Source organism: Ambystoma mexicanum, chromosome 13, assembly GCF_040938575.1.
Source record: "Ambystoma mexicanum isolate Mex_15411 chromosome 13, UKY_AmexF1_1, whole genome shotgun sequence".
Classification (NCBI taxonomy): domain Eukaryota; kingdom Metazoa; phylum Chordata; class Amphibia; order Caudata; family Ambystomatidae; genus Ambystoma; species Ambystoma mexicanum.
The window spans coordinates 508,683,736-508,755,824 of NC_090938.1; the positions used below are offsets into that span (position 1 = coordinate 508,683,736).

A 72,089-nucleotide genomic window follows, 5' to 3' on the forward strand; every position below is an offset into this window, starting at 1 on the left:
CGCTCTCCCTCTTCCTCTGTTACACGCTCTCCCTCTTCCTCTGTTAAATGCTCTTGCTCTCCCTCTTCCTCTGTTACACGCTCTCCCTCTTCGTCTGTTACCTCTCGCACTCCCTCTTCCTCTGTTACACGCTCTCGCTCTCCCTCTCCCTCTTCCTCTGTTACACACTCTTGCTCTCCCTCTTCCTCTGTTACACGCTCTCCCTCTTCGTCTGTTACCTCTCGCTCTCCCTCTTCCTCTGTTACACGCTCTCCCTCTCCCTCTTCCTCTGTTAAATGCTCTCGCTCTCCCTCTTCCTCTGTTACACGCTCTCGCTCTCCCTTTTCCTCTGTTACACGCTCTCCCTCTTCGTCTGTTACCTCTCGCTCTCCCTCTTCCTCTGTTACACGCTCTCCCTCGTCCTCTGTTACACGCTGTCGCTCTCCCTCTTGCTCTGTTAAACACTCTTGCTCTCCCTCTTCCTCTGTTACACGCTCTCCCTCTGCGTCTGTTACCTCTCGCTCTCCCTCTTCCTCTGTTACACACTATCCCTCTCCCTCTTCCTCTGTTACACGCTCTCCCTCTTCGCCTGTTACCTCTCGCGCTCCCTCTTCCTCTGTTACACGCTCTCGCTGTCCCTCTGTGTCTCTTTTTCTCTGTGGTCTCCAACTCTCTCTCTCATGTGGAAGAGTCGCGCTGTCAGTTGCGCTCAGTTCTCTCTCTCTTTGTCAGCAGTGCTGACTCAGCACTGTCTGGTACTTCTCACTGGAGTGGTCTGCTTCTCTGTGTCTGCATGAATGTGCTTTGGCGCACTCTCGCTCTCCCTCTTCCACTGTTACACGCTCTCGCTCTCCCTCTTCCTCTGTTACACGCTCTCGCTGTCCCTCTTCCTCTGTTACATGCTCTCACTCTCCCTCTTCCGCACGCTCTCGTGCTCCCTCTTCCTCTGTTACACGCTCTCGCTCTCCCTCTTCATCTGTTACACGCTCTCCCTCTCCCTCTGTTACACGCTCTCCCTCTATTACACGCTCTCGCTCTCCCTCTTCCTGTTACACGCTCTCGCGCTCCCTCTTCCTCTGTTACGCGCTCTCACGTTCCCTCTTCCTCTGATACGCTCTCAGCATCGCTTTGAATCTGACCACAGCCCGTTCTTGGAAGTGAAGACATTTTGACAGACAAATAGTGTGCGTTCTCAGCTAAAAGACGCTATTTAAAATTAAAATCGGACAATGTTCCCTTCTAATGATCAATTCCAGTATATATTGTAGTCCTGAAGAGAATGTTGCACCTGTCTACCCTAGCAAAGCACATAATCAGAATCTGGAATAACCATATACATTATTTCTGAGAAAAGGTGTAATTCGAAGATAGTGAATCTGCGACCCTCCCTTTGAGAAAGTGTGCAGTGGCAAACAGCATCAGTGAGAGTTCCTGGCTTCAAACATAAACTGAAAGAGCATTTTTAAGAATCAACAATATGTATAATTGACAAATGTGTCTGTGATCAGAGGCGTTGCTAGGGAGGGACTGAGGGGGCTATAGCCCCGGGTCTTTTGGTTGTAGCCGCGGATAGAAGCTCAGGGGTTAGAACCAGAAGGCTAGCTAGCCCCGAGTCCCGACCGTCCCGAAATTAGCATAGCCCCGGATCTTTACCAGACCTAGCAACACCCATGTCTGTGATACAAGGGTTGTATGTTTGAATCACTAAGTACTTAATGCACATGTAACCATTAAATTGTTGTAAACATGAACCGTGAATATGAATCATGTTTGTTGATTTGGATGTGAGGATATCTGACACATCTGTCGCTCTATTGTCACTCGGCTGAGGTCCAAAAGCGTGAGCCACGCCTAATGTCAGAAGAGGAGGGGGACACAGGTCTCAAGGTAACGATACCTGGGCACGTGCCCCGCACCCAATGCACAGGCAGCCTTGGGGAGTGATATAGAGAATGATTGCGGTCCACAATAAACTCACTGAATACCATTCTATGCCACACTAGCTATATCCAATCAGTGCTCATGAATGTATATTACATAAGGGGGAACACATGCTTTGGTGTGCATAACCTGCTGACTCCAGTTTTAAGCCCCTGTGCACCAGCGGAACACAGGGTAGGCAGGGGCTCAGAGGGGCGCCATGACCAAAAAAGCAACTGTGCCCTGTCACCCTTCTTCTGCATCCCTTGGGTATCTGCCCTCCACCCACCCACCTAAAAGGCCTTCCTCGCCTCCATCACGTGTCTTTCCCCCGCCCGCTCCATCCCCCCAAAGGCAAATCATACCTGACGTTCTGTCTGGCCCCGCCCCCGTGCCTCCATGCCCAATAGCGGGAATTCTGTCGGTGAGGTGGTGGGGGGTGGAATGCGGGGCTGGGGGAATCTACCAAAACGACCCTGTGGCCAAATGCACGGCTAGCGTGCAACCGAGGAAAGGGCCCGCGTTTAGAGCACGCTCATCCGTTCTTCTTGTTCGGTGGACGATTGAATACATGATGTCGGAAGATTGGCACATGCCAATGGATGTGTGCAGTCATGATCATTGCACAGAGGAAAGGGCAAGGGTCTCGGGGGGATGCTTGGGAATACACGAGTGGCAGTGGGGCGTCTTGCCACGATATCTGGGCCTCCTCAGCTGGCAGTGGCACCTCAAATACACCGGCAGCCTTTGACTCTATGACGCGAGTTTGAAAGGGGGCTTTTTCTGGCATTAAAAACTTTGAAAATGCCTGAGTAGAACACATGCTGAAGCTTGGAGCTAGCCAGAGGCGTTGCTAGGGGAGGGCTGGGGGGTCTATAGCCTGGGGTCTTTTGGTTGTAGCCGCGGATAGAAGCTCAGGGGTTAGAACCAAAAGGCCAGCTAGCCCTGAGTCCCAACAGTCCCGACATTAACGTAGCCCGGATCGTCTCCAGACCGAGCAACGCCCCTGGAGCTGGCTTCTGGTTGCCAAGCTAAGAAACCATAAGCCAGCGATTGCTGGACGCTCTGGAGACCTCAGCAGAGCTGAGATATGAACACTAATGATACGAGCCCATTAGAATGTGGGCATCAAACCCAGCAGAAACCAAGCCGCCAACTCCAAAGCACTGACTCGGTCATGGCTCATGGTTTGGAAATGATGATGAAGCGACCAGGGTCAAGAGGATTCAAGTCCTAATTAACAGCATATACTCTTCCCTTAAAGCATTTAATTTTCCTCGTTTATAGTAATTTTCGTAATGTTTGGATTTGGATCCAAGGCAGTCTCTAGGGATAGTGTTACGAATTTGAGGAAGTTTAGTTTGCACATTTGAGGCTAATCTCTCGCTCGCTCATTAAGGCGACTACCCCAAGTTCGGGGAGAAAATTGAAGTAAAAGGTTATTTGCGCCAAATTATTAAATGATAATCCCCAGTTCCGTAATATGCCCATAACACTTAAAGGATGGTATTTGTGTAGCAGTATTGACCCTGAATAGTGTTTTAGGAGAAGTCTTCTCTTCATTGCAAGCAGTGAGATGGCCACCGTACTCACCACTTGAAGACCAGGTTGAGCCAGTCTCCGATCACCGCCACCCAGATGAGCTTGATGCCCACCGCCTCGCACAGGTGGAACCAGATGGGGAAGAAGACGAAGAAGGTGTTGCGCAGGTCGGCGGCGAAGGAGACAAACATGAACCAGTCCTGGGAGCTCTTGTAGTGCACCTGGAGGTACTGCACCATCTGGGCCCCGGAGTCGTGGAGCGCGTCCATCGCGGTCTCCATGTCGGCGCTGTAACGTTGGCAGGTGGGCTGGTAGGAGCTTGCTCGTGGCCTCTTCCTCTGTCCCCGCTGGCACTGCTCTGCTCCTGCTCTGCCCGTTTCCGCACTTTATACGCTCCTGGCCTCTTGTTTGCCTTTGAATAATGTCCCAACCAATGATCTTTGGACCCAAAAACCACCTTCGACAGAATGATAAAAAAACAGCCAAACTCGGGAACATCGACGTAGGTGACGCACACGTTTGTGCTTACGTAAAAAAACAAGATGCCTTGCCACACACTGCCCCTGTAGGAGTCATTAACCCTTCAGTCACCCGGAGAGAGGTTTCTGATAAGCAGGCTCTAGTCTCCCAAAGCGTGTTATTGAGCCCAGAAATTGATTTTAAGAAAGTAATTGGGGTGATAGTTTTGCTGCACAAACCTGCACATATTGCATAACCGAACCAACCCGGGGAAAACTCCTGGTTCATTCTTTAGACAGAGGCCAGCGCAAAAACCTGTTTGGCTGGGGCAGAGTCACTGACTGATATGAATTGGGATAGGGTGGGGCAATGGTTGAGGGTCAGCAATGTCCTTTGCTATGATGCCGATCACACGTGTAAGGTATACTTTGAAGTCGAGAGGCTAATTGATCAGGCAACTCTTGCCGTAATGGGTTAGGTCTGATCTGCCAGATGGGTCCCTGCAGTGATGGCTTCGGAGATGATCTTCCCGCTTGTTGCTCGGCAACTGTTCCAGTGGAGTCTCTGGTCGAGCTGAGATGTGAGGGGTGAGGATTCTGGCATGCTCTTGCAATGTTTTTTGGTTGGGGTATTTGCTGGGATCATTGAGATGCGACGTGGCAGTGGACATAGAGGATCCAGAACATGTTTTCTCTCTGTTCTGAGCATGCAAACTCTTGGCCAGTGATAGTAGGGGACAGGTTTCAAACTCCTTATTAATCTCCCTCCCTTCCTCCTCACCTGGTTCTTCACTGAAGCTTGTGTCTTCTTCTGTATCCCTCTTCTTCCTTCTGGGCTTCCTTGATGTGATGTCTTTCTTCCTTTCTTTCTTTTGCAGCAAATAAGGTCTGTCTCCTCGGGATGCCACACTGTCGGTAGGGGAAACCCCCAACAGCGTGGCCTCCCCCGGAGCAGGCCCCGAATGCAGGGAAAAGCCTCCGGGCTGAAACCCTGCAATCCTCAGGTGATGTTGAATGGTGAGGATAGCTGGTTGAAAGCTTCTATCTTAATCAGAAGGTCGGATTCCATTAAGCATAGCCTCCGATGGATTTCCGATACGCGAGACAGAATGGCAGCTTGTCAGGAAGTAAGTAAACAACACCAAGATCCTGTTGAAAAGAGGCTGGTTTCGTAGCCGGGTGGAGACTGGGAGAAGCAACGGCAACTGATGGGAGGATGTCAGAAGAGCCCAGCGAGAGAGAGTCAAACAGGAGAGCGGCAGGAGAAAGTGCCGGAAAACACACAAGCGGAAAGGACAGGTAAGAAAAGAAAGAGGAGCGGGTGGACTGCGAAGTTAGAGAGAAAGTATACCACAGGATGAGCCAGAACCCAAGGATTCCAAAACAGAACGGAACCCGTAAGGCAAGCAACACAGGGCGAAAACAAGCACAGAGAGAGAGATACGAGAACAGCTAACTGTAGCAAACAGGAGGACTAGAGAGAGCGTAAAGCACGGAAGGATCCAAGGTGCAATGCACCGGCGAGCCGACTGCGTTGCAATATATGCCCGGTGGTGGCCATTTTGAAACGAACAACTAGGCCGTGCATGCAACAACGGTCTAGTGTGGTGGGACATCCTAATGGCGACTTCCACCGATTCCAAATCTTCCAGGAAGGCATGACAACGGGCCCTTGTATGATGTTTTAGAGACTTCAGCGGTCTCCGCTGGGAGAAGGAAGTTCCAAGTCTGCTAGAATCCCGATGCGAGCTTGGAACATAATCATGCCCTTGTCCATGAGGCTCGGTGGATAAATCCTTGAGTATGGATATCTCCTTGATGTATTTATCCTCATGCCATCATGATTTCTGTTCTCGCCTTTGCCTCCCTTAAGGGACTCAAAGGTCACCATCCAGGTGTGGTCATCTGTTGTGTTGTTGCTGGTTTGAGTTGTACCCATCCTAGTGCTGTACAAGGGGCCATTGATTAGTGTTTTTGTAGGGTCAACGACGGGGGTACTCTTGAGTCTCCTCTGGGTGCTACTTAACGTGTAAAGTGCAGATGATTTTGAAGCAATTGGAGCCTGAAGACCAGATGCTGATGGTTCTGCCTTCTGGGTGAATCTCAGGTGTCTATCAGCGGGGTGGGGGAGCTCGGAGAGAAAGGGGGAATCCCTGATCCATCTTTCTCTTAAGAATGAAACACTCTAGTCCCAGCTCCAACTGATTACTCAGGACTCTTATAGTACCCACAAAACAGATGTACTATTTAAATCCCCTAAAGATGAGGATATGACCTTTCATTTGGCAGATGAGGTCTCCAACTTGGAGTCCAGGTCTTCCCAAATCCCAGGCACTTGGGAGTGCTTGCAATACTTACCTCCTCTGACCCATTGAAAGTCATTATGTCCTTAAGCCTTCACCAGCCCTTAATGCAGTTATCACTTCCATACAGTTTTCTGCATCTCTGGGATAAACCCTCACGTGCACGAATACGGAGAACACGGCCCCAGCTGCAGGGCATTGAAATCCAGAACTCCTTCATGTGGGCACACAATGCTCTCACTCGATCATGCAGCGCCCGCCTCATATCACTACATTATGTCAAGTGGATCTTGCTTGGGATGTTCCCTCAGTTATATTATGTTATGTTTAAACAGCGCACTGCTACAATTTGTATGATCTCCAGAAGCTCCAGTAGACGAAAAGCAGGGTCGTTTGGGTTTGGTTAGTAGGGGGTATGGGGGACATGCAAGACAGCTTTGCTTCTGTGTTGATGAGTGCTGACCGGAAATCCCCTGAGCCGAGCATGCGCGTAAATTCTAGGAGTTGTTCTATCAAAAGTAGAGAGGCATTTGTGTCCAAATCGGAGACTTGCCTGCCCACAGTGTTAGAGTGCATTGGCCAGGGCGATGGCTGTTAAATGGTTGTAGGGGTGTAGAGTTCTGCTATTTGACATCTGTTGGGAGGGTGTTTAAATTCCGTTGGGCAGTGGCTTACTTGGTCTGCGTCCATGTGGCGGCACCTACCACAGGTCTTTTTGTTCACGTGGAGGGTGGGGGTACATTTGAAAAGCCTCTGCTAACTGCACCAGACACCACCATGACTCTGCAGACGTTAACCTCCTAGTGTGAGGGAGGCCTTCCATGTATAATGTGGAAGAGGGAGGAAGGGGCGTTAAGCAGATTAAGCAGGGTATGATCCCCTTCTCATGGGAGGAGACTCCATTGGATTCCTTTCTTTCTTAATACTTGTTGTTAGTCTGTGAGTACGAGCTTGCATCTCCAGTGTCCTCTCCACTTCAACTTCAGATTCTGAACACCCTTTCATGTGGGTTTCAACTTCACATCTCTGTAAGGTTCCATTATACTGAGTTCCTTTCCTATGAGTCTCTGCACTGACCTCAGCGACAGCTCCTCATATTATTTATCTTCACTGTCCACCTCTAAACATAGCATAAGGTCACTGCATTACACTCCTATCGGTGTAAGTGTCAACCTCAAATCAGAGTAGGAACTTATGATAGTCTGTTGCCATCAGGATGGGTACCCCAACATGTCAGATGGAGCCAGAAATGCAGAGTGTCGTTCCCCTTGGGATTTAACCTGGAAACCTCAGCCAGAATTCACGATCCCCCGATTCCTTCAATATGAGAATCTGTGATATTGAGCTCCATTCTCTGTTTATCTTAACCTCAAACATCACTAAGGGATGCCAACCTGAATTCCATAAGGGTGTTAAATTCAAGCTTTAATAAGAACACGTGATACTGGCCTTATGTTCCTTTGGATGTTCACCTCAAAAAGAACACATGATGTTGAGCTTTCTTCGATATCGGCCATAACGGCAAACTTCAGTAATAATCTGAGATACAGACCTTTCTTGACAATTTACTTCTGCCACAAACCTAAGTGGAGCCCATCAACCTGAATTCCATATTCTTCATTCCATATTCTTCCATTTACACCATAAAGCTTAGTAGCATCCTTGATCAACCACAACGTTGAGAAGAACGCTATAGTACTGTGTTTCCATGCCTATCTGCTTTGACCTCATACCCCAGTAAGAATCAATGATAGCAAACATCCCTGTCCACAGTTTAAACTCAGAGGGACCTCATAGCACTGAGCTTCCTTTCGAATTTGTTCTCTAGCCTCAGCAGTGATCCATGCTACTTCCCCTCACTACAGGTCTTGACCTCAAGAATCATTAGCAATGCGTCATACTAAGGTTTTACCCAAAACTCTCAGTGAGCGCTCATGATGCTGAGGTTCCATCCCGCTGGGTTTCCATCTCAAGCCTCTGTGAGAGCTCATAATACTTGACTCTCATCCCAATAGGTCTTACGTAGGGGTGGGCAAACCATTCGACACTTCATTCCACAGAGAAATTGGTGAATTCAGGGCAAACTCCACCCACTTCACCAATTTCACCTGAAGAGGGGAAGTGGCCTTTTCAGGTATTTTCCCAACTGAAATCTAGATTTCTGCCAGAAATTTCAGCCAAGAAGGGGACACGAGAATTTTCGGAACCCAACTCGCAGGAATGTTAGGCAAAAATCTGATATGTTGGGGAAAAAAATGAAATGTTTCAAAAACTCAAACATTGTGAGGAAAAATCTTCTCCGCAAGTGAAGCGACATGGATGGGGGATGACTTCGTCATGACTTTTTTTTTACCAGCAGTAATTTTGCTGACCCCTTAACCTCTGTGAATACTCATGACCTAGAGCTCCTGTTCCTCTGGGTTGTATCATCAGTGAATGCACAGGTTGCTGAGCTCCCATCTTGCGGCCTTTTACCCTCAAAGGACATGAAAATTATCTCCCATTCATCTGAGTTTTAACCTCAGAGAGCGGGCCTCAAACTGAGCTTTCGTATCTTCGGGAGTCTTAACATCCAACCTTGGAGACAGTCCCTGATACAGAGCTCCGTTTTCGACAGCTTCCACCTCAAAGGAGGTCTATAACTCTAAATTGCTTTCTCCACGGGGTCTCCCTCAATCTTCGGTGTGATTCTATAGCACCGAATGTTTCCCCTGAGCCTCCCCACTTTCAGCCTTATGAGGGAGGGCAGAGTGTGAACATGTTTCCTTCTCTACATGATGCCAACCATTCCACTTGAAGGATCTTGGCCTAAAGCATTCTTCATTGCGATTTCATCCAGAAACAAACCCTCTTCTATCCCCACCAATAGTAATACAAGTCATTGTTTAGATTGTAAAGGTGCAGTGCAGATCAGCAGATATGAAATGCTAAGGGCGTCTATCATCGGCCCGGATTCCCATAAGGTATCATTGTAGGCTCTGCCCACTTCTGCAGTTAAGGGTTGAAAAAACAGGAACACATATGTAGAGACTTAATCATCCTTGAACTAATGTGCAACCTACCAGCAGTATCGGAGGATACCATAGGGGCAACGCGCTGGTCTTGGAGGAAACAGAGGTTTGAATCCTGTATACCTGCTTAGAAACCAAACTCAGGTATAGTATTAGGCACATTACAATAAACAAATAAATAAATAAATAAATCTCAAGCTGGAACATGACTGTTCAGTCCGAGATCCACCCATGTCAATGAGAGACATTTCAGTACAACTCAAAACAATGAAACCCTGTTCCAATTCAAGGCCACCCCATGAACAATGCAAAAGTCAATAACATTAGAACAAAACATAGATCAAAGCAGCAATGCCTCTTAAAAGCAGCGATATGTCCATGAAATAATACCTTTGTTTCATGTTGTCAGTTATCAGTCTGATTTAGTCGTGACTTAAACTTGAAAAAAACACATTTGATTTGCAAATATGCATTGATAGCAACTCATACTCAATAATAAGTCTACTCTTTATGTACAAGTGAAGAGTAAGTAAGAGTTATAATGTGAAACTTTTTAAAAATTGTTTTGGGTCATTGATACTGAACATAAGGTCCTTAATCAGTAACACGTCATGCAAAGGATGGGATGCAGAGTAACTGTTACACCAAATAATCTGACAGACTCAGGAAGTTGGCAAAGTTCAATTTGACTGTTTTAATATCAATTGTCTGAAACAGGGAGTTGCAACGGACATCAACAGACGTTCACTCGAGCTCTCAATACATTTTACATAAAAACACAATTATATACAATTAATTTGTCATACGTGACATCATGCTATGTGGCAAATAAGAAAAACCTACGGGGGATTGTGGTTGGCTCAAGGTGGACATCTAAGTATACCTTCTATAAGGGGTTGGGTTGTGATAGGACATTTACTATCAGGTGGACAATTTAAGACTGCCTCTGGTGCAAGTGATCCTCAACACTTATTAGATACACGGTACACCATTAGCTCGTAAACTATAAGGCCCTTAGTTACATGGCCCTCTACAATTGGTTAGCATGCTCGTACCGTGTCTGGAACATTCGGCTCCTTAGCAGCACGTAAGCTTATACCCAGGAGCCAGGGGTGGACATGACTTTACTTTCCCACCCATTTAGCCCGACATCTCTCATCGTCCATGCCTTCTGTCATGAAGATTGCCTTTGAACTTGGCCTTGCAATGTATTCTTGTCTCTGGGAATATAAGGGAGTATGGGCACACTCTAATCACAGTTCTGGTCTGCATGCCCAACTCCTATTTTCATCCTTGGTCCAGGTGACAGGAGACTGTTCTTTAGCCCGATTTGCAGCATTTAATTGCCTTAAATGAATGAAACTTGTCACTCATGGTGTTCTTTCTTTGCACCTTAACAAGGAGCGATTCAGCTTCTCATGTCGGCTGCCTTTTAGAATAGATAACCGGCCTTGGCTTGCTTCAACTTTGATACCAGGCCAAACAGCTTCACCCTTCAAGTCCGCAATCTCCAACTAATTATTTACTGTAACAAGCACAGCTCTCGAGCCTTCTTTCTCCATGGGTTTGAACACCGATGTCCAGACACTATATAATGGCTGCTTCGCCTGCAGTCTTATTCACTACGTATAGCAAGCTTCTATGATCACTTAGTCTACTTGCGTTGCTTCATCTGTACAGTTATTGATCGGCTTGCATTTTCTACAGTGCGTCACACACACACATGCAATCTTCACCACGCATATGAAAGTTTGCTCGACTCCTTATTTCATCATCAGTTTCTATAGAATCCATACATCTTCTTCTTCTTCTTCTTCTTCTTCTTCTTCTTCTTCTTCTTCTTCTTCTTCTTCTTCTTCTTCTTCTTCTTCTTCTTCTTCTTCTTCTTCTTCTTCTTCTTCTTCTTTTTCTTCTTCTTCTTCTTCTTCTTCTTCTTCTTCTTCTTCTTCGTGTGTCACTCTTACTTCTTGTGGTGTCACCAGCTTCTCTTTCTCCCGTTTACATATGCCTTCAGGGACTTCTTCCACGATTTGATTTGATTTTGGATTTTTAAGGTGCCGAAGCCTGCAGGCATCAGGGGGCCAAGAACCCATAAGAGTGGGAAAAGCCAGCAGGGGGTGGGTATAAGCAACAACTCGGCCACTCAAAGAGAGTGGTCTTTAACACCTTCTTGAATCTCAAGAGGTCTGTCTCAGAGCATAGCTCCCTGGGCAACAGGTTCCACAGAGTGACGGCACGGACAATAAATGATCTGCCCATGCCCCTAGTTGTTCTACTTATAGGAACCAATTAGCGCACTGATTCAATTCCTCTGGTAGATCTAGAATGATGCTGAATGGCAACACAATGGGCCTCATTAAAAGTTTGGCGGTAGCCTTGCCGGTAAAACTGGTAGGCTGCCGCCAAACTTGCAATTTTTCCGGCCACCGGGAATGGGCAATTACTGGGTCATTACGGTCCAGCTGGACCCGGTATTTGCCCATTCATGGGTGCCGGAATTATTTCATCCCCATTCCCATTGAGCCCCATAGGGCTCAATGGGAATGGGGATGGGGATGACGTTAGCACTGGCACCATGCAGAATGGTGGAGGTGCTAACCTCAGTGTCTGTGGGCGGGTGCTGGTCCGCCCGCCCGGTCAGACCTGGTGGGCGGGAAGGCACCCGCCCACAGAACTCGAAGATTGCCGGTTCGGGAACTACTGTACCAGCAAGCTTACCGGTACTGTAGTTCCCGGACCGGCAAACTCGTAATGAGGCCCAATCTCTCAGATAGTCCGGAGCCTTACCATACAAGCATCAATGAACAATGGTCAATGCTTTAAAACGGACTTGTGCCTCCACTGGAAGCCAGTGTAGATTCTTCGTGTGTATAGTGATGGGGTGATGTCTAGGGATCCCCTTAACTATATGCACTGCGTCGTTTTGGAGAACTTGGTGGCGCCTCAAACAATATTTACTGTCTCCAACCAGCAAAATATGACAGTAATCGATCCTCGGCATGATTAGTGCGTGCACGAGGATCTCACAGTTAGCCTCTGTTACATATGGTTTCACTCGCCTGAGTAACCTAAGAAGATATTGAGCTTTATTACAGATCCTGATTGATATGCAGATTGGAATTCAGAGAAGAGTCAAAAACAACACCCAATGTTTTGACTCTATCTGTCGTTTTGATGATGTGATTATCAATGAAGAAGCTCTTGTACTGGTCATCCAATTTAAATCTGGCTTGGGGGGAACCGAAAGGCATGAGCTCCGTTTTAGTGGGGTTTAGGCACATCCCATTTTTCGCCATCCAATATTGGATTGTTGAGAAGATTTTTTTTATGTGTTCCACGTCCACGGTAAACGTGCCGCTCAACTCGAAGACAAGCTGGGTGTCGTCCGCATAGTTTGTAAAATGAACACCCAGCTTGTCTAAGCGTTCACAAAAAGAGCAGCAAAATATATTGAATAAGGAGGGGGAAAGGCACACACCTTGTGGAACCCCATATTCCAATAGTTCACACGGGGAGTGGGCCTTACCCCACACTATATGTGATTTATGGCCACTCAGGAAGGACTTTAACCAATTCATAGCCTAGGTGGAATATGAGTCCTCGAGGGCCAGAGCAGCCAACAGTTATAATCTGAAGCATGCCATTCTTCATATTCAGAAGTGCACTCTCGGTTCCATGGCCAGTTCTGACACCAGATTGATTTTGTTGCAATTTTCCAAACACTTCTAAATATTCTTGTAACTGGGAGGTAGCCACCTTATCCAATACCATTAGAAGGAATGGCGCATTCGAAATGGGACTGAAGGTGGACGGCACATTCTGATCAATGCCTGGCTTTTTTAGCAGTGGTGTCAAAGAAACCTTTTTTAATGTTTCGGGCACACAAGAATCCCTAAAGCTAGCATTAATCAGGCAAACTAGGAAGGGGAGAAAGAGCTGTTTATTATTTAGAATAATCTTAGAAGGGAGTAGTTCACCTTCACATGTAGTCGGTTTCATCTTTTCCATCACATGTACAAGCACTTCCTCTGATGTATCCTTAAAGGAAAAGATTGGACATGTGCTTTTCTCAGACTTTACACCAAGATCCTGATTATATATAGATGACATATTGTCTGAGTTGGTGGAAATTTGCGATAGTGCCGATGATATTTTTAAAGCAAAAGCTTTCTGAATGGCCGCACAATCTGAGACCGAGTGATCTTATTGAGGAGACGTAGCTTTAGGTTTCTCCAGCTCTCTCAGAGTCTGGAAAAATTTGCTCATATTGTTTTTATCTTGGATAATTTGATTGTTCAAGTACATGCCTTTGGCTAGGATAATGTCCTTCTTATATAATTTCTCCAAGGATTTCCATTTATCCCTATTCTCCTCTGAATGATCTTTCAACCAGACTATTTCTGCCCTTCTGTTTTCTCTTTTTTGATCCAACATTGCGGGAGTGTACCATTTCTGATTATTACACTTCTCCCTAAATTTTTTTAAAGTAACCGGTGCAACTCGGTCGAGGAGTGTAGTGAAATGATTATCGAATTCCGATACCAGGTGATCAGGGTATTCAGTATCCTGCGTACGGGCCATGAGGGTATCAAGACATATCTTTAGATCTGATTGTGAGATTTTCCCAACATTTCCGCAAGAGACCTGATGATAAGGGATTTTCCCTTTGCTTTTATGAAACGGTATGAGAAAGTCAAAAGAAACAAAGAAGTGGTCCGACCAGACACATGGCTTAGAGTCCACTAGACCTAAAGGGATGTTTTTACTGACCACCCAGTCCAGCACATTGCCTTGTCTTTATGTGGTGTTACTCCCATTACCCATAGTGAACTGGTTAAGAGTAAATAACTGTGCTAATCTTGAGGCTTCTAAATCGAGATGATTCCCCAACCATCTGTTGAAGTCCCCCAATACAATAGTAGAGGTATTAGGTTCATGGGTAGATGCCAGGATATCTGCTAGATCATCATAAAAAGTGTCCAGCTCTTGAGGTGGGCTATATAGCATCATTATATTTAGCGAGTTGTTGGGTGTAGGGGTGGTCTTAATAGATATAGGGGGTCATTATGAGTTGGGCGGTAAGGAATTACCGGCACCGGTACGGAGACCGGTGCCTGTAATGCCTTACCGCCCAGTTCCGAGGTCCCTTAGTGGGAACCGTAAAGACTGTGTGGTCTGACCACACGTCCCTTACGGATTCCGCTAAAGGACTAGGGCGCTAATAACGGTCTTGCTAGTCGCAAGCCCGTTATTAGCGCCCTCCCCATTCCCGTTGAGCACTATGGGGGCTCAAATGGGAATGGGAAATGGTTTGTTCAATGGGGACTTACCGGTCCCTCCAGGGTCGGAATGCACCGGTAAATCCCCATTGAACAAGACCGGTGCTGGACCAGGTATTGGAGGCAGCCATGGCGCAAATAGCGCCATGGCTACCACCAATCTTGGAATGAGGCCCATAATCTTGCAACCTCTACAAATCACAGGGGTCTGAAAGAACTGAAGATGAGTACGCACAATAATAGCTACTCCTCCCCCTTGACCCTCCTCTCTATTCTGAGAGAACAATGTATATCCAGGCAGGACAGCTAAATCAATGCTAGGGCCACTTGACTCTGACAACCAGGTCTCAGTAATGCCGATAACATCGATAGCTTGATCCACTATATAATCTCTTACATCCAAACAATGTTTAAATAGGGATCTGGTATTTAAGAGACATATTTTTAGTGTCTCAGAGTCCTAGCCACAGATGATGATATTACCAGGGCCATCCTTGTCCCCAATCATAGGCAGCTCTATATTGGTGAACCCCCTAGAAGCAAGATGGACCTAAAATATGGTCACCACACTACGTATGCAACACCTATGTTTCTGTCCCTGTATCTAATGGTGAGTGGACTGGTAGGATGACACCAACGCGCACGTGACAGCGGGAAATAGTGTGTCCACTCGTAGATGCAAGTAGCAATAGACCGCGATTCCACTGGAATTATGATTCACAGAACAGAACTCACTTAAACTCAATGAGACTCTAAAAGCAACAACCAGAATAAAGGAATATTGCCTTAGGTCAAGCAGATATAAAGTGCAAGTTCAATACATTGAGGGCAGCAATGTTACAAGACTAGGCAGCTTGCTACAGAGAAACCAAGTTGATAGGATGAGCACTCTAAAGCTGCATACTGCAAGGTTGTTCTAGATATACTGGAACTAAGAAGTATAGAAGCATGATGAGATTATAACATGACTAAAGGGATTTGGAAAGGGCGGTACGGCTCACCTCCAGCAGGAACTCGAAGTTAAGCTTCCGGCTTCCCTTCCACCTTCCTTACACCAACCGGCACTAATCGGCCTGTTAGCGCCAGGTGCGTTTGCACCAGCGTTGTAGATTTATGGGCCAGGAAGTCTGGGAAATGTAGTTTTACGAGAATACTAGCACGAGATTGTCATTTCTTTGAGCATACATCTGGTACAGAGTTCTTAATGGATACCTTTTCTCGAACACTTGACGTGGTATGGTCATAACTATTGGAGTCAAGCATGGTGCAGTTTCAGTCTTCCAACACACAGGAAGCAGGGGTGCAGGACTTCTTGTAGAGGCATTCGGCTACTCTGCTACTCTCCCCCCTCTGGTCGTGTCATCGACCACACCTTCATCGATCTCCACATCTTCATACATTCTCTTGAAGCAGTGCTTCTTCGGAGACCGGATTTTCACTACTCCCTTCAGAGATCCTGCTTATTTTACATGTTCATCAACAATCCAGGTCATGTAACTGCACTGTCCATTCGGAATGCAATAGACCCATCATCCTACATACTTCTTGTAGTTTTTTGGATGCAAGAACTTCATTCTCTCAGGTGCTACAATGCTGGCTTCTATACATTTTCTGATTTCTTCATCAGTCAATTCCTTGGGTCTTGACCCTGATTCGACATCGATCATGATCTTCATTCCTACTGCCTTTTTGCTGTCTTCTTACACTGTGTAATTATTATCCTGATCATAAAGAATCCAAACATTATCATCACCAACATTGCTCCAAGAAGCTTGAAGATGTTCGCCACCCATGAGAAGATAGATGCAAACCAACTATCGTCTGCCACATCCTCTGTCTCGCCTTCCATCATGTTATGCAGGTTCATCAGCAACATTATGGCCCCTGTCAGGGTCCTATTCTCATCATCGTGAGAAGGTATGAATGTGCAACACGATGGCCCAATTTTGGCACAAACTCCTCCTTCGATCACTGTGATCATATCAAGGACACATCTGTTCTGGAGGGTCATCAATTGTATTGGCTCTCCATTCTTCTCTGATAGCATTGAATCCCTTTATGGTAATGTTAATTGTCCGCAGGAGCTCCCAGCAAGTGATTTGCAACCACTTCACATTCACCATCATCTGGATTCCAGGCATAAAGATAGTCATGAAGATTGAAGCAGTTTTGCTGAGCAACCTGTGCTCATACGGGATAGTCTGATATGCGTCTATTGATTTTGCTGAGAGGTAGTTCTGCCTCTTGGTTCGATGGAGAAATTTGAGTGATCTTCTCCTTCTCAAATGGGCATCTGCCTTTGGAAATTGTCCAATGTTCAGGTCACTTTGAGGAAACAATGGAACATGAATGAGCACCAAGAAACACGTTCCTCCCCAATCTTTGGGTAGTTTCATGTAGGCCCTAGAGCCACAAGCCCAATATCGATCCATTAGGACTGCTGTTCCTGCTACCATTTTGTAGACATCAACTGTAGTTTTGCAACCTACATTATCTCCCACATGATTCTTTCCTTCTCTTCGAAAGCAGTGTCACATTTGTCAATGGGATAACGAACATTGGACCAGATTCATCTTTGACCCACAATAGTAGTTTGCCATGCTTGGCCCACGACTTGAAACATTCATCATTCACCATCTGTACTTCTGAAACATATTCTGGCTCCAATAGATGAGCTGCACAGGAAATCAACCCTTCTTCCGATCCCTTCTTGGATTTCGCTTGTCCATAGACTAGCAGCTGCGATTGTTCTCAGCATCCAGGCATCCAAGCTACTTCTGTTCTGTTCTATCAGGACAGTCCATTCTCTTCAGTTCTTCTATGACCACTTCATCCTCTCCGACCCTAGGATATGTGAACATCTTGCTATTCCATGCAGGCTCCTTTTCCATCTCTGTAGTCTTGATATAATCATCCTGGACTGGAAAGGACCATTTCGATCTCCACCGCACAGTGGCACAATTTCCTTGAAACTGTCCTTGAGTCATACATGCTGCAAGGTGAATAATACATCTGGCATCTGGAACTTCTCTCGAAATGAGAGTTCATGCAGCATTTATGGCATAGGGTGTGAGCGGGCAAAGGTAACAACTTCCTTTAGATGTTCTCTCTCCCATCTTTCCCATGTGTTGATACCACATGTTGTGACTCAAGTGTGCTGCACCATCCAAATATGTATTTACTCCCTCATTATCTTCTTCTATGCTTCTCCTATGCCTCCCTAACATAATGTTCGCTGCCCATGGAAATAACTCTAACGCAGCTCTACTGTGGGGAGATAACACAAAGGGTCTTGGCTCTTTGGTAATGGGCAAAGCAACAGTAATTCCAGGAGTGGGGAGGATCAAGGGGACATCTGCCTTGACCGGAGCATTAATATAATAAGGAATGCTGAGCAGAAGAAACAGAAAGACATAGAATATAGTTGCACACAACTATATCACAAACCAACATATTAACCCCCACCATTTATGGCATTCTAAAATTGGTTGGGCTTACTCATCTTTTAAAATCATACCAGGTTCGACATTCCTCATCTCTAGTGTAAAAATTTAAAGAAGAAAAAACACTTTTACTCCAGTAATTGCAATACTTCTTCTATTATTGCCAGAAGCTTCTATTTACAAGGCCATTCTTAGGATCCTGTAAAAAAGTGTGAATATCAACGTTTCTTCTCAAAAGAGCAAAATAAGCTTGAAGAATAAAAACAAAAACAGCAAGTATACGTCTGTGGACATCCCCGTCAGTTAAGACTATAGATTCAACTAAACAAGTATGCAGTGAGAAACAAGTCGGGGTATTGATCTTGCCTCCAATCTTCAAACTCAAAATCCAGATCAGACATGTTTGTGATACATTAATATTTTTCTAAAGTTCATTTCTCAAAAGATTCCTTTGACTCTCAGCAAAGATTTGCATGCCTGCTTTAATATCTATTTGGAGTGTCCAAGGTGAGTCACATTCCTAATGCAAATCTGCATTTATCAGCTAATTGATTTATCGTCCTTCTTCTTCATCATGAATCAAGTCTGCAAAAACTGAAATTCTTCTTTTTGTCTTGTTTCTGGATTGACAGCTGGGGGTGGTATGGTCTCGCCGGTCTATAACTTCACCTTGTTCAAATGAATCCAAGCTTGACTGCCTTGGACTTTTACTGCTGAGGGAATAACATTTTCACCAATGAATGGCCCATTGAAACGTGGCTCATGCCACTTGCGGGTAAAATCTTTAATTATGACACGATCTCCAGCAAATAATTTAGGTGTAGATAATAGTGCAGTAGATCCCGTTTCTGAATGTTTTTTATCTGTGTTCTGAGACCGACCCCCCTGGCGCTTGAGTTTATCTGAAATGAGAGAGATGCTACAAGCCATATATGTCAAATATTCCCATAACTCATTTCCTAACATTTTTGCTGTTCTCTGGGCCTCACTTCTACTCCTCAATGGAGGTGTAAGAGACGTTCTAACTCACCTCCCTGTTACTAGTTCATGAGGTGTGAGGTGGTGTCTGAACTAGGCTGATTCCGTAAGGCATATAAAGCTAAGGTCAGGCAACATAGCCATCCCTTTTTCAAAGTTAACTTGATTTTGGCTATCTTTTCCTTTAGGAGACCGTTGAGTCTCTCACATAGCCTGTTTGCTGGAGGGTGATAAGCAGAAGAAAACTTGTGCTTAAAGTTCAATAAAAGCCCTGTTCAATTACTTAATTAACAAATGTGGCCCATTATCGCATCTCAGCACTTCACACACACCCCATCTCAGGAAGACTTTGCGCACTAAAAACTTTGCTGTGCAAGTGCCATCAGTGTGTGTACACGGACCTGCCTCGATCTACCTGGAGATGGGACACACCACCACTATCAAATACCTGTATCCACCACCTGCAGCATGTCAACATAATCAATATGTATATGCTGAAAAGGAACATTGAGTCAAGGAATTACTCCTCTAATCGTTTGCAGTGTATGCCCAGCAGTAAACATTTGACATACGATGCGGTTTACTACATAAAATGCAACGTGCTCTAACAAATTTGGAATAAACCAGTCTTCCGCAATCGTTGCTCCAAGACTTTCCCTAGTTACACGCGCAGTGTAGTGCAGCTGTTCAAACGCTCCCTTTAACAATGCTACTGGCATCACCAGCTTTCCAGTGCTATCCTTTCACCATAATGCTTCCGTGGGGGATAAAGAACACCCCCTTCGCTTCCAAAATTACTGCTCTTCCTGCGGTGCACTTCCTTGAATTTCCATCAACTGGGTCATCAGTAATTTATTAAATCCTTCTTGCATCACCATAACTGGGACTACTTTTTCGTTGACATTTGGCGTATCAAAACTTGAGATATCTGCAGAATATGCAACCCTTTTGGCTTCTACATTTGCGGCTTCGTTCCCACAAGAAATAAAAATCTGTTTGCTTAGACTGAGCTGTGCATTTAATGACCGCTATGGCTACTGGGAGTTGTAGTGCTTTAATAAGCCTGTCCAACAAAGATGCGTGCTGACTGGAGTGCCGCCCGCATGGAGGTAGCCCCTCCTTTTCCAACGCGCTAGCCCTGCGTGTACGGTGGACGTCACATAGGTGGAGTAACTGTACAACTTCACTTCCTGCCCATCATGTTTCTCAAGCATGACAATAAGTGCTACCAATTCTGCTGCTTGCGCTGAAAAGTGAGATGGTAGTCTGGCACTTGCTACAATCTCAAACTCACCATTTGCTCTGTGCCTCACTACAGCTGCACCAGAATGCCTTTCTCCACTAATTTGATCAATTTTCAAAGAATCATCAATAAAGAGAATTTCCCCTCCTGGCAAGGCATTCTCTCTTACACACAGTATATCATCATAAAATTCCATGTAATTTGCACAATCATGCACATGGTTGCATTCTGTCACTGGCTCAGCTATAAATGTGGCAGGATTCACTATTTTACATCTGTCAATTTTGATAGTTGGGTTCGAAATCATTCCCTCATAGGGTGAAGCTCTCTGTGATGTCAACGTACCTTTAGGTTTCTCTAAAATGGCAAACAGAGCATGATCTTTGAAGAGGGTCATAGAGCAGCCCATCACAATGCTTGTAGACTTGTCAATTGCGAATGCGGCGGCTGCCAATAACTGTTTGCAAGGAAAATGCCCTTTCATAACTGGGTCTAGCATCCCACTGTAATATGCTAAAGGCTTTTACCCCAGTGTGGTCCTCTGTGCAAGCACTGAAATCATGACGGTTCCATTTGTGTGTGAAAACAAATAAAATTCCTCAGCAAAATTTGGAATTCCTAAAACGGGGGCCATACAAATTGCTTTCTCAACTCCTCAAATCCTTCCTCCATTTCCTGAGTCCATTCTATTGTAACTTTGCCCATTTGTGCCTTTCTTAAAGCCTGCAAAAGGGGTTTTGTATGTGAACTTTAATTAAACACCCAGGCTCTAACATAATTACATAATCCCCAAAACAGTTGCATCTGTTTTACCGTATGTGGTTTTGCAGTTTTCATAATCGCCTCAGCCCTTTCAGGTGTCACCTTTTTTCCCTCATGTGAAATCAACTGTCCTATATATAACACCTCTTCTTGGCAATATTGCAATTTATCCTTGTCTACCTTGTATCCCTTGCCTGCTAAAATAGTCATCATCTGAGTCGAGACCTGTCTGCACTTACCTTCTGTGGTGCTACAAATTAAAATGTCATCTACGTACTGTATCACTGCATTTTTCAAATCAACATTGCCTTGATCCATCTGTAGGACTCTGTTAAAGTTGATGGAGACTCACAGTACCCTTGGTGCATCCTAGTATGTTACAGACGAGCCTGGCAGAAGGTAAATGAAGTCAAGTGTTGTGAGTCCTTGTGCAACGGGATTAAGAAAAACACTTTTTTCAAATCAATCACCATGAAATATCGAGCTTCCATTGGGATACTACATAGTATCATTGCTGGTTTCGGAAGTAAAGTAAACTCTGCATCTACAATCTGGTTAATCAGTCTCATATCGTGTATGAAGCTCCACGACCCTCCCTTTGATTTTTTGATAGGATACAGTGCAATATTACACAATGATTCTGATGGCACCAGAATACCTTGTCCCATCATTGCTGAAATGGTCTTAAATATACCCTCATCAGCCTCTCGAGACATGGGGGTACTGTCTTGCTCAAGGTAAAATCACTCCTGGCTTCAGCTTTATTTTTACTTGCCCTATCCCTTTAAACAGACCTACATCCTAGGGACCTGTGGTCCATAGGACACTGGGGACTTTCTCCAAGTCCTTCTCAAAAAACGCTGGACAATGTTGCATTATTGCCATTCGTTATGGGACTTCCCTCTTCTCTATTCTAATCCAATATGTGATGCTCATGAAGAACACTACTTCATCTTCTGTTGGGTCATCTCTAAAAATGTCATTGTCAGTATGTCAGTCAGCCTGTACCCTTCTTCGAGAGCTATCACTGTCCTTCATGGTCTACCCTTGTCATCTACTCCTTCGAGCATTGCCATTTCCCTTCATCCTATGGCTGCTTCTAGTTCTATAGGTATAGTCTGTCCCCCCCATTCGTCTATAGGTATCTGTGGTCTAAACAAGAATTCATCAGGTATCCTCACAGCTTCCCCACTAAGCCAGGTAGCCATGTCAGTAGAATGCTCACCCCATTAAGAAAAACCTCTGGCTCTACTGAAACGTCTCGCAGAGCCACTTGCCCTATGAACGCCAGCACAAATTCGCCCACATTCATGTAGTGTATTCCAGGAGTGGAACACACTATCCCTTCATCAGTAAATGAAATCATCATATTCATTTCTGTCATCAAATCTCTTCCCAAAATGTTAACTGGTGTCTGTCATGAATACAACAATGGAACAGACATATCACACTCTGCTGTGGAGACTGGTAATTCATCAGTGAAAGGAATTCAACTTGTAGCTCCAGAGAACCCTTGAGCATTCATGGCAATTCCTGACATCGGATATTTTCCCTCTCGTATACATGAACAAATAGCTCCAGTGTCTACTAAAAAAGAAAAAGATGTGCCTCCTGTCGTCACATCGACCCTTGGTTCCTGTTGGGGTCTGGTGTCACAGATAGTACTGAACACATCAAGTCACCCTGTGAGCTGTCCTATTGTGGATACATGCATACCTCCTATTCTAGTGTCAATAGTTGTCCTGTGTTTGCATACTGCTGTGTCTGCATGGGGGCGTGTTGCGCCTTCCCCATGGTGGATTCATTTGCACTTTCTCTGGTTGCTGTGTCTCTTGCATTTGTGGCACTTGTATTTCAGACACTGTCTGATCTTGGGCATACCCTTCCCTGGCTTGAGTGCTATATGGTGGAGTATAAGCTGTTCTCCCTCCAGTGAATTGTCGATTCTGTACATTCCCTTGGCTCCCGCATAAGTTTGCAATGTGTCCTGTCATCCCACAAGTTCAACATATAAGAGGCTCTCGTCTAACAAGTCCTCCCTGGTTAAATCCTCCTTGCATATTCTGATTCTCATTTTGTGCTTTTTGAAATCCTCCTCGATAGCCCATACCTCTGCCTCGTGGCATGAACCCATAACAACCTTGGTCCATCGGGTGCTGATTATTCGCCTGCGATGTACCCACTTTCTGCTGTATCCCTAGTCCTTCTCTGCTTGTCAAAACCGCTCCTTCTATGGTGTATTTTGACAATTTCTTCTGAAGTAACTTGGCTTCCACAACTTTGCAGGCCTCATCCTTCTTCTTGTTTTTCTCCTGCAATAGCCGACAGTGATTCACTATTGTCAACTGTATCTCAGCCGATGGTTTGGCTTCCATTCCCACCAGTTTCTTCATCTGTCTCTGCACTGGCTCGGGCAACCCTTGACATAAAATATGGTAAAATAATGACAGTGTTTTTTTCCCACGGCTCCTTCATTTCAAGTTGCCAACGCGCTTGGATACTTTGAATGTAAGCAATAGGATCTTCAGCTTCCTTCATCTTATGTGTCATAATTGCACACGTAGATGATGTGTTAGGATACTGCATCCTGAGAGCCCTCCATATGTCTGCTCTGCAATTATTAAACAGCGCTCCATCATGAGCTGTGTTTTGTGCTGTCACACTCGAATACCCTGCTCGCCTCCATATGTCGTCAGCTCTTTCCCCAAGAATAGCTGCAAGAGACCCTTAATGTCCCCTATGGCCAATGTGTTTCCTCCTGTCATCTTTTCTAAATCATATATACATTTCCCAGCACCATATGTCAAACTCGGGGGCTTGCACCTTAAATTGTCCTTATCCATTTGTGGCCATGGAATATACTGTGGTCTAGTTTCCCCTTTTTCCAATAAGGGAAACTGCGTAAACCCTAACCCGCAGTCAGATCCCATTGTCTGTCTATCCATGGTGGGGACAATCATTCCTGAACATCTCCTTGCTGTTAACAATCTGAATCTGCTCACATAGGGCAGTAATTCTGCCTTCTCATTATACGATCATCCTCGGGGACATTCTGGATATGGTATGGGATGTGGCGTTCTGTCCTTAGGTTGATCCAGATCCGACCTTCTTACTTCCTTGTCTTTCTGCAGGATGCCTTCTGGGGTGCTTGTGCTACCTTCCTGACCTCCAAGGACAGATTCTCTTTCTTCGCCTGACATGTCCTGTCCCCAAGCGGTATGACTACCCTCTCCTTCAACCTGATCTAGGTCGAGTCTGCTTAAGGACAAGGCTCTATGCTCGAAACAAAATAGATTTTCTTCTTCACTTTGTGGTTTAAATGCTAAGGACACATCCCCTTTCCCTCAACTTTCATAGCTGCTACCTTCCTTCCATTCCTGATAAGCCTTATCAATTCTATCACCAAAACTTCCTATATCAAAATCTTCCTCTTCTAATGTTACTCTAGATGTCCCTGCTGTTGCTTCCTTTAACGGAAGAAACTCTTCTATTCTGTCACATCGTATTACTTGACTCGGTTCTACTGGCTCCTTTTGAATTAGGCTAACAGCCTCAAAATCCTGCTGTCTCCTCCTTCGTTCTAATTCTCCATCTCGTTCTCTTTGCTTTTTCACCGCTTTTCTAATTCTCTCTTCCTCTTGTGTTATCTCTTCTCTCTTCACTCCTGCTCTACTTTCTTCCTCTTCCCTTCATCTCTGTATTCTTTTGTCCCTTAATTTCTGCGCTTCCTCCGTTTCTCTCTTACTTTCTCTTCTATCCTCTTCTTCCATTGATCTCTGCCGATTGTCATGCTTTCTTTGCTCCTCTGCCCTTTCTTCTTTCTTTTGTTGCTCCTCCGGATACATCTGCTTTCGCCGCTGTCTGCTCTTTCTTTTGTATTCGTCTTCCTTCAATCTTTTCCAAGTTCCCTGTCATTCCTCTCCTGTTCATCTTTGTCTTCCTTTTGCCTAACTTCCTCAATGCTTTTCCCATCGAGCTTGATTAATATCTGTCCTCCCATCCATTCGTTCTGCACAAGTGTTATCACGTCAGCTTTATCCTTCTCTCCTTTCTATATCTTAATCTCTCGTTCTATTTCTGTCGAAACATTTGATCCCTCACTCTTTTCTTCCTTGTCTTTTATACTCTTAAAGACCTCCTCTTTTCTATTAATCTCCTCTGGGCTATCATCACTGCTATACATGGGTGGTTCGTATTTCGGATTACTATACCCCGTCGCTGCTTTCAGTTCCCTTAATGGATACAACCCTTCTTCTTCTATATCAATGCCTTTCACTTCAGGCGAGGTAAGGGGAGCTGAGGGCTCAACACCTTCCTCCTTACACTGGTTAAGCATCCACTCCTCGGGTGGCGGATCTTCCCTCTCTTCCTGGTACATCTTTCAAAGCTCTAAAATAGCTAATCCTTTCTCTAATTTCTTCCACGTGTATGCAGCGTGCAATTATGTGGTCATGTGTTGCAAATGCTTTTGAAAGTGATACTCTGTTAGGGAGAATTCTCAAAAATGTGCCAATTCCCTCTACCTAAGAGACCCCCATCAACTGTGCTGGATTTTGAGGACTTGATTTTTTTACCTGGAAAGAGTGTGAGCCTTTTTTCCCACTCTCTCATGTATGTTTGTGTGAATGTTACCTCTGTGTGTCTTTTTGGTTATGGAGTCTACCAAACTCCATAGGCATCATCTTTTACAATTGTGTCACAAAGCACCTTCAGTGCAGTGCCACAGGGAAGTCTTTCAGATTTCCCAAGGTTTAAATACCTTCTCTGAGATCAACTACTGTTTCCCAGAACAGTGGAGTGAAATTGACTTCACTTAGTCCTGTAAATTTCTAGACCCAGCACACCCTATCTTATAATAGAGTGCTGGAGGGGCTACTTAGTATCCCCTATGTCTAGCTACTCATGTAACAGTCAAATGTTACCCTTTCCTCTCAGAATGGCTGGAGGCAGTGGTTTTACAAGGAACTGGCATGATTTATCCCGACCGACCCATGTTTTTCAAGATGGCGCCTGAGCCTCTTTTGTTAAAACGGTCCCGGTCTTCTTTTTTCGCCATTTCTTTTTGGAAATGTCCTTCTCGAGTTTTTCTCTGCGCGCCAAACCAGGTTTGGTCTCTTTGTTCATTCGCCTTTGGCGGGCTTCAGGAGTGAAACCTGCCTCTGGCTCCAAAGAGTCTGGGGTATACAGGAAGTGAGGGAGGTGCCCGGAACTTCCTGTACTTAGTCTCCTAGGAGACCCAAATGCACTCTGTGCTGATTGGCTGGCTGATGGTCCGGCAAGGACAGCCACCCTGCTGGGTGAGTGGCAGCTAGGCTGGAATGAATGGGAGAGAACTGAATAGAAGGCGAGTCTCTGGGCTTGGAAGGCAGAGTCGACCACTGGACGAAGGAAGCAAAGAAGAGCTTGAAGAGGACAGCTGCTGCAACTTCTTGGACCGTTGGTTTGCCCGGTGAAGCCCTGCTGCATGTCCGAATTGCCAAGTTTGCATCGACAGAGAAGCCCTGCAAAGGACGACTTCTACCTTTGAGTTGGTAGGACCAATCAACTCCCAAGTAAGCCACCTGATCACCCATCTCTGAGCTGGTTGTATTTCCTCAGAGTTGCTGCAGGAAACTGTAGAGCCAGGGAGAGGGACACCAGATTGAGTGCGTTGTTTGTAAGCTGGCCTAAAGCTTTTGGAAGATCCTCTGGATTCCCATGAAGTAGGACTGACCAAGCCTGACCCCCCTCAGTCGAGTGCGGGACCTCAGATGTGAGCAAAGTCCACCTTGACAGCCAGGAACTACGCTTATTGCTATTTGCTGTACCGCAAGGAACTGAAATGCGAAACAGCCACTGAAAGTAAAGTTTGCCGGTTGCCAGCTTTGATGGTGGCAATACAGTGCAGGAGTCCCCTGATGTCCTCCCTCTTGTCCCCACGACTGAGGCCCAGGAACCGTGAGATCTGCAGAGCTGTACAGGGACAGAAGTCTTCAGCTGCATCTTTTTCTCACATACTAATGTACTGTAAAAACTAGCCTAAGAGAACTTACCTCTTAATGTGGAAGTGCTTATAACTTCTGCAACTCACAAGTCTAATCCGCTTGTGGCCCTACATTTGATTCTTCTTGTTCTCAAAGACTCCTAAGAACTTGTGCAAAGACCTTTCCATTTACGTACCTGAAGTGCTGCATCCTATACAAAGACTTTGGCCTATTGACTTTGGCTTATCCTATTGAATTGAATGACTCTTCTCAGAGCTATCTGAAATTATTTGCCCTGCTTATGACTATTTGTATTTCTTGTGTTTCCATAACTTTTGCCTTTTACTTACTTTTTAAAGAGTATTCTGTATGCCAACAGTAGGGTATTACTGTCCCCAACACCCTTGTTACTGAAGTCACCTGTGGATGTAGGTTGTGTCTGTTGACCATCCCAAAAGGGCCTTGTCTGATCCAGAAACTCAGAGTGTACAGTATTGAAGTATATTTGTGTGTTCCTATTCTATTGCTTCCTTCTGAAGAAGGCTTTATAATTCACTGATAAATAAATTGTTAATTTTTTTATGCAAGAAACCTTGAGTGTAAGAGTTTATTTGAATACCTGTAACTGTGAATCTTTGTGTAACTCCACTACAGCTCACATTTCCCCTCTTGAGATAAACCTGGCTACTCAACACGCTACCAAAACTGTGTAGTACAAGCTTATACCAAAGGTTGGGTTGCCTATACCTGTAGTCATAGTTGTTTGTAGTGTTGCCACTGAGGGTACTGCATACAAACTTTGCCTAACATCCTCCTTGTGGCCACGACATGAACATCTTATCTGCCGTGCATTTCACCCATTCTGCACTATACTGTTTGAGCTTGGGAATGTGTTTTGGCAATGTCTTACATAAATGCATCAAAGGAGTGATATCTCCCATTGTGACAAGTCTCAATTGACTGTTGATACTAACTAGATTTTATAAGACGGCTTTCACTGCTTTTCAATACTTTTAAAACAATAAATATGAGCACGCCCCAACAAATCGCTGCTCAAGCCTCTACCCTTTTTCAATTATCTCTGTCTCTGAATTAGTGCCAATTTCTCCACTAAGTTATCTACTTATAGCTTCTCAATTCTTCTATACAATAATTTCATTTTGCCTCCTCAATATTTCTACTTCAACAGGCAAACAAGACAAATTAGTCGACTTATGCATATACTTAAAAATCTTTTGTGATCACCTATCTTTTCTCTTTGACTCTGATCAATATCCTGTAACAGGATTTAAATTGTCTTCTTATATGTACCTGTTCATACGTAGCCTAGTGACTCCAACTGGAGTGTAATATAATTTCTTCTGAAAACTCCCTTGAGCCAGGACTCGTTCGGCACTATCTCCATTCCCTTCAATCTACTCACCATTCGATCGTTTGACTAAAGACTTTCTGGGCCTCATAACGACCCAGGCGCTAATGGGTTAACGGCGCCGTAAAAGGCTGCAGCACCGTTAACCTATTAGCGCCTAATTACAAGGTCTACTTTAACGGCTGGTTTTACCAGCCGTTAAAGTAGGGACCCGCAAAGGGACGTTGGTGCTAAGTACGGTGGGATGGGAATGGGGAAGGGCCATGGCGGCATGGGGAATTACCGCCCCGCCAACCTCGGAATGGGGTGGTAATTCCCCATTCCGCCATGGCGGAGTCAGTAAGTTACCGGCATGGACCATGGTGCTATTAGCACCATGGTCCAACGCCTGGGTCGTAATGAGGCCCTCTGTATCGTCTCCTCCTCCAACCGACCACTTTTGCCTTCCGTCCGCAAAGCGACTGTGGAACCAGGTAGGGATTTCGTCAAAGAGGGACCCTGCCCACTGTCTCGATATTCTTGCAAGATTTCTATTCGGCCGCTCTCCACAGGAAACCCTGCGATCTTCAGCAGGTGGGTGAGACTTCCTGTATAGGCATTTGGCTGTTCCTCTACACTATGGTGCTGTTTCTGTCATTGGAGGGCACGTCAGAATGAAACATGAGGGTAATTACAAGCAGGTGACTCCACACAGTAATAAAAAACGTATACCCTCAGAAAGAAAATAGATGTTTGACATTAGTTGGAACATTTTGCAGCTATAGACAACAAAAAAAGAATGCCATTGTTGCTCAAGTTAGAACATACATATGTTGGCTTTGCACCATCGTGCCAGCATTTTCCCCTATAAGAACACACCTGTGATGGCTTTGCCTAAAAATACCAGTATTTCGCCCTGTAGGAACACAGCAGTGATAGCTTAGTTTCACTATGCCAGTATTTGCCACTGGAACAGTAAAACTGTGATGGCTTTGCCCCTACAATGCAAGTTTTGGCTCCGGTAAGAACATAGCTGTGATGACTTTGCCCCAATAATGCCAGTATTTGTCCCTATAAGAACATACCTGTGATGGATTTTCCCAAGCATGCCAGAATTCTCACCTGTAAGTCAACACCTGTGATGGTTTTACCCCAACCTGGCAGTATTTTCCCTTTTAAAACCCGACCTGTGATGGCTTTCCCAGAACCGTGCCAGTATTTCCCCCTGTAAGAGCATGCCTGTGATGACTTTGCCCTAGAAGTGGCAGTATTTGCATCTGTGAGAACACAGTGGAGATGGCTTTGCCCAAAAATCCCAGAATATCCCCCTGTCAGATCACAGGTGCGATAGCTTTGATTCATTATGCCAACATTTGCCCCTTGAAGAGTAAAACTGTGATAGCTTTGCCCCTACAATGCCAGTATTGGCCCCAGCAAGAACACACCTGTGATGGCATTGCCCCACAAATACCAGCAATTGCTCTTGCAAGAATACAGCTGTGATGGCTTTACCCCAACCTGCCAGTTTTTTCCCTTGTAAGAACCAACCTGTGATGGCTTTGCCAGAACCGTGCCAGTATTTCCCCCATGTAAGAGCATGCCTGTGATGGCTTTGCCCTAGAAGTGGCAGTATTTGCATCTGTGAGAACACTATTACTAATACTACAAGCATTACGCTGTTTTTCACGGTAAGGCTGGCAGTGCACATGCTCAGTTCTCAACGTGCAGACATCCTAAGAGAAGTGTAGATGTAGGATTCATGTGCACTCCACCAACTACCACAGTGGTGGTTTCCTGCGCTCAGGCTGATCTAGAGTGGGGATTGTGCCCATGCTTCAGGTGATAAGACCTGGGGTTGAGGTGCTGAAAAAGAAAATGGAGATAGTGGAGGCAGGTGCAAATAGAGCTATGGGTGGGGGGGGGTATTTAGTTAGATCAGGAAGATGGGGTAATAGGCTTGTTGCTGCTTGGATGTGTGGGATCCCGAAGGTCGTGCCTTGACTGAAAGGTCTTGGTGAAGATGTATGGTGACTGTAGTGAGTCATTGGTTTGGCAACGTTTTTGGCAAGCATGCGTCATTAATTTTAAGTACATGTCAGATGTATGTGGGTGGGCAATGAACTTTAGATGTTTTCCAGTGATCCCTTAAAACATGGAAGCTATTAGGGGATTACACAGCATTTTCCCAACATAGTCCCCAAGCGATTGCCGCCTGTGCCTACCAAAGCTTATGCTGTCAATCACAGATGTGAGACTGTGCGTGAGTCGGTGAAGGTGTGGGGTGCAAAATGGATGAAACGTGTAGCTGCAGAAAAAAGGTCTGAAAATTGATGTGACAAACCTGTATGGCAGCGATCCAGTGGTGACCTGTAGGTTGACAGCCGATAGGTATTGGGTTCTGGCATTCAAACGCCTTGCCCCCATAGTCAAAGAAAGTAGCAACTCACACCAACACTCAAAGACAGAGTATCAAAACCTCAATACATGAGGTGCAGGTAGCCAGGGAAGAGTGTGTGCTAATTTATTTAGGCCTTTTGCATAGGGCAGTGTGTCTGGATGTTAATGTTAAAGGACATTTATACTGTGCACTATGACCACCGGAGTGGTCCCTTAGCGCTCTGGTGGATCTGAAAGGTAAGAGGGTAGGGCGGGTCAATAGGGTGTAGCGGGTTAAAGGTAGAGGACATTAGTGATGTCTGTTGGCAGCTTCAGTTCACTTAACACTGTTCGCTGAGCATGGGTGCAATTTACTGATTGGTAGACTCGCATGCGCTTTTGTGCGAGACTATGTGTGGTTAGTTCTGTTGTTGCAGTGTAGTGAAGTGCATGTGACTTGCTGTGCAAAAAACTGGTTGTGCTTGTTTAGGGTGTGAGAGGTGTAAGCAGAGAGTTGAGGCTACTAGTAGATGGGTTATTGGGGTTACCTTGTTGTTTCAGACATCTGTGTTAGGTGTCTCTGCCCTCGCTTTCTGCAGGAGCGTTCTCTTGGCGGTTCATTTGTCTGGTACTGCGTGAGGCGGTGGCATGTCTCTGTGAATGTCTAGTGATCTGTCTGTGGGAGGGAAGTTGTTGAGGGCCTCCCCCTCCCCAGGGTTGAGATAGCTACGGTTGTGGGTTGCTCTTTGGTTGTCAGTGGGGTCTGCCTGCCCTTGCCTCTGTGATCACCTGGGGTGCGGTCTCCTCCCTCCAAATCCTAAGTGCTCCCTGTCCTGTCCTTGTACCTCGCAGGGGCCAGGAACACTAGTGTTCCCCGTGCATCCCCATCACGTCAATGGCCACCATGGAAATGGAAAATTAACTACATGTAGTTCCCTTCTGCCCCAATCCATGGTGGCCATCTTGATTTGTAGTTTTTTCTCAAGTTGAGAAATGGCAAACGTGCTGTTTCTTAACTTGTTAAAAACTCGAGGTACTAATAGCAATATAACCTTCATGGGGGCATTAACAGCCAGGTAATGCCCATAGATTACGTTAAAGCACTCGCTTCTCTCTGGCTTTTTACTTATGCCCCGGGGCATTACTTGACCTGGTAATGCCCTCCTACTCGGGTTATATTGCTTAATTAGAACATTGGAATGATGGCAGTTCCATTGCCGACAATGCAGTGGCTGACGGCAATAATTGATGATGTAAGACCTCTGTACATTCCAATGATTCGCCTTGTCTGTCCTTGTTTTAAACAACACATTCTTTCCTCATTGGTTGTAATGGTCTAACAGTAATAATGCCCCGGTACTCAGGCCATTGCCAGGTGGCATTGTCACAAGGCCCTCGTTAAAACCCTGGCGAAGGAAAGGGCAGTTTCCACCTGGTAAGGCCTTCAGAATGCAGGGTTATTGCTTAATGAGCAAAGGCACATGAAGTTTGAAAGTGGGGCAGACCATTAGACTTCTCAGATTACAGTCCATAACTACTGGTACAGGCCTTTAGAATCTCTCTCAAAAAGCAGCTGGTTCAAACCCCTTTTTAATGGTTTTATGGTGTTCAACGGCTGAGTTTGCTGTGATTTGTTTCAATAGGTTCTACTTGTTTTATGTTTGTTTTACAACCGAAATGAACAAAAGTAAACTAAAATCACTGACAATGAGCAAAGGTGCGGCTGCAGACTAGTGGGAGAGAGGTTGGATGTGGCCCATAACCCTGGTGAGGCATGAAGACTAGCATTATTGACCTGCTCCGCAGACAATAATACTACATTATGCCAGGCAATGTAGGTCACATCCTTGTATTGTATTGTATTGTTTATTTACATAACGCCTATACACAGGCCAGTGTTTCAAAGGGCTCAAGGAGGGTGGGAACACAGGGGGGTTGGGAGGTAACAACAGTCGCTCAGAGCTGTTGAAACTCTGAGACAATAATAGTCTGCAGAGGCAGAGTAAGTGCATAAAATACATTTAACAGTGTGGGATATAGCAAATAGGCCTGACGGCGATTCTGCAATTTTAACTGTACAGTTGGGGTGAAGACAGGGGAGAAACAGACAAGACGATTTTCAGGCATGGTGCGTACGGATCGAGAAGTGCCCAGAGGGTCAAGGGAGGGGAGGGTCAAGTGCATCCGGTCGGTTGAGACTGGGGTAAGTGCAGAGAAGAGAGACACTCTCTTGGGTTAATTTCTCAGTGCGTTGAGTGAGGGTGGGGTGTAGGGCCCTGAGGCAAGTGCAAGAGAACTGGCAGGGGGTGCCAGGGACCAGTGAGACTCTGAGGTACACCAGGCGGCCAGTCAGCATGCTGTAAGGAATAGGAGTAAGAGAGGCAAAGGAGAGGGAGCTAAGTTAGCATGGTAGATGGAGAGAGAAGGAAGGGGAGAAGAGAAAGGTCTTGAGGAGTTTCTAGAATTTCAGGAGATCCTGCTCAAGATGTAGGGTGGCAGGAAGACTATTCCAGAGGGAGGCATCTGCTGAGGATAAGGATCTCCAACCAAATCTCTTCTTGGAGAACCGACTCACTGCCAGAAGGTTGGAGGTAGATGAGCGGAGAGCTTGTGAGGGACAGTATTTAGGTAGGCAGCTTTGCAGGTAGGTAGGCCCAATGCCCCAGAAAGCATTGTGGACAATGCAAATGGTCCTGAATTTGATCCTTGCAGCCACGGGGAGCTAGTGGAGGGATTTCAGTGCCGGACAGATGCAGTCCCTGGGCTTAAGGCCAAGAATAAGTCTTGCGGTTCTGTTCTGGATGAGTTGCAGAGGGCACAGGGCAGAAGAAGGGAGGTTGAGGAAGAGGCTATAGCAATAGTCCATCCTGGAGAGAACCAGGGCTCTGGAGACACCGAGCCTCTTGGGGAAAGGGAGAAAGGGTAGAATACCTCTGAGGAGCTGTCACTGATAGTTACATTTTTTAGAGATGTATGAAATGTGAGATGAGAAGGAGAGAGTGGAATCAAAGATTACTCCAAGGTATCTTGCTTCGCAGGTGGCTGCAGGTGCTGGGCCAAGGGAAGCCGGCCAGAGTGAAAGTGGAAACGCGGAGCAGGGGTCCCAATGCGCATGATCTAAGTCTTAGTGGTGTTGATTCTATTACCACTAACATGGGGACTTATGTTGTGCTATTCACAACAGTAGACATTTTGATGCAGGCTTATATTACACAACATAAAACCAAAACAGTGACGGGTGAAAGGTTTTGAATTTATCTATTAATGTAAACCACTGGCATTGCTCTGGGCAACCTTCCACACCACTGTTTTTTTGCCCGTCTGTGCCATTGAAAAAGTGGTCCGGCCATATGCAAATCAGTTAGGTACTGGACCCCTTTTGCAAATGGCGCAGACGGGCTAAAAATCGGTGGTGTGGAAGATTGCCCAGAGCAATGCCAGTGGTTCAGATTCATTTGAAACTTTTTGGGTTTTGGTTTGTCTCCCTATGTGAGAGAGAGTTGCCCAGATGGGGGTCCCTTGCTCGCTGCAACATAGGGAACCAAGCTGCACCTCACTGAGGAGGCCCAACAAGGACAAAACATGTCTGGGGTTGTTTGTGTTTCCATGCAGAGGTGACCTGGCACAGCAGTTCGGGCAGGGCTGCTCATATTGGTGGCAGTACCTAACTGTTTTGCATATGGCTGGACCCCTTTTGCAATGATGCAGACTGGCTAAAAAATTGTGATGTGGAAGGTTGCCCAGCGCAATGCCAGTGGTTCAGATCAATTTGAAACCTTCCACCCTTCACTTTTTTGGTTTTAGATTACACAACATACAACAGTTTGAAACAGAGACTTTCACTTAAGGTTGGCTGTCAAATCTGGCAATAGTCTGTGGGTGGCAGTTAAAAATTATCAGGCAGCATCTTAAGTCTCTTCTGCCAGGAACGTTTGTGGCCTCACTAACCACATCACCTTGTTTACATGGCTCCATTCCCCATCACAGTCTAAGCAGTGAGGCCCAGAACTGAAAGGCCATGGATTCAAACAACCATCTTTTGCACTGTGAGAGGAGCTATTTCGAGACTGGTAGAATCTGGGGCAGGCCCCGGTGGCAGAAGTGCCCATTGCTTGCCCCGTTACAGACCCTGGCTGCGCTTAAAGGATATCGATTTTTTCTTTTCTCATTCCAATGTCAACAGAAATTCTAAAACATCCCCACCATATACACAGTATTTTAAAACAAATGTTCACTGGATTACCATGTGTTCTCATTGGGTGGCTCCAGAAGCATAGCCAGAATTGTCTAACAATTGGGGCCTGGAGCTAATGTAGTTGGGCCCACTGCAGTGACATTATCATAAGTAAATGCCCACAAAGCGTTAATGAGTGGGCATTTACAGATTTTGGGTGGGATTGCCAACTCAGGCCCTACCATGTCTACGCCTCTGGGTGGCTCCGCCCCGTGCAATCAGAAGCTGGCGCTTTCCATCTACAAAGATGACGTGTGCCTGCCCCTCTCATTTGAGGATGCATTCTAACCCTCTACATCTCATCCCATTTACCCGCCTCTCCAACATGCTTCAGAATAATCCTCCACTGCCTGTCCTCGGCCATATTATTCTTTGTTAGCATGTCCACAGCACTGCTTTCCTTGATCCCGACAGTGCTCATTCTAGGCTGGAGGAGCCCTGTTATTTAGCCTATAGCCTGTTGCATGGCGGGACTTGCATGTTTGCATTTCCAGGTATATCTATTAGTCTTCGGGTCACATTAGGAGAAGAGTGCACACTGATTGGTCCTTGCTGCATCCTTCATTTCATGCTCTCATGAGTGAATCATAGCCATAAAGTAGCAATATTCCCACTATGTAAGATCTATCTGATCATCTTATTATTTTGCCAGATCATTTGCCATTTGATTGATTGATTGATTGATTGATTGATTGGAATTTGTAATGTGTATATCCTTCTGGAACCAAGCAGAGACCTGCATCGAGGCGCAGATGTTAATTTCCACTACCACACATTAGGCGGAGTAAGAAGTGACTGGAACAGAAAGGTTTTCAGGTTCTTCCGGAATAGGGCAATGGAACAGATATTTCTCAGGTCATCTGGAAGTGCGTTCCAGAGACGGGGGCCCTTGTTGGAAAAGCTCAGATCACCACAGAAGACACAATGAGATAAAGGGACAGTCAACATGTTTTTGCAGGCTGAGCGCAAAACAAGTGGGGACTGAAGAAGCTTTATTTTTTAAACCAAATACTCAGGTGCCGTCCCGTAGATACACTTGTGTAAGACAAAATCTCCTGAATTCAATTCTCTTCGGGACCGGTAGCCAATGCAGCTTCCTTCGATGGGTGGAGATGGGGACTGTTTCCGGCATATTAAATACCAGTCTGACAGCGGCATTCTGGGTCACCTGAAGCCGCTGGAGTTGACTCTCCGGTGCTCCCAGGAGATGAGTGCCACAATAGTCAAGTCTGGAATTGGCCATTGTCCCCACATCCACTGCTCGGTCTGATAATGAGATGAGAGGCAGAATAGGTTTTAAGAGCCTAAGTTGGTAAAACACAGATTTAACCACCTCTGAAAAATGGGCATCACACCCTAAAGAGGCTTGCCAAATGCAACCAAGATTTTTTTCCTTATTTGAGTATGATGTGGCTGCATCAAAGATGACTAGGCTGGGGGTAGTTGCATGAAACTTGTTTATAAGATGTTTTGGGCCAAACACTATGACCTCTGTTTTAGAGGGATTAAGCTGAAGCTTGCATTCAATCATCCAGCTTTTGATTGCGGCGGCACAAGCTAGAATACGTTTGATCGCATCTGGTACGCTTTTTATTTTAACATAGATTCGCGCATCGTCTGCGTAGGAGTGGTTATTTTAAGTTAAACTTTGAAAAGATGTCCATTGGAAGTCGAAGATAAATTTTAAATAAGATTAGAGACAATGACGATCCCTGTGGTACTCCACATAAAACCCGCAGGGCTTCAGAATAGAATCCTTCAACCTTCCTAAAAAAGAGGAAAACCCTGTCAATGCATCTTCTGAGACCTTAGCAACCTTGGAGAGTCTGGACAACAAGAGTCCGAAGTCAACCGCATCACAGGCCGCTGATAAATCGAGCATGATCAACATGCTCAGATCACCTTCATCAGCAGCCCTTAAAATATCTTTCAAACAGCCACCAAAGCTGTCTCAGTCCCATGCCCGGCCATAAAAATCAGGACCGGAAAGTATTGAGAATAGTATTATCCACCAAGCATTTCTGCAGCTGTATAGTAACAGCTTTTTCCAGAATCGTTGAGGGCCAAGACAAACCAGCAATTGGGCGATAGTTTAACGGAGCCTGAGGATCCAACAAAAGTTGTTTTAATAACGGCGTGAGAACTCTTTTCTTGAGTTCTAATGGGACTTTTCCCTGAGCCAGAGCAGGATTCACAAAACCTGTTATAAAGAGTTTCAGGAGAGGGGCATTCTTCACTGCAAGATATGCTTGAATGGGGTTGTAGTCATAATTAGTGGGTTTAAGTTTTTAAATCATGACTTCAATATCTTTCTGGTCAACCGGTAAGAAAAACTGGACCGTAAAGGGATCCATTTAGTTTGAGGACCTTGAGCCTGAATAGAAGTGTGTGCTTCAGTAGTTTGAGAACCAAAATTGGTTCGAATACCATTAATCTTTTCATTAAAGAAAACATTACATTAATTTGCCAAAGTGTGGGAAGGGATTAAATTAGATGATGCACAGGCTGGTGAGGTAAGATTTTGTACTATGAGGAATAGTTTTTTAGATTGATTATTTGCAGATACAATTTGTATTTGAAAATACCTATTCCATGTTTGTACGCCACCAGTGCCTTTTTTGCGCTTTGGCGAGAGGATACATCTTTGGTTTTCAGCCAGATTTCTTCTGTCCTCCAATAGTTTTGCTGTAGTTCTTTTAAGAGAATTGGAAAGCCACTGATTATTCTTATTTTTATTTTGACTTTACACTTTCAAGGGAGCTTTTAAATGACAGTACTTCTTCCGAGATGTCATATTAATCTGATGAATTTGCAATTAATTGTGTCCCTGTGATAGCATCCAGGGCTTTCTTACTGCAGGACAAGACCATACTTATAGGAACATCTTTCGGAAAATAACAACATGGTTAATGGCAATAGAGAATGCCACAACCAGGTGGTATGACCATGTAACTGCCAGATTTTCATGATGGATAAGATTCAAACCCTTAGAGGGAGCTAACACTCGGCAGTGTCCCAAGTTGTGAGAAACTAAAGGGGTTAACAATGATAAATCATGAGCTACCAGTAGCTCATTCAACCGCAACCAATCAGCATTAGAGGGGACATTACACCAGACGTTAAAGTCCCCCAAAATCAACAATCTGGAACATTGTAGGGCTTCCGATCCAAGATAAAGATCTAACTTCTTCAGGAAAAGGCCAATGGGGTCTGGCAGTCGATAAGATAGTATGACCTGCATAGATTCATTGGCTGATGTGCTTAGAGTCAAACCTGCACATTTTCATCCCATTTAATGGCCTAGAAATTCCAAATTCAATTGTTAATTTAAAAATAATAGCAATCCTCCCTCCTTTCTTGCACTCCCGGTTTTCAAATTTGATAGAGAAACCAGTGGGGACAAGTAAATGAAAATTTAAAACAGAATTAGCCGGAAACCATGTTTCTGTGATAAAAAGACAATCTAGACTGTGTGTGATAATCAAATCTTTCAGAGCCACAGCATTTTTTATTGCTGACCTGGGTTGATAAGAGCTCTCCGCAACCAAGAATTCTGACTTTAATCAATAGCCCCCTTAATTGAATCAAGAGGACTACTGGGTTTGTCAAGGCCCAACTGTCTAATTTTGTTCAACCTGCTAAGGCCAAAGGAACCCGGGCATCGCTCAGCCCCAACAAAAGCTCATGAGTATACATAATTTCCAAATAGATCGGTCACGTCTAGATTTAAGACATTATCCAGCTAAAATAATATCAATTATATGATGCAGGCTAACTAAAATGCACCTCCTTACCAATTTAATCCTTAATTCAATCAGTCCAACGAGTCCGACTCGCCAATTTTCGATCCGGTCGAACAGGCCAAACAGGCTTTGCGTCAGTCTATTCAAAGAGATCGGTCAAGAATCTACTGCTCTCCAAGAGCACATTCAAGAAGAAATGCGCTGGCGGAAGAAGACTTGCTGTCATAGACCCAAAAAGGGAGAATGCACTCCCCAACAATCTAAGAACATGACTTGACTGCCGGAGGTCCAGAAAGCCATCAAAAACATTACCCGAGCGGTGACATGCGTTAACCCGCCCTGCCCACCGGCCGGACTGCTCAATCAACGTACCCAACATCCTCCACTAAAGACATGGAGTGACCGCACTCCCAATCCCTTGAAGACGGCACTTATTTGCTGTGTACAATTTAGCTACTGGCACTTACTTCTGATATATGTAAAGCTGTATTATGGTAAGGATTTTTTATGCTGCGCGAGTCATCGTGTAGAGATCCAACATCTCCTGTAATAACATATTCTTCTTTAACATAAACCTCAAGTGTGTGGTCATCTCCCGTCATGTCCATAGGCATCCATGAATGTGACTCTTCCTTTAGCCATGGACGGTCCCACTCCTTCAAGCCCTTGTATTCTCCATGACTCCTCTTTATTACCCTCGGTGATCTGCAGTGGCTTTCTCACCTGGTACCGTGGCACAACCCCCCCCCCCAAGAAAATACTCCCAGCTGTGAAGTGGCAATGATGACTATCAAGGCATGCCTCAGAAGGGAAGGCCTCCAGTGAACACAGCAGAGGATCCTACGGTCAGCACCTCCATTGGTCCACTTAACCCACGCAGTATGAGTTCCATAAATCGCCGCCCCTGTGCAGGTCCCCTATGCATGGGGACGCTGGTGGAGACTGGGTGTCGGTGAGTCACATGGGCAGGAGGCGCGGAGACTGATCTGAGAAAGGAAGGCACTTTATAGGGGTGAGTGGGGGTACCCTAAAGTAGTTTTGAGAATTGTCTCATACATGAAAAGCAAAGGGGGGGGGGGCATTTTCACAGAAGCTGGAGGTAGTGACATGCTGAAACCTATCTTCAGCCCATCCATCCTCTCAGCCAATCACAGCATTCTATGATGAGGAAAGCACGCGACGAGCGACCGGGTCTGTAAAGGCAGTCACTATGCGACTTTATCCACTAGGTTCATGAGGAAGAAGTGAACGCTGCTCTCCTTAATAACAGAAGCCATGCGGATGCCATGTTTTTATTATAAATATATCACATGTCAATAAAATGACTACAACACTTTACATGGATTGCCTGCTATGCAACCTACTAATGTACATCAGTACATCACAAAGCTTTAACAGTACACACACTTTGCCATGGAAAATAAATATTTGCAAAATACAGAGTACAAATGATGAACTGCGCTCTGCAAATCCTCTGTCAAACATGGGAGCATGTCATTGGAGGAATCCCAGAGTGACGTGTTTTATATTAGAGCCTTCCATTCTTTCTGACCACTCTAGGGCCTATTTTTGCAGTTCTGGGAGGGGGTGCACATCTCAGAAAAGACTCAAGTCATGGAGCTAAAGATAGCCAAATAGATGTAGCACCAACTTCCAGGTCAGAGGCGGGACTTCCAGGCATGACATGTCTTGGAGTCTTCCCGCTCGTCCCTGTTATTTCTTGTGTTCACTGAGATGTGGTGGGTCAGACCGGAAAGCACCAACTATATGATGTTCTCTGCTCCCAAATACCTTTCTTACATAGCATACATCACCCACAGATGACCTTACAGAGAATGCCAGGATAGATGGCAACCACCTTATTAAAATGGCTGGAGTTCCCCATAAATCCCAGAACATCCGCTATGGTTCTCCAGCCTTGAAAGTGCGTTGTGTTACCCAGGATGGAGAAACGTTCAGTTCTTGTGTTGCTGCTTGGGTTACAGAACATCTCAAAGTCCAGCAGCACTCCCTCTAGCCAGGGTAAAACACATGCCCCCACCTTGTGACTGGGTTTGTTCTGGGGACATGCATGATATTCCCATAATGCATTCTGCTTCTCTTTCTTTTCTTGCCGCCAAAACCTGGGTTCTTCTGTTAGCTCAGTGGCAATTGTAAGACTCAGTAGCCCAGATTTATGATCTGTGGTCCACTGAACAGGGTCGCAAGCTGGTCTTTATGTTCTAATGACATCTGCCCAACCTCGTGGCGGTTTCCAATTGGAAAGGATTGCCTGAAGTCAGTGTGTTCATGTGGTCGTAAATGTGACAGCTTTATAGAGAACATGAATGTAACCCCAGGTTGAACATTGTGTCTGATTGTCGAATCTCTATGGAGACTACCCTGCGCCCTTTACATTCCAGCTGCTTTTGAGGCCTCCACCTTAGTCCGTCCTAGTGTAGAGCGTCTTCCATCTCCGCTCTATCTGGTGCTGTCACAGGAAGTAGATGAACAGCACATGTAAACAGGCCTTCTTCACACGCTCGAGTACGTAGATGTACTCAGGCACACAGTGAAAGTCTAAGCACTTATATAACTCCAAAAAAGTGCTGCACTTTAGTGAGAATGTAATAATCCGCCTATGCAGCGACGCTGGAGTTCTCGCTACAAAGATTTCTTGTCCTGGTGGGTCAGAGCCTGCGACACACAGTACGGGATGATGCCCACGGCAGCCAGTGGCACGGCAGCGCTCTTACAGAAAGACAACACATAGAAGAGCAGCTCCACCTTCGTTGGCGGCTTGAAGGAGTCGAAGAGATGGAGGACCACAAGAGACGAGAAGATGCAGCAAAGACGGAAAGTGAACTGCGCCCCCCGTTTCCCTCTGCAGCTCTCCTGGTACATGCGGGAGTTGAGCGCTAACCCAAGTCCACAGAAGATCCCCAGGTTCCTGAGAAGGCCGGCAAAGGGCGTGGTGTCGATGTGGATCCACTCGGGCCTGGCACACCACCGCTTAGCTTTCTGCAGTGTCCAGAGGAGGTCCACGTCCATGGCTCTCAGCACCAGGTAGAACCCCAGGGCAAAGGTGAAGAGGAAGACGGTGGTGGACAGGTATCTCTTGAGGCTGGCCTTGTAGATGGAGGGAATGTGGTGAAAAGCTTCAGCCACAGCCATCCCTGTAAATACCAACAATAAAGAACATTAGGGACACTGTCCTCAAATATGAAGGATTCTTTAAAAGATGAGAGGATACACTAGGCCATCACTAGCAGCAAATTGCAGCAATACTGTTAAGGCATCGATCCAACCGGGGGACCATAAACATCACAGCCAACATAGGATTATATTTTAGAAAAGGTCAGATTCTGGGTGCGATAGCAAGATAGTTAGTTATCTGAATAGATAATATAGTCATCTAGTCAGTGCTCACTGGGATATTGCCAAGACTTGGGGTGAGACAGGCCATGTAAGGATTATTCCAACCCATAAGTGGCATAGGTGACAGTGTGTGCTGCTATTAAGTATCATTTGACCCCTCTCTAACAGTCCTGAACCTTGATTGGTCAGTTATATGTCTTTATTAGCATACAAAGCAAAGAGTGACAGAGACGGCTCAAGATACTAACCTGAAATGACCCCGGTGATGACCTGGTGCGGAAAATGAGCAGCCAGAAATATCCGGGACAAACATACACAGATCTGGACAGCCCAGAAACCTGTCCAGAGAACCCCACGGAGACACCTGGAATAGAAGCAAAGGAGGGGACATGCAATTAGGGCAGACACGTAAATTACTAATGATAACTTTGTCATACAGATGTGATTCGTGTGATTTAGCTCATGGAGCACAAAGACGAAAAGGCAACACTCCCACTTGTGTATCTACGAGTGTGGTAGCGTTGGTCCCCATTGCTCATTGAATGGTACATTCTGGTTGGGTGTTCACAGAGAGCAAACTACATGCAAAGAATCTCCATGGAAATCCATGTTTTTAGAATTGCAGATATCCCAAAACCTGACTGGACTTTACTATTCATTACTACGTGGACAGGACCAGACTAAGTGAGAGAGACGCGGGGGGGGGGGGAGCTGAAAGAGTTGCGGGCAACACAGAAGTGACGCTACCAGTTGGCATCACTTCCATGTTTGACAACAACATTTGAAGTGATTACCTCCTTATCTGTATCCCAAGTTGAAAGAGAGTTCCAAGAGATGGCAAATGGGGTGAATGGGGATTACCTAGAACTGATTACGCGTGTACACTCCCCTTCAACAAGACAAACACGAACTGTACGACCCGTGAAGAGCCCCTTGATCCCTTATCCAAAAGGCTGTAATACAAACCAGGAAAAAATATACACCCTGGTAACAAGAGGATCCTCCCCTTTTTGGGGACCCCAACTCTTTAAAGCCTTCTGAATGGTCTCAATCTCAGGGGCCTCTCACTGCATTTTACATGCAGCGCCCGCCATTTTGTGTCATCCCCTGGATACTAGAGAGACTTTATCTAACAGTGACAATATGGTCTTTTCTAGTCATCTAGGTATCCACTCGACTGATGTTTAAATTATTGGTGCTTTATAAACACACCTCATTGCAAATGAACCAACCACTTCCGAGCTCCAATATGTGGAGGGGGCGAGGCCAGGCAAAGGGGCGGGAACATGCGAAATAAAGGTTCAGCCACATTTCATTGAAACCCAAGACGCGTGCAGGGGCACCTTCCAAAAAACAATCCCCTCCATTAATAGACCGTCAACTCTGCCAGGATGGCAACATGGAGGCCTCCCATTGCTCAGTAGATGTCCAGCCAATACAGAGACCATGGCAGAGCCTCGCTACCAGCCTGGATTGCTGAAAGGCGACTCCTCACTCAGAATCATTGATAAGTGTCGATTTATTGATAAAGGGAGATTATGGAGGTCTCATACTGCATGATTTCCAGCGATGTGTGCAGAGAAGTTACATCATATTTTATCAAAAATTCAAAATGTACTTGTCTACGCAGTCATTCAAACAAAGGCAGTACTAGGCCATAACCGCAGAGATAGTTCTTAGGCTGATTTTTGCCACCAATGTCCAATATTCCCCCTGTGCTCTCGGAAAGGGAGCCCCCCCCGCCCCTTACACTTCCAAAAGGGCCCCCTGCCTGAGCACCATTGCTCACCAGTTCTTCAGAGCTGGTGGATTCTTCTTCAGCGCAATGGAGAGAATAGCCGTCACCATCACGTAGTAGACTCCAGCGGCGCCCATGGCGTGGCCGGATGGACTTCCTGTGGAGATAGAAAAGAAAGCCAGTAAAGAACTGGTTCACTTAGACGCCACTGTCCCTTTATTATGAGGCGGATGGAGACAATCTATCTTTCCCAAAGTCAGATTTATGTATTTAATCAAACATCCAGTCCTAGAAAGATGCCAGACCAAGCCCCGCTAGTAAATCACGGGGACAGAGGCTACGATGGAACCCTAGACATGTTCTCTTTTCCTGGACTAAACTTAGAACATTATTTCTGCCCTCCTGCTCCCAGAGCTGCTATGACACGAGTCTTGCATTGATTGGTGCCTCTACTTTAAAGCTACACCCTGATTTCTCAGTCTTTTTGTTTTAAGCTGCTGCAGTTCTCCTTAGGGGAGCAGCTTATACCATTGATGACTTTGTGCAATTGAAGGGCACGCCTAGCAATGAAGCAATGGAGAGCTGTAAATAGGGGATGCATCCATGAGGTCACATGTAATCTTCGGGGGCAGCACAGGAGTTGGGGTGAGTGGGAGGAGCAAGGTAGGGGACCTCCAAAGAGAGAGAAGCAGGATTTAGTGGAGTGATCAGCAATTGGCCAGATGTTCTTTGAGAAGTAATGTTGCCAGGTTCTTCCCAATGGTGAGCTGGCCCTCAGTGACAGTGAGTTTCTCCACCAGGATAAGGGATGCTTTGGTTGTGACTACATTGTAGGTGATGCAGGCTGGCTTGAACATGGAGCGTGCTTGAAGGAGTAGCCCGTGGAACTCCTTGAGGGTGGGTGTGATTAGGCTGAATTTTCTCAGTCCTGTGATGAGGAGCTCTGCAGTATTCTGGGCAGTTTCCAGAGTGGCCAAAGTGTCATCTGCGACTCCTGTGTTGCCACCATCCAGGTGCAAGATGCCAAGGGCTTGGACCAGTCTTCTGAAACTTGGGACAGGTTTGAAAGGCGTCTCTCTGCAGAGGATTGCAAGCTAACGCCATGCTGCTTGGGTTAAAATGAGACCACATACAGGGAAGGAGGAGTATATATCCTTGAGAATGTACCCAAAGCACACGCAATGAAAAGAAAACAAATCTTCCAGAGTCCATTATGGTGATCAGAGCCTCATTTAGACCTCCCTGCATAGCCTCCTGGAAACCTCTGTATCACTCAGGGTCTTGTGATATCACAGACATATCCACATTGCTTCAAAGAGGTAAAATACTGTACAGTCCTAATGATAAACAAATATTGGCAATAACCCTAGTTCCTCCCAACTGTCAATCCAACATTAAGGATTACGGGATTAACACAAATCATTTGGGTAATCTGTCATTGGTAATAAGCCGTCATGTCCTTACCAGGTCCGGTCTCGCAGGTGACAGGAAACTGCTTAATGATTGGCGCCGATGTGTTGCTGTAATAATCGGTGTCGTGCACCCACCAATATGGTCTCTGGCCAAACAGGATCCTGAAATTAAAAATACACAGGTTAATGTCTCATAATGATGAGGATCAAACAAGAACAAGCATTGAACCCTTGGGGGTGATACAGGTGCTAATGGGTCACTGTGAGGTGGAGAATTGGGAGGTGAGAGAACCTCCTTCCTCCGCCATCCAATCAACTCCCTGGAATCTACCAGCCACATCCACAATGTAGGAGCTCCTGGGAGAGAATAACAAGTGATAAGACCTCAATGGCTTGGACTTTTGGGGGCTACAGAAACATGGCAATCGCTACTTAAGCTATGATGGGGCACAGAACGGTTCTTACGCACAGTGATACTATTATAGGTGCAGTGCAAGGGAATCATGTTATCTATCATGTGTTGGGTGACTGATCATTCCAAGACATGCAAACTCAAGAGAGGGCCAGTGGGGCTGCCCAAGGATATTATCCTAATCCTAGGCCGAGAGGTGTCTTCCTTTCAGCAGGGACGGCATCGGGGCCTTCCAAACTTTTTAAATGAAAGGGGCCTCGAGCCCCAGAGGTCCCCAGCAGTGGCCCCCATATTGCCAGTCAGCAGTCTAATAAAATGGCAATATATTCCTTTATATATTACTTACATTCTAGGGTTTACAGTGTGCGCTGAAGCGCTCACCTTACAAGCTGTGTTTGCTAGAGCCCGTCTGGCCGTCACTTCCATTGGGGAAAACAGAAGTGTTATCACCTTGTTGCCTTTCAACACTGGTTCCTCCACATCAGCGAGTTGCTTACAAAGAAGGAATCAATGCTATTCAGTGGGCATTCAGTGTTTCAGCTCCTTGCTGGCTCACCGTCTCGTGATAATTGGCAGCTATTAATCTCATCTTTATCTCCATTATAATGTAGCCACCACCCCACGGGTGCCCCAGACTGCGTTCCACTCTAAGCAAGGGGGGCCCCAACCATCCGTTGAAATAGGCCCCGACACATTTTCAGCCGGGCTTGCCTTTGAGAAACATTAAAGCCAGGCAGATGCCCACTTCATTTTGAAGGGCCCGTAAAAAATGCCTTGTTTGTGAGATAAAGACTCCCACAGTTTTTAGCGCCCCCTTTATCCTGCTGTCTTAATGCATAGTGCTGTGAGGCCAGTTTGTGCTCGATAAAAGCTCCATAACATAACGACAAATAACATAGATGAACTACCCTTTCTTCCAAGATGGTATGTGTGAGGTATGAATTACAGCATTGCCCTTTGACCTGCAGCCTAACCTGTCCCATGTTATGGCCTCTAATACATGGCACACTCCCCGCTAATCAATGAAGCCCCCTGCACCTTGTATCCCCATCCTCATTCCTCCAGTGTGCACATGCTCCTGTTCTGGAGCCACTCCTTATAGCGCCTGTGCCTCGCATCACCCAGGACTGTCTCGCAGCTGTCTCTGTGCTTCTGGAGATGAGCCCCTCGTGGAACACACAGGACCTCACGCTCTATTTCCTCTAAACCTTTCCCCGCGCAGCAGAACATCGCGTGTGTTCTCTAGACGAGCTCCAGAACTCTCTAGAAATTTCTGCGGTGCTTTCCTCTCTGTGGTATTTTTCTACCCGCCAAATGCTGTGTCATCAGCAAAGTTAGTAAAAAAGCTACGGATTCCCCCTTCTAGAAGATTCAGAAAGAGATTAAATAATACACATTCTGGTGACGAAATCCTCTAGCACTCCACTTGCACCAGCCCCCTAACTGGAGCCCTTTCAGTCAACGCTAGCTGCACCTGCCAATCAATTCCCCCTCCCTCCCTCAATTTCTCTATCTCTCTCTTTCTATCTCCCCTCCGCCCACACGCCTTTCTCGCTCTCCCTCTCTGTGTCGTTCTTTCTCTCTCTCATTGGGGAGAGTTGCGCTGTCAGGTGCGCTCTGTTCTGCCCCCCGCCCGTCCTCCTTCTCGCTCTCCCTCTGTGTCTCTTTCTCTCAGGGTTCTCCAACTCTCTCATTGGGAAGAGTCGGCTGTCAGGTGCGCTCTGTTCTCTCTCTCTTTGTCAGCACGGTCTGGTACTTCTCACTGGAGTGGTCTGCTTCTCTGTGTCTGCATGAATGTGCTTTGGCGCACTCTCGCTCTCCCTCTTCCTCTGTTACACGCACTTGCGCTCCCTCGTCCTCTGTTACGCGCTCTCTTGCTCCCTTTTCCTCTGTTACACGCCCTCACTCTCCCTCTTCCTCTGTTATATGCCCTCACTCTCCCTCTTCCTCTGTTACATGCCCTCACTCTCCCTCTTCCACTGTTACACGCTCTCACTCTCCCTATTCCTCTGTTACACGCTGTTGCGCTACCTCTCCCTCTGTTACATGCTCTTGCGCTCTCTTTTCCTCTGTTACACGCTCTTGCGCTCTCTTTTCCTCTGTTACACGCTCTCCCTCTTCCTATGTTACACGCACTCGCTCTCGCGCTCCCTCTTCCTCTGTTACACGCTCTCCCTCTTCGTATGTTACACGCACTCGCTCTCCCTCTGTTACGCGCTCTCGCGCTCCCTCGTCCTCTGTTACACGCCCTCGCGGTGCCTCTTCCTCTGTTAATGCTCTCTTGCTCCCTCGTATTCTGTTACGTGCTCTCGCACTCCCTTTTCCTCTGTTACGCGCTTTCGCTCTCCCTCTTCCTCTGTTACACGCTCTCCCTCTTCCTCTTTTACACGCTCTCGCTCTCCCTCGTCCTCTGTTACCCGTACTCACTTTCCCTCTTCCTCTGTTACACGCTCTCTCTCTTCCTCTTTTACACGCTCTCGCTCTCTCTCTTCCTCTGTTACCCGTACTCACTCTCCCTCTTCCTCTGTTACACGCTCTTGCTCTCCCTCTTCCTCTCTTACGCGCAGAATGAAACATTACCTCAGTGTTCACAGAAAAAGAAGCACATCGCTTTGAATCTGAGCACAGCCCGTTATAGGAAGTGAGGACATGTTGACAGGCAAATAAATACTGCGTGTTCTCAGCTAAAAGAAGCGACTGAAAATTAAAATCGTACAATGTTCCCTTCTAATGATCAATTTCAGTATATATTGCACTCCTTATAAGAATGTTACACCTGTCTACCCGAGCAAAGCACATAATCAGAATCTAGAATAACCATATACATTATTTCTGAGAAAAAGGTGTAATTACAAGATTGTGAATCTGTGTCCCTCCCATTGAGAAAGTGTACAGTGGCAAATAGCATCAGTGAGAGTTCCTGGCTTCTTTGCAGAAACTGAAAGAGCATTTTTAAGAATGAACACAGATATGTATAATTGACAAATGTGTCTGTGATAAAAGGGCTGTATGTTTGAATCACTAAGTACATAATGCACACTGAACGTGGTGCTCATTTGACCATTACATTGTTTTAACCATGAACCGTGAATATATGAATAATATTTGTTGACTTTGGATGCGAGGATATCTGACACATCTGTCACTCTATTGTCACTCGACTGAGGTCCAAAAGCGTGAGCCACGCCTAATGTTAGAAGAGGAGGGGGACACAGGTCTCAAGGTAACGATACCAGGGCACGTGCCCCGCACCCAATGCACAGGCATCCTTGGGGAGTGATATAGAAAAGGATTGCGGTCCACAATAAACTCACTGAATACCATTCTATGCCACACTAGGTATATCCAATCAGTGCTCATGAATGTATATTACATAAGGGGGAACACATGCTTTGATGTGCACAACCTGCTGAGTCCAGCAGTATATAGGGTAGGCAGGGGTTCAAAGGGGCGCCATGAACTAAAAAGTGGCTGTGACCTGTCACCCTTCTGCATCCCTTGGGTGTCTGCCCGCCACCCACCCACCTAAAAGGCCTTCCTCGCCTCCATCACGTGTCTTTCCCCGGCCCGCTCCATCCCCCCAAAGGCAAATCATACCAGGCGTTCTGTCTGGCACTGCCCCTGTGCCTCCATGCCCAATAGCGGGAATTCTGTCGGTGAGGTGGTGGGGATGGAATTTGGGGCTGGGGGAATCTACCAAAAGGACCCTGTGGCCAAATGCAGGGCTAGCGTGCAACCGAGGACAGTGACCGCGTTTAGAACACGCTCATCCGTTCTTCTTGTTCGGTGGGCGATTGAATGCATGATGTGGGAAGATTGGCACATGCCAATGGATGTGTGCACGTCATGATCATTGCACAGAGGGCAAGGGTCTCGGGGGGATGCTTGGGAATACACGAGTGGCAGTGGGGCGTCTTGCCACGATATCTGGGCCTCCTCAGCTGGCAGTGGCACCTCAAATACACCGGCAGCCTTTGACTCTATGACTCGAGTTTGGGAGGTGACTTTTTCTGGCATTAAAATTTTTGAAAATGCCTGAGTAGAACAAATGCTGAAGCTTGGAGCCAGAGGGGTTGCTAGGGGGGGCTGAGGGGGCTGTAGCCCCGGGTCTTTTGGTTGTAGCCGCGGATAGAAGCTCAGGGGTTAGAACCAAAAGGCCAGCTAGCCCCGAGTCTCGACAGTCCCGACATTAGCGTAGCCAGGATCGTCTCCAGACCGAGCAACACCCCTGGAGCTGGCTTCTGGTTGCCAAGCTAAGAAACCATAAGCCAGCGATTGCTGGACGCTCTGGAGACCTCAGCAGAGCTGAAATATTAACTCTTATCATAGGGGCCCATTAGAATGTGGGCATCACACCCAGCAGAAACCAAGCCACCAACTCCAAAGGGCTGACTCGTCATGGCTGATGGTTTGGAAATGATGATAAAGCGACCATGGCCAAGAGGGTTCAAGTCCTAATTACCAGCATATACTCTTCCATTAAAGCATTTAATTTTCCTCGTTTATAGTAATTTTCGTAATGTTTGGATTTGGATCCAAGGCAGTCTCTAGTGATAGTTTTAAGAATTTGAGGAAGTTTAGTTTGCACATTAGAGGCTAACATCTCGCTCGCTCATTAAGGAGACTACCCCAAGTTCGGGGAGAAAATTGAAGTAAAAGGTTACGTGCCCCAAATTAATAAATGATAATCCCCAATTCCACAATATGCCCATAACACTTAGAGGATGGTATTTGTGTAGCAGTATTGACCCTGAATGGTGGTACAGGACTAGTCTTCTCTTCATTGGAAGCAGTGAGATGGCCACCGTACTCACCACTTGAAGACCAGGTTGAGCCAGTCTCCGATCACCGCCACCCAAATGAGCTTGATGCCCACCGCCTCGCACAGGTGGAACCAGATGGGGAAGAAGACGAAGAAGGTGTTGCGTAGGTCGGCGGCGAAGGAGACGAACATGAACCAGTCCTGGGAGCTCCTGTAGTGCACCTGGAGGTACTGAACCATCTGGGCCCCGGAGTCGTGGAGCGCGTCCATCGCGGTCTCCATGTCGGCGCTGTAACGTTGGCAGGTGGGCTGGTAGGAGTTTGCTTGTGGCCTCTTCCTCTGTCCCCGCTGGCACTGCACTGCTCCTGCTCTGCCCGTTTCCGCACTTTATACGCTCCTGGCCTCTTGTTTGCCTTTGAGTAATTTCCCAACCAATGATCTTTGGACCCAAAAACCACCTTCGACAGAATGATAAAAAACAGCCAAACTCGGGAACATCTACGTAGGTGACGCACACGTTTGTGCTTACGTAAAAAAACAAGCTGCCTTGCCACACACTGCCCCTGTAGGACTCATTAACCCTTCAGTCACCCGGAGAGAGGTTTCTGATAAAGGGTGGATCAGTAGAAGCACTCCCTAATATTGTATATTTAGAAATTAATTTAATCAATGGTGTAAAGTAATATCAATACTTTTTTTGAGGTGCGGGGGAGGAAACGTGAACCTGGCACAGGATCACTGCAACAGTATATGTAGAGGAAAAACGAGGATCCAAAAGTAGGAACCCTCCCGTCCCCTGCACTCTATCATAAATCCATCAAAAGATGGTTCAACAAACTTTCAAAAGCATTAGTAATAGTTAAACAATAGTTTTCAGATTAGATAAATAATAAAGATAAACATTCAATGATTTCATAAAGGCACCAAAATGGTATTTTTTAGACAGTCATTTTGGCTTTTTTACACTAAGGCTTTATGGTTAACTAATTGTGACTATAATTAAAACCACCTTTTGGTGCCTTTATGAGAGGTTTCTGATAAGCAGGCTCTTGCCTCCCAAAGCGTGTTATTGAGCCCAGGAATGGATTTTAAGAAAGTAATTGGGGTGATAGTTTTGCTGCACAAACCTGCACATATTGCATAACCGAACCAACCCGGGGAAATCTCCTGGTTCATTCTTTAGACAGAGGCCAGCGCAAAAACCTGTTTGGCTGGGGCAGAGTAACTGCGTGATATGAATTGGGATAGGGTGGGTCAATGGTTGAGGGTCAGCAATGTCCTTTGCTATGATGCCAATCAGACCCTTAAGGTATACTTTGAAGCCGAGAGGCTAATTGATCCGGCAACTCTTGCAGTAGTGGGTTAGGCCTGGTCTGCCAGATGGGGCCCTGCTGTGATGGCTTCGGAGATGTTCTTCCCGCTTGTTGCTCGGCAACTGTCCAGTAGAGTCTCTGGTCGAGCTGAGATGTGAGGTGTGAGGTTTCTGGCATGCTCCTGCAATGTTTGTTGGTTGGGGCATTCGCTGGGATCATTGAGACGCGACGTGGCAGTGGACATAGAGGATCCAGAACATGTTTTCTCTCTGTTCTGAGCATGCAAACTCTTGCCCGGTCATAGTAGGGAACGGGCTTCTGTGTGATGTTTTAGAGACTTCACTGGTCTCCGCTGGGGGAGGGAAGCTCCAAGTCTGCTAGAATCCTGACGCAAACTTGGAATATAATCATGCTGTTGTCCATGAGGCTCAGTGGATAAATCCTTGAGTATGAGTGTCTCCTTGATGTATTTTTCCTCATGCCATCATGGTTTCTGTTGTCGCCTTTGCTCCCTAAAGGGACTCAAAGGTCACCATCCAGGTGTGGTCATCTGTTGTGTTGTTACTGGTTTGAGTTGTACCCATCCTAGAGCTGTACGAGTGGCTATTGATTATTGTTTTTGTAGGGTCAGCAACGGGGGTACTCTTGAGTCTCCTCTGGGTGCTACTTTACGTGTAAAGTGCAGATGATTTTGAAGCAATCGGAGCCTGAAGACCAGATGCTGATGGTACTGCCTTCTGGGAGAATCCCAGGTGTTTATCAGTGGGGTGGGGGAGCTCGGAGAGAAGGGGGGATCCCCTGATCCGTGTGTCTCTTAAGAATGCAACACTCTAGTCCCAGCTCCAACTGATTACTCAAGACTCCTACAATACCCACAAAACAGATGTGCTATTTAAATCCCCTAAAGTTTGGGATATGACCTTTCATTTGGCTGACAAGTTCTCCAACTTGGAGCCCAGGTCTTCCCATCTCCAAGACACTTGGGAGTGCTTACAGCACTTACCTCCTCTGAGCCATTGAAAGCCATTCTGTCCTTAAGCCTTCACCAGCCCTAAAGCAATGATTACTCCGATACAGTTTTCTGCATCTCTGGGATAAACCCTCATATGCACGAATACGCAGAACACGGCCCCAGCTGCGGGGCATTGAAATCCAGAACTCCTTCATGTGGGCACACAATGCTCTCGCTCGATCATGCAGCGCCCGCCTCATGTCACTACATTATGTCAAGTGGATCTTGCTTGGGATGTTCCCTCAGTTATGTTATGTTATGTTATGTTATGTTTAAACAGCGCACTGCCACACTTTGTATGATCTCCAGGTGCTTCAGTGGACGAGAAAGGGGGCGTTTGGATTTGGTTAGTAAGGGGTAGGGGGAACATGCAAGACAGCTTTGCTTCTGTGTTGATGAGTGCAGACCGGAAATCCCCTGAGCCGAGCATGCGTGTGAAATTCTAGGTGTTGTTCTATCAAAAGTATAGAGACAAGTGTGTCCAAATGGGAGACACACGTGCCCACTGTGCTAGAGTGCATTGGCCGGGGCGGTGGACTATAAAATGGCTGTAGGGGTGTAGAGTTCTGTTATTTTACATCTTTTGGGAGGATGTTTAAATTCCGTGGGGCAGTGGCTTACTTGGTCTGCGTCCATGTGGCGGAATGTAGGCTCATTGTAGGCTCCGCCCACTACCACAGTTAAGTGGTTGAAAAAACAGAAACACATATGTAGACACTTAATCACCCTTGAACAAATGTGCAACCAACCTGCAGGATCAGAGGATAGCACAGGGGCAATGTGCTGGTCTTGGAAGCAAGACCACTCCCATATTCGCGCTTAGAAACCAAACTCAGGTATGGTATTAGGCATGTTATACAAAAAACAAATAAATAAATGCCAAGCTGGAACATGACTGTTCAGTCCGAGATCCACCCATGTCAATGAGAGACATTTCAGTACAACTCAGAGCAATGAAACCCAGTTCCAATTCAAGGCCACCCCATGAAAAATGCACTCATAGAGGTGCATGAAAAAGTCAATAACATTAGAACAAAACATAAATCAAAGCGGCAACGCCCCTTAAAGGCAGCGATATGTCCATGAAATAATACTTTTGTTTCATGTTGTCAGTGTCTGATTTAGTCGTGACTTAAACTTGAAAAACACATTTGATTTGCAAAAATGCATTGATAGTAACGTATACTCAATATTAAGTCTACTTTGTATGAATAAGTGAAGAGTAGGTCTGAGTTATAATGCACAACTTGTTTATTATTGTCTTGGGTCATTGATACGGTGCAGCTTCTGTCATTGGAGGGCACGTCAGAATGAAACACAAGGGCACATACAAGCAGGTGACTCCACATAGGAATACAAACAGTGTACCCTCAGAAAAAAAACGATGTTTGACATTAGTAGATATAAAGTATCGACAACAAAAAAAATTCCATTATTGCTCAAGTAAGAACACACATATGGTGGCTTTGCACCAACATGCCAGCATTTGCCCTTGTAAGAGCACCCCTGTGATGCTTTGCCCAAAAATACCAGTATTTCGCCCTGTAGGAAGACAGCTGGGATAGCTTACTTTCAGTATACCAGTATTTGCCAATGGAACAGTAAAACTGTGATGGCTTTGCCCCTACAATGCCAGTATTGGCCCCGGTAAGAACACGCCTGTGATGGCTTTGCCCCACCAATTCCAGCAATTGCTACTGCAAGAATACAGCTGTGATGGCTTTGTCTCAAAATGACAGTATTTTCCTGTGCCAGAACACATCTGTGATGGCTTTGCCTAATAAATGAACCAATCTTTTAAAACAGACTTAACACTGGAGAGCAGTCTCTAAGTGTGGGGCCAGGACTCAAACCTGTGTTGCTCTGCGTTGTCTTGCTTCCAAGACAAACGCGTTGCCCATGAGCTATCCTCATGGCTCTTGTACCAGCCATGCCAGTATTCACAAGAAAAAACCTATGATGACGTCGCCCCAACCTGCAAATATTTGCCCCTTTAGTACTGTGATGGCAATGCCCCAAAATGCCGGCATTTGCATCTGCAAGAGCAAATCTCTAATTGCTTTGCCTCAGCATATCTTATATGTCTAGTCCTGGTAGCAGGAGGAAGCGAGATGTAAGGAGGGAATTTGATTGATTGACATTTCCTATCCCGAGTCCCACCTCCAGCACGCCCATGGCTTCCCCACACCCATAGGATTTGATGAAAGGTGTAATTTTACCATTTAATCTTAAGGAAAGGAAGATTTTCACATCTGCATGCAAAGTATGCAGGTGTTACATTAAGCACCAATTTTGGGGCCCAAAAAGAAACACCTCAAAATTTAAGTTTAAATATAAATACTAAAAAATCTATAGGATGGGAGGAATCGGCCTTAAAAAAGAGCAAAAACAAGAAGAAAAAAACAGCAATAATGAAGAGTGAAGCAAAAGGGTGGGGGGGGGGTCAGAAGGGACATAAAGGGGTGCCTTGGGGGGTTCTTCCTGGTTTGTAGTAAAGAAGGGAGTGCCATAATTTAAATGCAAACCAAGAAGCACAAAACATATAACATGATGAGATGGTTGGGGTGAAACATGTTATTGGAAAGACTACCTTTGTAATGTCTGCATATAGTTGAGCTTGAAGGGAGATGGCTTTCATGGGCATGTTATGTATCCAACCCAGATCCCTAAAGGCAGTGCAACACACACCTGCTGAGTGCATGCTTTTTAAATCAGCTCATTGCACTGGCCAATAACTCATTCATCACGTGAATTCGGTAGGAAACCGCAGCCAGAGCTGCTTTACATGGCAGGACTTGCAGCAGTAAACTTGTGTCCTTGACCACAGAGGTGATGCCGCCATCTGATTGGTCCAAGCTTGGGCTGGAATCACTTTCTCTTGAATAGGCCAACATCTGCTACCAGGGGTTGGCAGAACTCTGAACACTTGAAGAGCTTTCATGGGGATATTGGCCTATGCAGCAGTGGTTACATCTGAAAGTGGTGAACCCCACGGCTGCTAGGGCGCAACTACCCAATGATAGCCACTTACTAATTGCAAACCTGAGCACAGGCCTTTTGCCATCCAGCTGTTTCCCGCCCTTATTTCTGCATGTGCATGCGCCTTGATACACCAGAGCACAGGCCTTTTGCCCTTCAGCTGTTTCCCGCCCTTATCTCTGCACGTGCATGCGCCTCGACACCAGATGTATCATGAGGAGTCTGGGGGACTGTTCTACAGAACGAAGGGATGCAAGTACCCGGAGGGTTGCCCATGGGGAGACTTGGTAGAGGGAGACAGGAAGACATATTTGTACTGTGACAACATGTTCCCTTTCAGCCCCTTTAGATGGGGACATTGGTGGGACTGGAAGCCCGATTATCGCTTCTTGCAAGAAAGGGTATACCATACTTTTGCCGAATGGCATTTTCTTTTTCGAATACATTTTCGGGTAATTGTTTCCCACTTTTTTTTACCACAAATTTGCAGATGGTAAGTATGGGTAAGGCATATAGTAAGAGGGAGTGGGGATTGGAAGGGCCGTGCGTGTAATGTAAAAGTGGAAATTTCGTCAAATAAAAACCAGAACCATTCATAGATCCCAAGACAGAGCACGTTGTATATCAGCGAATCTGCAGTGACGCACAGCGTGGAACAAGGCATCTGCAGACCTCCTACTCATAGACCTATTTACAACAAGGCCAACCAGCAACAGCATTTAATTCTAGTTTATTTTCAATTTAGTGGTTGTCATTTTTCAAATAGAAAGCCAACTGCGAGTGAAATTGAGCTGTTAGCAGTCATTCCATTCTGACATCTGCATTCTTTGACGGACCAACTTGTATATATGCTTGATATTTGCAAAAGCGTTATTGTTAGGGTGACTTTTGTTAAAAAAATGAAATCACACTTGGACATATATGACAGATATAAATCTCTTTGGTCATTCTGATCTTCCCAAAATGGTCTTTAATGTGCAAAACAGCCCAAACCTCATTGGATTTATTGGTGCCACTTCACGTTATCTTTGGAGTTCTTTCTCATCAATACACACATACACTGTGTCCAGCAATCACTTTTATCTTCAAATAGACAAATGCATTTTTTTGAAACTACTGCAAACATGCAGGTTTTCTCTTCAGAAAAGTAAAGGTTAAAAATGAGGCATCATTTTACGATATTAAGCGCACGCCTATGCTTAAGTCAAGCACAGAGTTCCCACAGGAGGCACTAAAATGATGTTCAGAAGCAAGCACTAACTTTCCTCCCCGACCCCACATTTCAGAGTTCTGAAGCCACCCAGAAGGTGCAAGCATGAAATAGATCATAGAGAAGTCAAAATGGCGAAGAGTAAATCTGAATGCACAAGTGCATCGGGAAACCTGTGAAAGGATATCCAAAGCCATTGAAGGGTGAGAACAGAAACTGTGTGCCAAAGGTACACACTGTTTCACAGCTGCAAAGGTGTCCTGCAAAGATATCCATTCAGCCATCTTTACAGAAGCTGCTCAGTGCTAAACAGGCAAATGGCAGCCCTGCTGGGTTTATCATGTGTCTTTGATGACATTTTGCTGCACGCTCAGTGCTACCAGGAGAACCACCTGCAAAGTGTGTCACACGATGCAAAACTCTGATGCTTTTATGTAATCTTTACATTCATTATATTTTAAGTACAAGGTGGGACTTTTACTGTGAATCAGTACATCAAAGACAGCAGGACATCTATATCTTTACCCACACATCTCAAAATGTTCCTATGTATTGTACAGTCCAATCAACTCTACAGAGTTAACAAACATGTTCAATTTCCTTAAATGCGAGCTGGCCAGACCCATAGCCTAAACCACACCCATAAAGGTAATATTGTGCTGGAACGCCCGATCCATTGCTCAATTTCACTCTTGGAGTGTTGGGTATTTTGAACAATTGCACAAACAGCAATGATGTAAACAGTATGTACCGCCTAATTTGTTCTAAAAGGTGCCTGCAGTGTGCAGCAACGAGGAATGCTGTTGCTTTTGACACATGAATGTTCAGGGTCGCCCTTATCCATTACTCCACCGTGAGAATGCATAGTCAAAGAATCTTCTCCAACTGTCTTTACTCTACTGGGGTGTCTATGCCCAGGCATAGTTTACAAATTTCACTTGTGTTTTTGCCATATTTTAGTGGCGTTCCAGCCCAAGGGAATGGAAGTACATTGGCGGCAGCAGGTAACTTACATTATTTCCACTTTGACCCCTGCTAACACCATAGCTGTATTCATGAGAAGGGGGGTGAGTTCTTGTTATTCAACATTTTTATAAGATGTGTCTGTACCACTTGCATTCATTTCACATGGAAACTACCATTTGACAAGACCGGATGTAGACATTTAAGTTGCATTAATATTACAGACCAGTCTAGGTGCTTCTCCTAGAGTGACAGCAGACAATTTGTGAGAGAAACCAGATATTAGCATTGAAACCAAAATTCCTCATTCCAACCATCTCTCACTTGTGTCAATTTGGCATACAGCTTATGATCTTGGGCTGGGAGGATAGCTCAGGGGCAACGCGCTTGCCTTGCAAGCAAGACGACACAGAGCATCACAGGTTTGATCCCCAGCTCCGCGCTTAGAAATCTCTGGGTATTAAGCATGTTATAAATAGCCAATTACAAAATGTTCTTATCACTTGCTTTGGGACTGTACCGAAAGTAGACATTTAGCCGTAACAATGACCTCTAGTGCATTCAACTGTAGACCACACTGACATGACAGGCTTGAATTAAAAGAGTGGAAGCAATACATTTCTGGCATGCAGTTATTTGGGCCTAGGTCAGCGGAATGCCTAAATACGCCACTGCTCTTATTGTACACCACCGCAGGTCACAGGACTAGTGTGCCACAGCTAGGCTGTACTGCAATCAATGTCTCTACTATACATTTTGCCTATTCATTCAAAGACGTTCTTTGAACACACAATAACTACTGCCAAGGATTATGCCCGTCAATTAAATGCACTGTCACACAAGATACAAATGACTGAACAATGAAGTTATGGTTTTAGTCTTTCATTGGAAAAACACATCATCTGAGCAATAACCAAATGGAGTGCTCTAGGACTAACTAAAGTACAACCCTGCTCCTTGTCCAAAATGTTCAGCGCTTCACCTACAAGTCTATGAGCAATCAATTCTCCAGGAACAGCTATCAAGATGCAGGCTTCCTGGATCCTGTATCCTAGCTATCCATTAGAGAGCTGCCTCCAGGAGGGTGAGCTTTAGTGCCCACCCCCCATCAGAGGATGCTCTGGGTCACTTCTACCTGGCACAGGTATTATTGGAATTTCTAGTGATCATAGAGGTTGATTCAGCAATTGTCTACCCTATCCCATGTTCCCAAGCACCGCCTCTGCTCCATATGTAGTCGAGATCCCACTGGCATCTAGAGCCTTCACTGCTCTGACTATTGAGCTGAGATACTGTGCGTCCTCCCACCGCTTCTGCCTGTTTTGGGCTGGCCTTGCCTCCTTATTCATTCCTATTCTCACTGGGTGTTTCTTTTCTTTGGGATCTGACCTCCACCTCCAATGCCCGCGGCTCTCGTCCTTTGCGTGACTTCCTTTGTCCCTTCTCCACTTTCCACCCCTCCTCAAGATTCTCTCTGTTGCCTCTTCCCCCATCTCCAGCTTTTTCCATCCCCTTCCTATCTTCCCTTCCTCAGTTCTCTCTATTCTTCCTCAAATGTAAATATCTCTGCCACCAACTCTAGCCACAAGCTACCTGCTACCACACACACTCCAGTCCCATACCTCTTCCTCTAGAGGTACCTTCCACCTCCAAAATATCATCACCACCTCTACTATCACCTCCTCAAATCCACTACCTCCTCCTCCAGATGTAACCTCCACATACAACTTCTCACCACCACCTTCGTCTACCACCCCCTCCCTACATCCTCTGCCACCTCCTCCTCCAGGTGTTCTGCCCGATTCTCTGTTATTCAATTACTTTCCTCATGGCTATACTGGCTATACCAGTCTCTCCTCTTTGCCTTATCTTAATCAGTTTTTTTATACTTCATTCTTTCTTTCTTTCCACTGCCTTATTCTAAAAGCTAATGACAGTCTCTTTTTGAGTTCATGCTTCTACCCAACACCCTAGTTCTTCCTCTGCCCATACTCACAACAGAAATAATCTTATATATCCCAGTATATCTCCCTCCCATCTCTCTCTAATTTCCATTGGACTGTGAAACACCCACTCTGTCTATAACAAATCCTCAGCAACTCTTCACCTCTTTGTTTTTACTTCATTTGCATTTTCTTTTATTACTGTGACCTGGATCCTTCCTTCCAATGTCTTCATCCCTCCTTCTTTTTGCTCTTCTAATGCTATATTCTCTCATACCTACTGTTGAAATGGCAAAAGGCAGGGGTGTTGTTATTCTCTGACACACGTATTGGCCTGTGTTCCCTTCTCCAGTTCAACTGCCCCAATTCTCCTCTTTTGATAAGCATGTTTCTTCTTTTTGCATACCGCTTTCTCTCTGCTTCTATTTCTTTACTGACCTCCTCGTCCCCTTCATAATTTGTATGACGACTTAGATTCCCTTCTCTCCACAATCTTATCTACCGCCTCTCCTTTTTTCTTCTTGGTGTTTGTAACCTTCATCTTACTTATCCTAACTCCTCTTCTCCACTACCTTCTCTTCCTGACTCTTTTCACCTTGATCGAAATCTTTTCCCCTTCTCACATCTCTGGATTGTGTCTTGATCTTACCTTCTGATAGTTTGTGCTGGATATTCATGTTATTGTTCATCCTCTCTTTTCATCTGACCACTTGCTTCTCTCTTTCTTCCCAGTTCTACCTCCTACCTCATGCCCCACCACCTCCTGATCCGCTTCTCTCTCACCTGATGAAACTGCCCAACTCTTCACTTTAATCTTCATTCTACCCTTGAATCTCTACATCCCACAAAATCATGTTCCCATCACGTAAACCACCTCAACCTTGGTTGTCCTCATCACTTCTCACTCTGAGATCGTCTCTGCAGAAGGCAGAGAGATGATGGAAGAAATCTCAATCTCCTACTAATTCTGCAGCTCTTTCTTCCCTTCATTTGTTTTATGATTGGAGTCTATTTGAGGCTACAAATGCTATCTATCCAACCTCACTCTTACTCACTTCCATCACCCCTGTTTTTTTCCAGATTAGTAATTGTGTCTCTTACTCCCTACCCTACCCTGCCTTTCCCTCTCTATCCTCTGGTTTTGCTTATTATTACATTTCTAAAGTCTCAATCATACGCTCTTCATTTACCAATACCCCGCTACCTTCTTGCCCAGCATAATCTATCATTTCAATTCCTGCTGTTTTTCTCTATCATCTTTACATTCGCTAACTGACTCCAACACCGCTGCCTTCTTACTATGTCCCCGTCCAACTACATCACACCTCAATCCTCTCCATTCTTTTTTCCCACCATCTATCCCCAAGTCATTCCGTATCTTACTTGTCTTTCCAATCTCACTTTCTTCTGCCCTTGTGCGGTCTTCCTTCAAATACACCAAAGTTATTCCAATTCTACTGGAAAGGGTTTTTTATACCCAAGTCTCTTCTTATCTAAATTTTCACTATTTACTCTCATCCCTACAATCTCGTTTTGGTTTGACGCACTCTACTGAAAGTGCTCTTCTTCACATCTTCAGTTATCTCTTGTCAGCCTGTCATGACAAACACTCCTCTATTCTTATTCTTCTTGAATTATCTTCAGCTTGTCACATGGCTGGTCACCCTACTCTTCTTTCATCTCTTACCTCTCTCAGTCTTTCTAGTTCTGTACTTCACTTGTTTCATTTTTATCTTTCTCGTCATGCCAAACCTCCCATTTCCTTCAATATGGCATACCCAGGGTCCTGTACTTGGTCCGCTCCTCTTTTCTCCTGCCTTTCAGCTGTGCAGACCTGTATGCATACTCGCTTAATCTATCTCGATCCTGCTATAATCAAGCTTCTCTTTTTTTCCTGCTTTCTCTACTTGTCCTACTCCCTCTCCTCCAGGATTATCCTTCCCTCCTGCCCTCCTCTTATTTCCCCCAACGTTTCTCAACTGAAGGGTCACCTTTGACTCTTTTCTCTCTTTCTCTACGCACATCTCCAGCAATGCTATGTTCGTCATTTTCATCTCTTTCATATTCACCACGGCTGTGATTTTCTTTACTTTCATGCAATTAAACTTTTAATCATCTCTCTTATCTTTTCTCATCTCGATTACTGCTCAGCTCTCCTGGTCGACCTGCATGCTTTTCACCTTGCTCTCATCTGGTCAATTTATAACGCAGCTATTCGCCTCACATTTTCTTCACGATTTCTCTCCTATATTATTTCATTCCTTTTCATTTCTCCTATTTGACTCTCGCCTTCTTTTTCACTTCCTCTCTATCGTTTATAAATGTATTCATGGCTTCACTCCATCCTGTCTCTCTTCCCTCATTACTTTACACTCTTCTTTGCTTTTTCTCTCTCAATCATTACAACTAATTTCAGTTCCTGGATCTCCCTGTGCCGCATCTCACTTTCACTTGCTCTCCTTACAAGCTCCAAAACATTGAAATTATCTTCCGTTATCTGATCGCTCTTCTACTTCTCTACATATCCATCGCACACGCCTGAAAAAACACATATCGTCTACACTCTCAAATATCTGATTGTCTTATTTTTCTAACACTGATTATTTATTTCCATGCATTACTAAATGTACCATGTGTATTAATTCTTGGTCAGTGCTTTCGCAAAATTGCTTTATAAATTCCAAAAAAATACCAAACCTCCTCTGCCACCTTCTCCCACCACCACCTGCTATCACCCCCTTTTCCACTTCTGGTTTGTTCTCTTCCTGCTCAAGCAACCTCCTCTCCTCCACAGTCATTGCCAAGCCTTTGATACTCGTCCCACAGCTGACCACAACTTACTCTAGCAACCCATGAGCCAGGTGAGTTTTATAGTTAGAATTCCTCTCCTCCCCAAGCGTGGTATTAGGGTTGAAAGTCTGATGATGGGGGCTTGTAGCATTTGGGACTGGGCATGATCAGGTTTCATCCCTCCTTGCAGGACCAAATGTGGCTGAGCGGGCCGCCCTAAAGTTACACCTACTATGGTGGCCATTTTGTATTGGTTCTGTTTAACTGGTTGAGCAGGGAGCAGGTGTGCACTGGCTGTTCAAGTGCTAGGCGTAAGTAACTGATTCCCAGAGGGGTCAGGGTTGCCCTATTGACGGTCTTCAATTATCTGGAGGTTTAATGTTCCCTCCCTGCTCATGCCAGTACACAGACTTTGTGAGCGGTTGCACGGTAGCCACAGGCTCTAAAACGTTATGCACATGTTGGTATGAACACACAGGTCTGCTTGTGCCACCACCAGACACATCCTTGTTGAGGCCGTGAAACTTCATAGATAATTGCAGACTTCTTTGGGGCTATTTTGGGGACGGGACACGGCTTCTTTGGTGCTGGCATATGGGATGGGTTCTCTAATGTCTAAGCTACAACAAAAGAGGAGCCAGGTGGGTTGACCTACAATTTAGTCACATATAAAGGAAGGGTAACCTCCTGGATATTTATAAAACCTACTAGACAAACACACACACACACTTACATACACTGCCTTCAGCAAAGTGTACCTGCCTAAAATAAACTAAGTACAGTAGAACATTAAAGTACCTATTGACTTAAATGACAACATCAATGCATTCAATGGCAATACATTGATGATTATACCAAAAGTGAAGCAAAAATTACTTCAAATCATTCTAATTGCACAAACAGACCCTTAAAAACATATTCTGCCTATATACAATCTAAAATGCATCGATTGGTAGACAAACCAACCTATTTGTATTTTTTGGGGGGGGAACAAAAATCAATATTGCAGCATGCCTGAACTGAATTCATGCTAGATGGTTCCTGGTTTTTTTTCTTCAAAAAGGCAGGTATTGTCCCAAAAAGAACAGTCGGGCCGGACACATTACATTCCTTATGTTCATTGATGGAACTTCCGCAAGGGTCGGGAGGATAGCCCTGGGGAACTGAGCTTGTCTTGGAAGTACGAAAACGCAGAACAACACAGGTTTGAATCCGGGGCCCATGCCTAGAGACTGGTCCCCAATATTAAGCATGCTCTAGAATATTCATGAAGACGTTATTCAGCAGATAGACCACGAAATAGTACCCATGTAAATGAGTTACCATTTGAACAAAATCTCATGACGCGACTGTAGAGGTTTACATACATCTGTTGGACATGTATGTGAACACTGCTACCAAACAAGCCAACCACAGACCCTAGATTGGACTTCAGTGACACATTCTACATCTGGTCAGTGAGGTACCAACCTTGCGGTGGAAGATAGTTCCATGAACAATGCAGCAACTTTTTCAAACTCATACGCCAAACATCCTACCTCCTCAAGGAGATGTGTGGAAGTATCCAGAAGGTCTGAAATGTAACCCCCAGAACTCTGTGAAGCATACGGCCTGGATACTGCCTCCGCGTGGTTTGAAGAAAAGGGAATGCATGTTGCTTTCCCTCTCGTAGAAGAAGTTGGAAAGGAAAGGGATCACCGATGCTGGCCCCCAGCACTGCAGATGGAAGGTCAGATCATGTGACACTCAGAGGACTTTAGCTTCAACAGGAGCACAGCTGCGGATCCACACAGCACTGACTAGACTGAGTCTTCCTCCCTAAGTTGTATGCCGAGCTTGTAACCCTCTGTAGCTCCTCTCATTTCCTCATTTCCGTTCCAAGTGTACCCCAATAGATAGCCTTCTAATTGTATTCATATTATAGCACCATATCATATAAATTAGGTTTGCGCTATCGAAAACCCAGTACATACTTTCCTATTGTGACCATTGATGAAGGCATGGTTGGGATGGTTCCCTGGTATGCCAGAGGTCGTCTGGGGGTACGCCTGACTTTCAAGGGCCCAACACCCTTCCCTAGAATACACAGAGGACTCGGCCAACGGAAAGTTAGAACTGCGGTTTATTACAATAAAAAAACAACAGGGATCATACAGGACAATCAAGATTATCCAGTACTTCTCAAATTTCCAGTGCATGCTTTCCAGTGTTAATGGGATTTTGCGTCATCTCTTGGGCCCTTCCCCAAAAACCTATCGCCACAAATGATTGGCTGTCGAGAGTGGTAAGCCTTATGTAAGCAACCTATATAGGTTATTCTACTGGCCCTTGCATGTCAGGTGGCTAGACTGTCCCATCCCCAAGAAACTATCCATTACATTGTTGGTGAGTAGTGGGCTTACCATTGGTTCTTGCCCCTTGCCATCCACCCCTGTTGTATGTCGTGATTGGCTAAAGCTGATCTCCCCAGGCCTGGGACTCAATTCAGTTCTCAGCTCTCTGTGCACCTCTTCAAGGTAATGTGAAACGATTATGTGTCTGTATTGTGACTGCTAGTATACCACCTTTGCCTATGAGAGTGCGTACCCACGTTTGCAACACTTGTTTCATTCTTTGTCTGGTTTGCTGGGATCGACTCTGCTTTTCCACCATGGGTGAATGCCCATTGTCTGGCTCGGCTGTATCACATTCTTGTGGACCACACAATTGAGCTCTTGAGCGTGCATTTATGAGGATTTATTCCCTTTTTCTGCAGCTGGTGCCTTGTCGGCTAGTGTTTGAAATGTCACTGTGTATCCCTGACATTGGGCTTCATTACGACCCAGGCTATTAGCACCATGGTCCATGCCGGTGTCCGCCATGGTGGAATGGGGAATTACCAACCCATTCCGAGGTTGGTGGGGCGGTAATTCCCCATGCCGCCATGGCCCTTCCCCATTCCCATTTTTGCCCCATAGGGCTCAATGGGAATGGGGAAGGCGCTAGTAACGGTACCGCAAATTGCGGTACCGTTATTAGCACCAAAGTCCCTTTGCGGGTCACTACTTTAACGGCTGGAAAAACCAGCCGTTAAGGTCGGGTCCCGCAAAGGGACCTCGCAATCAGGTGTTAAGGGTTTAACGGCGCCAACACCTTTTACGGCGCTGTTAAACCCTTAGTGCCAGGGTCGTAATGAGGCCCATTGGCTGTGAGCCTGCTTTGCACTCCGTACAGCCTGACTCAGCTCTTCTCGTGCTCTGTGGCTTGTGGCCTTCTGTAGTTTTCCTTAGACTTATAATATGATTCCTACATTTTATTTATTTTGTATTTTTAAAGCACTCACACAGCCCGGGGGCATCGAGGTGCTGTTACAGGAGTTGTTTGTCTTAGTTGCGTATTTATAACGCGCTTAAATACCCAGAGGTTTCTAAGCACGGACCCGGGGATCGAAACTGTGTTGCTTTGTGTCGTCTTGCTTCCAAGGCGAGCACGTTGCCGCTGAGCTATCCTCATGTTATACTAGGTACCCCATAAGTTAGTCACACGTGGTCCTGCCAGGCTCCATATACACTTCTGTAGTTCCATAGGTTATTTGCCTTAAGCATCTGCTCAGGATCTCTTTTTGCCTTGCATTTCTGCGTTACTGCATTTGGCTAATGAGAAAAATAATAAAAGCTTTGGCATTATGTATATGTATCCATCCTCTAGCTATAGAACTGTGTAAGCATGTTCTTTGTGTATGCAAATGTGTGTTCGTGAAATGCAGTGCAGGGCTGCGAGTGTGCTTCATGACTAGCGCTGCTTTGTCGTGGTGTCACTAATGACATCAGTATCGGGACTTCTTGGTGCTTAATCGAGAGTGTCCATTAGGGGATTCCCATCCAGGATCGCTGTTGTCTCTCCTATACTTGTAAGAATATGCAATGGATTGGGTCTGTATAGTTGGTTGAGGGAATACCTTTCCGTGTCCGAGTCAGCCAATGGTGCACTTGGGATTTGTCCAAAATAAGATGGGTGACTGCAAGCGTTCCTGGCTCTTCGTCCCATCATGTTCCCAGGGGTGAAGAGGGGCATTCTTGGGACCCTCTCTTCAGCATTATTCCTGCCCTGCTTTTGGCACCTTCTGCCCCAATCAATGAAAGCAGATGGGAGTTAGAATGAACGCTATATAAGGAAAAAAGACCTGGAAGAAGAGACATAGCACTAATTTATCAGATGTGCACTTAGAATGCTAGAAGTACTAGTTTCTGAGTTCATGGATAATTTGAGGACAGAGAAAATCACAAAATATTAGTACTGCAATTGGAGGTCAGCATAATCTTGATCTTATGGCCCTTAGGAACATGCATACTGAATGGATGGGATTACACCAGAATAATTCTGAGTCCAAATAATGGAACCAATTCAGGAAGATGTCAAAGTACTATTGTATTAACAATTATCTACAACAGGAAGGTTACAAAGAACATCAACAGATGTGCACTGAGTCTCTCAAGGATCTTTACAGAAAACATGGTTGTATATAGAAAATACGTCAGAGTGATGTCATACTACATGGCAATAGTGAAAAAAACTATTAAGGGTCGGGGTTGGTTAAGGGAGACATCTAAGCTTACTTTTCTGTAGGAGCTAGGATTGTTATTGGTTGTTCGTTATCAGGTAGATAATTTATGCCTGCCTCTAACAACATGTCATTTCAGAAACATTAGCTGCACAGTTTCCCATTGGTCTTCAAACTATAAGGTCCTTCGTTATATGGACTAATAAAATTGGTTGGCACGCTTGTGCCACGTCTGGAACGTTCGGTTCATTGAGCAGCATGTAAGCACAGACCCAGGTGCAAGGAGATAGGGCATTAAACTACCCCACCACCCAATTAGCCCACCATCTTTCATTGCCCATGCCTTCTGCCATGCAATTATCTTTGTACTTGGCCTGGTAGAGACTTCTCATCTTTGGGAATGCACAGGAGTGAGGGCTCTCACTATCGTGTCTGGGGCTTCAAGTTCGAGATCTATTTCCATCCTTGGCTCATGTGACAGGAGACCACGATCTGGTTCGTTTTGTAGGTTTTAAATGCTCTAAATAAATTAAAACTTGGCATCGTTGGTGTTCTTTATTGCACCTTAACAATTGAAGATTCACCCTCTGCACGCTGACTCCTTTCCAGAATATATAGCTGACTTTGGTTGCTTTGATCTTGACTCCAGGCCAGGCAGCCTCGCCATGCAGCTCCATGAGCCTATTATTCTTGCTGCAACACAGTTTTCCATTCCTGCTTCATGGGTTCTGGCTTAGTAAATTCATGATACCAATGTCCAGTTTCTGTACAATGGCAGCTTCGCCTGCATTCTATTCACTACTTATAGCTGGCCTCTATGATGACTTAATCTATCTTGCGTTCCAGCTACTGTACATATATTGAACTTCTGTTTTCTTCAACATCTTGTTTATTACATAGTTGTCTACGTCGATAGTACATTTGACCTCTTGCGTCATTTGTCCTCTAGGATTCATACCTTGTTATACTTCTTTATCTTGAGACATCGTGCACACTTCTTTATGACATCATCAATTGATGTGTTAGCTTCTTTTCATACTCCGTCAGGTGTTTCCTCCTGTAGATTATCATCACGTCTAGGGTACATTTGGTAGGGCTGTCTCAATAGGTATCTTCTTTCAAACAGTCGCTGCGCTATTGGTATTATGGCTGGTGTTAGGCATGTTCAGATCTCATGTCTCCAATACATGGGAGGTAGGGGGGTGGGATCTCTTGCAGATGCACACAGCTGCTCCTCTACAATCTGAAGAGAAGAGGAAATAATACTGCTGTTTGTGGACGTTACAAATGGGTTTACAAGGAAAAGCGTTAAAACAGAAATAGGCATGTGGCCTTTAAGGTGAGGCCCTATTCACTCTACAAAGGGCCCATCCTTCTCACAAGGCAGGCACAAATAGGAGTGCTTGGACCTGCATGAAGGATTGGTAATGTTTAACCTGCACTCAGCTCGAATGTCCGTTCCCCTCATCACGAGTGACACATTAGGCCAACCTGGAGACTAAGTCCATGAACAAATATGTGACAATGCCTATGTGGGCCATGTAGGGCAACTAGACCTGTCAAAACCCTTCTGTTTTTACAGGTGACTTTAGTGACTGAAGACCTAGGCTCATATCCCGGTTTCGGACTTGACCAAAACATTGTCATTCTGGAAACATCCCTTTAACTGCTTGTGCAAATAAAGGTTCAACAGCATATAACTCCAGTTTTAAAAGCACACAAAATCCAAGATTGTATATCTTTTATTAAGTTAAATAAAACATAGGAGATGTTACAAGGCAGAAGCTTTCCAAGTCCCATAGACTGTTTGTATCGGAGGAGTGTGAGAGAGCGAATGAACAACAACAAAAAACATAGCCACTGGATATTTTTCTTGTAGGGAAAAAATAAATAATAAAAGGGAGTATTTGCACTTCATAATTCGTTGGGTGAAGCAAGTGTAGACATGTCCCTAAGTTGCAAACATCTATAATGGGAATTTGTCAACATCAGCTCTGCAGTGTGTCATCTTGTATTGTCACCATTCCAGGTGCCTTGCACCACCCGTACTCCCGTCCAATCACATCCTGGTTTTTCAGTAATATGTTTTCAGCCGAAAACTATAAGCAACAGCAGTGTTCTACAGAACGTCTTGGTTAAGATGCTCCTGCTTCAGTAACTGTTTCCTGTTGAGCGCTTAGCTGCTCCATGGGGCTGGGTCAGCACGATATCAAACAATTAAGAAAACGCCAATTCATTGAAGAGTCACAGTGTGTTGTTTGCCTTCCCTCTACCCTGAAGCATCTGGAACATCGCCACCAACAAGTCATTTGTACTCTGCCGGCTACCAGTGGTCTTCTGGCGCTGAGGTTTGTCCAGAGTTTGATAGTGAAAAGTAAAATGGGGAAGAATGAGAAGAGGAGGATGGCAGCAGGTGTAGGTAGAGTTGTCAGACGGCATTTGGGTCAATCAGGATCATGGGTAACAGAGTTCTTTATGCTTAGGAATGTGGGATCTTGCAGGTGGTGGATTGACCAGGAAGTGTTGGTGAAGAAGTAGGGTGGCTGTGGTGAGCTCGATGAGCAGGATGCACTCGGGACGTGATGCAATGATGCCTATTGTAGATAAATTCCCCTGTGTGGACGACCTTAAAAGTGAGACCACCTTAAGGGCCAGAAAGGAAGGAACCACACAGGGAAAGGAGGGAGGATGAGAACAGGCTACTAGAGTCCGGGACACAAATCTGTAGAGGAATAAAGAGAAGTCCTCTCCTCCAATGGCTCTGTCTCTAATTGTTTGTGTAGCATCGCACAAGTCACCATGTTGGGATGCAGCGATGCGTGAACCTGGTCACATGACCACAGGCAATGTGCATGCACAAGGGACAGAAGAGAGGGACAACACCAGGTCCAGCAACGAAAGCACGAGGGCTGCAAGAACCTGCCAGAACAATAAAGGGTGGCCACAAGAGACCACGAAACACACGCAAGTTGGAACAGGCCAGAGGCTGCAGCAGGAAATTATGTTAGAACAGGCACAGGGTCCGGCTGCACCAGCCCTTGCACAGGGTCAAAAAGGGAGCGATGCATTCCCTGTACCCGCAATAATGCTGTTTGATACAATAGATACCACCAGCTTGGGTCCCCGTTGGACCAGGTGGATGAAGGAGTTTGACGCCTACCTGGATGCAGTGGGCCTACAAGAGGACACAGATATCATTGGCCTGCTCAACACTACCGCAGGCCCAGAGGTATGAGATATCATGTTTTAATTCCCCGAAGACGTGGATTACAAATATGATGAGATAAAGACGATACTGAAAGAACACTTTCACACACACCGAAACGTTGACTATGAAAGGCATAGATTTCATACCACCACACTTCTCCAAGGAAAGAGCATGGACACATTTGTCACATGACTAAGAGCAAGAGTAAAGCACTGCGAATTCCACTTGTACAATAACAAAGAGGCTATAAAATCCCAAGTAATTGTGGGGTGTGAGTCACTTATACTAAAAATGGATTTACTGCAAGTGCCACACTCACTAGCAGATATAATTGTGTTTGCGAGAACATTGTCTGCTCTGGATCTCCAGATATCCACATTGAGCAAGACACACATCACGGCTCCAGTCATTAAGGAAGAGGGAATGAATAAGATGACGTCACAACCTCTTATGCCATACTACACCAGGCAAGAAAAACATCAGTGTTTCCGATGTGGACACAACCTCCCCCACAAAGGATCATACCCAGCCATCGGTCAGGTATGCTCTGCCTGCGGGGGCAAAGATCACTATCGAGCAATGTGCCAAAATCCAAAAGCAATGAGGGTCACCTCCATGGACCAAGGACTGCACAGGCATTGGTCCCCACACAGGTACCACAAGGATGAAAGAACAAAAGGAACAGAAAGGAGATATCACAAGGAGAGAGGCCATGCTAGAGGGAAACACTTGCAGTCCCCAGAGGGATACCAAGAAGGGCAAAGAAGGATACACAGACTGTACCCATCCATGCCATCCACCAGTGAATCGGAATCACAATCCAGCACGGACAGACACAAAAAGGGATACCTATACGCTCTGGGGAATCCAATCGCATCAGAGCACAGCACCACCCTAACACTGACAATACAGATTATGGGATTTGAATTCCTAATAGACTCCAGAGCCACAATTAATGAAATGTCAGAGTCAGAATACCTGAAACTCAAGTGCAAACCAAGACTACGCAAGGCACAAGTGGACATCTATGCATATGGGGCCACTTATGGGAACCCCTTGCATGCCTGGGTGGATTCAGAACGTCATGCCACCACAAAGACAAGAAGGATCACATAACAGTGCATGTTTTGGCAAAAGAGACCGCAAGCGGTTGTGCGCTAAGCTTAAAATCTTCGGTCCAAATGGGCCTAATACACATCTTGTACTGAATACTGGCAGGAAAATACATGTCTCCGGAGGCCAAAGTGGCAACTTTACACACCTTTTTAAGGGAATTGGAAAACTCAAAGGACGAGAAATAAAATTGCATATTGACCCAACGGTAAAGCCCATCATACAACATTTTAGAGGGATCCCGTTCAACATTCAGCAACAAGTTGAAAAGTAACTATTGTCACTAAAGGAAGGTGACATCATAGAGCATGTGACAGGGCCCACACCCTGGGTCTTGCCTGTCGTCCCAGTCCCGAAGAAAAGTGCGGATGGCCAAATCAGATTATGCATTGACATGAGGGCACTGAACCAGGCAATCCTTCGGGAACACCACCAATTGCCCCGCATCACAGATATGATGCACCTTCATGAGGGAGCAACAGTGTTTTCCCGCCTTGATCTAAACATGGGATACCACCAAATCGAGCTCAGTGAGGAGTCTCGCTACATAACAACCTTCACCATACACCTAGGACTCTTTCGAATCAAACGCCTGAGTTTCAGGATTAAATCAGCGGCCGAAATCTTTCAAGAGGAAAAACGCAAAATCATTCATCACTTACCGCATTGCATCAACTATAGTGATGACAGTCTAGTATTTGGACACTCTCAAGAAACAGATGATACCACACTGATGAAGGTGTGTGCAGCACTAA

General features: G+C 45.5%; 2 protein-coding genes across 2 annotated transcripts in view; both read right to left on the reverse strand.

Annotated features, from left to right (window-relative positions):
* The window catches only part of LOC138521392 (glucose-6-phosphatase catalytic subunit 1-like), a 12,601-nt gene extending 8,803 nt beyond the window's left edge, over positions 1 to 3,798 (reverse strand). The window contains exon 1 of the mRNA XM_069634181.1: positions 3,493 to 3,798. Coding sequence (XP_069490282.1) covers positions 3,493 to 3,722 — 230 coding nt within the window. The 5' untranslated portion in view covers positions 3,723 to 3,798. The remainder of the gene's footprint in view (positions 1 to 3,492) is intronic.
* Positions 3,799 to 39,858: 36,060 nt separating this feature from the next.
* On the reverse strand, positions 39,859 to 50,603 carry LOC138521393 (glucose-6-phosphatase catalytic subunit 1-like). The gene is made up of 5 exons (XM_069634182.1): positions 50,316 to 50,603; positions 45,142 to 45,251; positions 43,729 to 43,834; positions 42,188 to 42,303; positions 39,859 to 41,737 (listed from the first exon to the last, which is right to left on the reverse strand). The coding sequence occupies exons 1-5, from the start codon at positions 50,543 to 50,545 to the stop codon at positions 41,226 to 41,228; spliced, it is 1,074 nt and encodes a 357-aa protein (XP_069490283.1). The 5' UTR covers positions 50,546 to 50,603; the 3' UTR covers positions 39,859 to 41,225.
* Positions 50,604 to 72,089: the final 21,486 nt, after the last annotated feature.

Bases quoted from the DNA above. Each gene is read 5' to 3' on its own strand.
- LOC138521393 (XM_069634182.1), bottom strand. From the start codon at position 50,545: ATGGAGACCGCGATGGACGCGCTCCACGACTCCGGGGCCCAGATGGTT. The intron at 45,252-50,315 runs GTGAGTACGGTG...TTTTAATTTCAG, and splicing joins CTCAACCTGGTCTTCAAGTG to GATCCTGTTTGGCCAGAGAC. The intron at 42,304-43,728 runs GTGAGCAATGGT...CTTCTATTCCAG, and splicing joins CCACCAGCTCTGAAGAACTG to GTGTCTCCGTGGGGTTCTCT.